Raw genomic sequence first — 72,089 nt, 5'->3', positions numbered from 1 at the left:
CTTATGCACTCCTCCAGCTCCATGTACTCACGGATCAGCTCCTGCTTGCTCATGTCCTGCAGGCTCTCCACGTGGTCCTTCATCATCAGGAACTGGGTGGTGGTGTAAGGGGCCACCGGTGGGCCCTTGGCGAACATCTCGGCCCGCATCTGGGACGCCCGCTGCGACTCCCTCTCCTCCAGTCGCTTCTTCTCCTCCCAGGTCAGCTTGTTATACGGCTTCCAGGACCTCTTCTTCTTGGGGGGTAGCCGGTGGTGCCTCTTTCTGCCCAGCTCCCTCCAGGGCCCCTCCGGCTCATGGCTGTCGCCCATGACCAGCTGACAATGGTGTTCCCTGTGTCCGTAATACCAGATTGTACCGTGAGGACTTCGTAGATGGTGTCCGATGGTTCTTCCGGACCCAGCTCCTGGAGATCCCAAGCCGAGTCTACACAATGGGCTGCTGCTGGTGGGCGATACCCAGGTTGAGATCAATTTGACCTGGTGTTGTCGTTCATGGGGCAATTCTGCTTGAAGTGACCCAGCTGTTTGCACCGGAAGCAGCGTTGTTCGTTGTCCTCCTGGCGTGGATAGCGAGGGCTAGATGTCATCGGTCTGTTAGGTGGTTGGTATCTAGCGGCTGGTGGGTGTGAGGGCGCCGTTGGTCGTGGAGGTTGTACCCGTGGTGTGACCTGGTTTGTCTTGCGAGTATCCGCATATTCATCTGCCAACTTCGCGCCTCTGGTAGAGTCATGGGCCTGCGATCTCTCACCCAATCTTTGACATCCGTCTGGATGTGATTGTAAAATTGCTCCAGGAGCATTAGTTGCAAAATGTCCTCTGCGGTGGTGGCCTGGCTGCTGTTAACCCAGTTAGAGGCCGACAGGGACAACTGGCATGCCCATTCCGTGTAAGAGTCTTTCGTGGTTTTGCGTGAGTCCCTGAACTTCTGTCGGTGGGACTCTGGGGTTACTGCATAACGAGCCAGGAGCGCTTCTTTAACCCGGGCGTAGCTATGGATATCCTGATCTGGCACGGTCCGGAAAGCATCAGAAGCTTTGCCTGACAGTTTGCCTGACAATATTGCAACCCAGTCTCCTCTAGCTATTCGGTGCAGGGTACATTGTCTCTCAAAATCTGCCAGGTAGTTATCAATTTCACAGTCCTTTTCATCAAAAGCTTTAAAAGCGCTAAACGGAATCTTCCTTGTGTCTGCTGTGCTGTACTCACTGTTCGGAGAATGTGCGGCTGCTTGTTGGACTGCTGCCAGTTTTAACTGTAGCTCTGCGTCTCTTATTTCTTTAGCCTTCTGTAGTTCTGCGTCTCTTATTTGTTTATCCTCCTGTAGTTCTGCGTCTCTTATTTGTTTAGCCTCCTGTAGTTCTGCGTCTCTTATTTGTTTAGCCTTCTGTAGTTCTGCCTTTGCTAACAGGTCCATCACTTTCAGCACCACATCCGTCGTTGGGTTCGGGCCGAACCATGCTAGCTTCTCTCTCATTAGCTTGTTGGCTGGCGATTCCTCCTCCTGAATCACTGGTGTCTCCATCTCTTGTACTGCTGGCGTTGCTGCAATCCCGTCCTCCTGGTCTATCTCCATTGATTCTGCTATGATGACCCGCTTGGTTTTGTTGCTAGCAATCCTTCCACGAACTTCCAGTAGTTCTTCCAGTGTCTGCTTGGAATCCGGGTGTGAAGGGGAATAGAAGGGAAAATCCCACTGCTACCAACCAATTGTGACGGTATCGGTATGATATCCCCGTCAAAGATTCCCTTCTTCCATAAGAACATCACCCCAATATTCCACTAGGAGGAATATTCCTGAGATCGCCCATTAAGCCACACATTAGTCCAGGCTTACTGCTAGAACAAGACAGACTTTAATGTTATAACACACAGCTTATATGTCATTTCCAAAACTGTTACAATGACAAATCTCCGCCCCCCTCACACTGGGGCTTCCATACAGATGATTAGGCAGACACGGCGGAGCCGATGCTGAAAACACATTTTCTTTAGACAATGACATCAAGGACGCTGATTACTAGTTGTACTGAATACATTAACTAGACCGCTCGACCCCGCATATAGAGAGATAATTACCACACTGGAGCAATCAGAATAATTAACACAAGCCACTTAAACACAGATCTCCTTCACACAACACAATAGATCAATTAACCTTTAGAAATAGTGAGGGGACATTAGCACGTCAATAACCTGTTAGCCGAGGACAGAATTACACAGGGCAAGCAGGGAGAATTACACTGAGACATATAGGCAAATGCATCACAAGTCTTAATCAAAGAATGGGAGGCTAGCAATCACTGCAACTGGAATTGCAGAGATTTGCCCCTTAATGGTACCCAGGGCTGAATTCTAGGACAGACCTAATTGTAATTTGATTTGAGCACTTACCTGTCTCGGCACTGTCCTCCACGCTCCGAGTCCTCCATGTCTTCTCCGGTCTACTTCCCGTCATCTCTGCTATGATTGGATGCCTGATAGGCGTCAAATCACAGCACTTGTCTCTTCAGCCAATCAGGTGACAGGGTAACGAGACCCGAGCACCCGATTGGCTGAGAGGCGGGTCAGTGTTAGGGAAGCGATTTATTTGCTTCTCTAACACAACACTGTGTAAACAGCAAATGCACATCATTGCGCCTGCTGTTTATCATTTTGGAAGCCTAATAGAGCCGACAGCTCTAATCAGACGCTTCCAAAAAAAATGCAATGAATCTATCTATTGGTGATAGAGCGATGCAGAAGAGAGGGGGCGGCGCGCCTGCGCCCTCTATGGACGCGCCGCCACTGCTTGAAATGTATGCAGAAGACAAGGCTCAAACATGAACTGCTGCCCTGAAGAGAATCCTTTCTACCTCTTTTGCTATGTCAAGAATTGTAGTTCCTGCCTGATGGTTGATGTACCCCACTGTTGTGTTTTCCCATAACATTAACGTGTTTACAATGTGACTGATGTAACAGGCATAAAAAAGATGTGTACACTTACCTATTTTTTAACAGAAAGAGGTTTTTATTAACAAAACAGCATTACAAGATATGCATTATTCGACAATCAGATTTGCATAGCAACGATGACAGTCAGATACAAGTGATTTCAGCATTCGCAGATCATAAAACAAAGGACAATCAAGAAAGGAAAAGGGAAAATAATACAAGTAAAATAAGCAACGAGGTGCTAGTCCCTAGCCCTCCCTCCCCAGTCCACCCCAACCGTAAGCCACCAGGCGCAAACCCAACCGGAGTGCTCCTCAGAGTACACGCGGTGCAAGAAGACCGTCGCCCCTGCGCCAAGTCTCTAGATAACCAGCCAAGACGTGTAAGGACCCCAGCAGCCGATCGAAGTGGGCAGCGCCCCGAGAGAGAGGGGGGGGCAACGGCCCCCATGCCGGGCGGGGGGGAATCCATCTCAGTCCCCCACCCCCCCGGCCCCCCATCCCGGTGCGTCCACCCAGGCCGACCAGACCTTATCGTACTTAGCAGGGCACTGCCTACTCTCATACGTTAGTTTGTAAAGGGGCAAAGCCGAGTCCACCGCCTTCCTCCAGGATCCAAGGGTGGGAGGCCCTACCGACTTCCACCGTAGCAGTATCTCCCTCCTAGCATAAAACAATGAGAAAGTAATACATAGCTTAGTGTACCTGTCTCCCTCGACCTCGCCCAAATGACTCAGAAGGAGCACCAAGGGATCCAACGGCACTCTGGTCCCTCCTATGTCGCTAAGCCTCTCTGCTACCCCCGCCCAATACGGCCGTAGCTTCGGGCAGTCCCACACCATGTGCCAGAAGGTCCCCACCTCGACCCCACACCTGGGAAAGTTCGGGTCAAGATGCGGGTATATGTTGGCCATTCTATGAGGGGTGAAGTAGGCCCTATGTAGGAACTTGAGCTGGAGGAACCTGTCCTTAGCTGCTATCATGGATGGGATGTATGTGGAGACACACTCTTCCCACTCCTCCTCTCCCAAAGCTGGAATGTCCCCCCTCCATTTATCCATTACCCGGGTGAGTTTAACATCGTGGCCCACCGTCAGGTACATGTACAGAGTGGAAAGGGGCTTCCCCATTGCGCTCGACGTCAACAGTCGCTTAATTGAGTCAGGTTCCAGGGTCAGTGCGTCCGGGAATTGGGCCCTCATCGCATGTCTCAGCTGAAAGTATTTAAACTCGAGGGATTTAGGGAGGGAATACTGTCGTCTCAGGTCTTGAAAGGGCTTGATCCTACCATCTGCTATAACGTGTTTAAGGGTGGTGATCCCGCGTCTAGCCCACTGTGAGGGTTCGGGCAGATCGCAGAGATGAGGTAGGGTGGGGTTACCCCACAGTGGGGTGTGTGGAGAGATACAATTCGGTTTAGCGTAAATAGCTCTGGCCACCCGCCACACCCTAACAGTCGTCTTCATGGACGCCGTCAGAGGATGGGGAGCGCCGGGACCCCTGTACACCAGATTAGACAACGCAGCATATGACCCCAGTATGGCAGCTTCCAGCCTCACAGCCGGGTTTTGTCTGGGCTGGGAGAACCACCAGCGCACCGTAACTAGGACAGCCGCCCAGTAATACAACAAAAAATTTGGGAGGGCCAGTCCACCCCCCGATAGGGGGAGATACAGTATCTGTCTCGCAACCCTGGGTGGCCTTCCGGCCCAAATGAAAGAAGTCAGCACCCCCTCCAGTCGCCTGAAGAAAGTTCTGGGAATGTGGGAAGGGGTGTTGCGGAAGAAATATAGGAACTTAGGGAGGAACACCATTTTGAGCAGGTTCACCCTGCCAACTGGGGTTAGTGGGAGGGTGCGCCAGGCCGTGCATTTGTCAGTGAGATGAGAGAGGAGGGGCCGTACATTCCCCTCTATATATTCCTGTGAGGTGTTGCTGATCCGAATGCCTAGATATGTGAATTCGCTTACCCACTGGAGGGGGGTTCCAGTATCTACTCTGGGAAGCGAGGGGTGCAGTGGGAAGAGAACGGACTTACCCCAATTTATGCGGATTCCTGAGAACCGGCCGAATTCCTCAAATAGGTCAAGTGCTCTCCGTAGCGACTGAGATGCATCTGCCAGGTAGAGTAGAGTGTCGTCCGCATAGAGGGACACCTTCTCCTCTATATCCCCCACCGCTATGCCCTTGACCCCGGCCTCAGCCCTCAGGGCAATGGCAAGGGGCTCGACCGCCAGAGCGAAAAGTCCCGGCGATAGCGGACATCCCTGGCGTGTGCCCCGACCCAAGGGGAAAGTGTCTGAGAGGAGGCCATTCGTGCGGACCCTGGCCCTGGGAGCAGCGTAAAGCATCCCCAGCCATGTCAGAAAATTTGGCCCAAAGCCAAACCGCGCAAGGACTCCCCACAGGAACTCCCACTCCACCGAGTCAAAGGCTTTTTCGGCGTCTAAAGACGCCACTACCCCTGCCGCCTCCGGCCGTGCCCTGTCCATGTGCGTGTAAAGCCTTCTAATGTTAATGTCCGTTCCCCTCCCTGGCATGAACCCCGTTTGGTCTGGATGTACCAAAGCAGTTATGACTGTGTTTAGTCTCCTGGCCAAGACTTTGGCCAGGAGTTTTGCATCAACGTTTATCAGTGAGATGGGGCGGTATGAGGAGCACACGGTCGGGTCTTTACCCGGTTTAGGGATCACCACCACAACTGCCTCACTCAGGGAATGCGGGAGCTCCCGCGCCCTCTGCGCCTCTGTTAACATATCGAGCAGTTTGTCCGTCAAGCCCTCAGAGTATTGTTTGTAAAATTCAACCGGTATACCGTCGGGGCCCGGCGACTTACCCGATTGGAGGGTCTTAAGAGCTTTCAAGAGTTCGTCAGAAGTTATGGGGGCATCTAGCAGATCTCGGTATTTAGTAGTCAGAACTGGGATGTCAATGGGATCTAGATAGGAGGCCAGGTCGTCACTAGAGTACCCAGCCCTGGAGCTGTAGAGGCTTTTGTAGAAGGAGACGAAGCAGTCGTTTATTTCGTCAGGGGCATACAGTAGGTCTCCCCCCGGTCCACGTATGCAGCGCACACACATCCCCCCGGATTGTTCCCGTGACAGCCAGGCCAGTAGCTTCCCGGATCTCTCCCCCTGTTCGAATATACGCTGCGATTGGGCGAGTAAACGTTTCTGGGTGAGAGCAGTGCGAATTCGCACCACCTCCCCCGTCAGGGACTGAAGAGCGTCATAGTCACAAGGATCCCTGGAACGGACATATTGTGCTTAATGCAGAGCCGCCCTCCCTTCTGCTCCCGCCAAGTCAGCCCTCCTCTCCCTCCTCTCCCTAGCTATTATTGATTGATATCGACCCCGCGTGTAAGCTTTAAAGGCATTCCAGATCGACAGCGGTCCGGCCGAGCCGGGGTTGACCGCCCAGTATTCCGGGAGCGCCTCCCTAAAGTGACCATCCACCGCCTCGTCCGACACCCAGAACCTGGACAGCCTCCACAAAACTGTGCCCGGGGCCGAAGAGAGCTCCAGCGTCAGGAGAAGCGGCGCATGATCCGAGATGCCCCTTGGGAGAATCCTAATGTCCTGAACCTTAGGCAGTGCCAGGCCCCCCAGGTACGCCAGGTCTATTCTAGAGAAGGACCTATGCGATGCAGAGTGACAGGTGTAAGCCCTGGAGTGAGGATTCCTCCAACGCCACACATCCGTCAAGCCATACAGCTCCGCCCACTCCACCAGACCGGAGCGGAAGGATCCGCTCTGGGACATCCTGTCAACGCTCTGATCCGGGACCATGTTAAAGTCTCCCATTATGACCAAGTTATCGCTAGCAAAATCAGCTATTCTCGAGGTGATTCGGTGTAGAAGAGAGATCGATGCAGGAGGGGGCAGATATACCCCTGCTATAACCAACCTCATGGACCTAATCTGTGCATGAATTACGACATATCTGCCATCCGAGTCAAGTGTCAAGTCGAGCAGCCTAAAGGGGAGGGACTTGCGCACCAGAATGCTAACTCCCCTGGCGAAGTTGGATTAAGTGGAGTGATAGTGATGCCCTATCCAGGGTTTTTTCAGGGCCAGCATTCTACTACCCACCAGGTGGGTCTCCTGGAGGATACAAATATGTGGGTTATGAGCCCTAATGAATTGAAATACCAGCGACCGTTTCGTTGGAGAATTTAGACCCCTAGTGTTCCATGACAGTATATTAAGAGCTGACATACCAGCAGCTGGGGGGAATTATCTCAGGATGAAAAGGGCGCCCACTCCCTGAGACCGCTCTCTTGACTCGGAAGGGACACCCACAACACACACCTGACGCTAACTTAAGTAATGCATATTCAGAAAGGGGAATAAGTAAACCATCTACTCGTAAGGATTGCAGGCCCGTCTGTCAAATCCTTAGGTGACAGGAAGTCGCAGCTGCAAAAGTCTCCTGGTTCTTCCAACCAGGGGCACCATCTTAGTGTCCCACACGTGGGGAGTCCCTGGGCACCCCGTAAAGGCAGCCCCAGCATCAACGGGCACAACAGTTGCAACAGACGCTGTGGGTGCGAACCATAACAGAGGTATAGTGTAGCGCTCGCAAGAGCGAGTCTAAGGACGGGGCCCAGAGCATGATAAGGATCTTCCGTGGGTACTTACGGCTCAGGCTCTTGGATGATGATCTCGTGGCAGGGATTCCAGCCAGGCAGAGGCGTCTCTCGGGGAAGTGAAGAAGCGGGTTGTCTCACCATCCTGGACTCTCAGGCGGGCCGGGAAGAGAACGCTGTAGCGGATGTTGCGAGCCCTCAACGCCGCCTTTACATGGTCAAACGATTTCCTCAATTTCTATCAAGTAGTCATGGAAGATCATCAATTTGTTGTTCTGGAACCTCAAATCCCCCACCGCTCTAGATGCACGGAGGACCTCATCTCTGTCCCGAAAGTTGAGAAGTTTGAGGATAAATGTGCGGGGAGGAGCTCCCGGAGGGCCGGGCCTGGGTGGAATCCTGTGAGCCCGTTCCACCGCATAGTGAGGGGACAGGCGTGCATCAGGCAAAAGGTTGCGTAGCATGTCCTCTACAAAGCACGTCGGGTTGTTGCCCTCAGCTCCCTCCGCCAGGCCGACTATGCGCAGGTTGTTGCGCCTATTTCTGTTCTCTGCATCCTCAGCTCTATACTCCAGGGCTTTGACCTTAGTTTGAAGCGAGCGCAGTGCTGCACTGTGTTCCGCGACTATATCCTCCGCGTTACTGACTCTCTGTTCAGTCTCTGTCACCCTGGACCTGAGTTTGTCCATGTCCTGTCTGATAAGGCCAACATCCATTTGTACTGCCTCTATTTTAGCCGTGAATGTGGATTGACACATGGCTATAGCCGCCATAACTTCCGCCAGCCACGGGGGCCTCTCTCCTTCCGCCTCCATTGGGCCCGTTTGAGACGCCCTGTGCTGGCTGCGAGTGGCCCGAGGGGTAGCCAGGGGGTCTGGCGTCAGCTGGGGGGGCTCTGGGAGAGGAGGGAATTTGTATGTCTTCCCCTTGCCACCCTTTGATCCCGACCGGCCTCGCCTCATTCAAGTGTCTCTGCGTCCACAATTAAAGCCTCCGGACGCCCCCCGGCTCCCTAACCCAGAGACACCCAGGTGTCAGTCAGCCGTGGAGGAAGCAAGGCAAGGTTCGGCAGGCCGCACACACGACAGTATTACCCCTCAAGTGTGGAGACAGCAAGGCCGCAGCACTCAGCAAGGGGGGGGAACCGGATCAGGGGGGGGCAGAAGCACCTGTCAGTCCCTCTGGGGGGGCTCCCCAGCGAACAATCCACCCGCCGGGTCCGCCTGTGTGGTGAGCGGTGTCGTGGCCACCAGGGGGGCCGTAGAGTAAAGTTCAGGCCGCGGCCTCGTGCAGGCCTAGTCCAAGGCCCCCGTGGTGGAGCAGGAGCGGGCAGGAAGTGCTTCCACGGCGGTCCCCTGGAGCGGATCAACGGCCAGTGATGTCAGGAGTTCCCCGCCCGCCGAGCGGGATCGCGGCTGCCGCGGGTCCGCGAGCGGAAATTGAGGCCGCGGCTTCGTTGCGGCCTAGTGCGGATCCCGCGAGGAAGGGCCGGAGCGGGAGTTGAGTGCGGCAGCAGTGGTCCTCGGGTGCCGGGTCTGTGGTGACGAGCGTGGAGCACGCTGGGCGGGATCGTGGCCACTGCTGGTGCGGGTGCTGGAAATCGAGCCCGCGGCTTCGGTGCGGCCTAGCGCGGAGGCCCCGAGGAAGGCCCGGAGCGGGAGGTGAGTGCACCAGCGTGGTCCCTGGGTCCCGGGTCAGTGGTAGAGTGCCTCAGGGTCCCCTCACCAGAGCAGGATGGACGTCCGGAGCAGGCGGGAGCCGCGCGTCACGAGGGAAGGCCGGGCCCGGCCAGGGAGAAGATAGTGCAGATCCCCCACAGCAGATCCGAAAAAGGAAGGATCCTCCGGTCGGCTCCCGGGGTCCACACCAACGTGGGGTATCCCCGGCAGGCAGAAGATCAGTATCCCGGTGCAGATGGCTCGGATACAAGTGCAGATGCCGGCGGAGCACAGAGGTTAGCTTCTGCTCACTTCGCCATCTTGGACACGCCCCCCACACTTACCTATTTTTAATCTGCTCTGATCCAGTCATGTCATCCTGCAGCTCCGGGTCAGGAAGCACTCGATAACAGCTGAGAATTCCAGACACCACAATGTCACCAATAGGGCCCCTTGGCCCAGCCAATGTTGCCATTTCCTCCTCTACCCTGCAGCAGCTATTTTTTCACACGTTTATCCACAACACCCTTCCTGTCAATTCTTGGATACACCCATTTGGATTTTGGATGGAAGAAGCCATGGTTGTTACACAGGCTGGATTTCAAACATATTTTCTGTTCATTTCTATTACATGGTTGTTGATGGAGTAGTTTACACCAAAAAAAAAAAAGTGACTGCACTGCATTTCTGGCAAGATCAGCAAGTATTTTCTGTGTATGCTGAAAATGTTCTTAGCCCAAAAATAAAGCAGTCACCACATCTAATGACTGGTAATCTGTAGCATATACTTTTATTTATTTATTTGGGGGGGGGGGGGGGGTACATTAGATACATTTTAAGCAATGTGTAAATGAAAACCATATGCAGGACATTATGCATTAGAATGTTATTTACTAGCTATGAATAGCTTAAAACTGAACACCAGAAAAAAACAAAAATTCTCCTTTGCAGCGTGGCTGCCCGTTCTCTGCAAAGGTTAAATGATCATTTAGCTCTAGCATACCAAAAAAAACAATTTTTGTTACCTGATCCCCTACAGCTAGCACTCCGAGATTTTCCCTTTCCCAGCAGATAGATTATTCATTGTCACTGTAAAAGCATGATTAGAAGGGATACGCTAGGGGATTTGGAACAATGGCACAGTATAGCCCCAGGGGCATTCGAGAGGTCAGTCCAGTTTATTGCTGCCATCCTGTTGGATCAAAGTTATGTCACCATGATTGTCCAAGACTCAAGATATCTGAGTGGAACCAAGAACAATCTTGAATCTTTAGGACCTTTTAAAACAAGCTTTTCCCTCAAAAATGATTAGCTGGGAGTGGTTAAAGAAGAAGTAAACTCTGGTGGGTTTTTCTTCCTCCCTGCAAAGTAAAGGCATAATGTGCTAGTATGCATTGCATACTAGCACATTATGTGACACTTGCCTGCAAACAAAAGTCATCGTCCCCGCTGCAGGCCACATCCATCCTCACCTGTCTTCCTATCGGGGGCCACAGACTCCGGCTCTGTGACTGGCCAGAGCCGCATGACGTCACTCTCACACATGCACGCAGGAGCTGCTGGTCACAGTCCCCCTATTAGTGCACAATAGCTCAGCGGGGGAGTTAGTACAGCGGCTCCTCCTGAGCTCTTGATTATTTTTTTTTCCCCCATTCAGCTCACTGGGTTGAACGTAAAAAAAAATAAAAAATAGTGTACTATAAGGTGACCAGATTTTTTTAAATGAAATCCGGGGACATATTCTATATTTTTTTTACTAGAAATGGCGGCAATCAGTGACTCTCTGCCCGTCGCCGCCACATAACAGCCTGTCGAGTCTTACGCTCCGGGCCCCGGCTACTACTGGGTGGGGAGTGGAGGAAGATCACTCCACCAGGGAAGGCAAGGAGATAAGCAGGCAGGTGGCTGGCCGGAACTTGAGCCAAAGCAGAAGAACATGCGATTGGAGCTGAATGGGCATGCGCCCAAAACTGAAGAAATATTCCCTCCTCTCCGACCAGCACATGATCATCAGAAAGGGGCACAGATAATGGAAACAAATCCCCAACCCCCCCCCCAAGCTAGTAGGAGCGGTGTGCAAGTCAGAATTTATATTTTTAATTCTGCACCGTCTTTGAAATTGCCCCAGCCCCTGTTCAAATCCAATCCGGGGACAAAACAGGGTACAGACTTGGCCCAGGCACTGTCCCCAGAAATGGGGAAGTCTGGTCACCCTAGTGTACTAGGTTTTAGATTCCTGTTCAGACATTAACAAAGCAAGGAAAATGCCATATAGTAAGACGCACTACATTCCACATTCAGAAAGTGTGTGTTGATGCTTTGTACATAGATCAAAACCGACCTCTAAAAGTATGAGGCTTGTGGAAGCTGCTCTCTTTCTTTTAAGACTTATGTTAAGACTTATGTTGACTAATGGCAAATCACTGTGCCCAGAAAACTATTAAAAACTAATTACAGCAGCCAGGTATTATATTCAAGCAACTGTGACACCCGTGGCTGGTTGAAATCCCAAACAGCCGATAATTTGCCAATCAGTAGGAGTCATCCCAAATTCAAGCCATATATGGCTAGCCTAAAGCGAAACCAAAGCCAAAAAAGCTTACCTCTCCACAAACCATTCCACATCTGTGGGGTCTCTTGTCAGCATCTTCGGTTTTATTTGGCCAGAGCGGGATAACGCATAGGCAGGAGTTCATTGATCTTGGCACACAGACATCCTGCCAAGGCTGTACCCTGAGCTGTGCATCTTGTTCATACTGCAGTGAAGCCACACAGCAGCAATGTTGCCTTGCAGAACAGGGTAGTCTAAGGCTACTTTCACACTGGGGCGGGGGTGCGATGGCAGTAAAGCTTCGCCAATTTTAGTGGCGCTTTACTGTTTTAGCGGTGCTTTTCGGATGCTAGTGGGCAAAGAAAGGGTTAAAAGCACCCATGTTGCGGCGCTGCTGAATCGCTTTGAGGGCACTTCGGCAGAGCTGCCCATTGCTTTCAATGAGCAGGGCATTTTGTGAGCGCTGTATACACCACCCCAAAGAGGCTGCTTACAGGAATTTGTTTCCCATCCTGCAAGCGCACAAAGCAAGGTCTATAAAGACAAGGATGAGCGAGTTTGGGGTGGAGGAATTTGACTGGCCTGCACAGAGTCCTGACCTCAACCCGATAGAACATCTTTGGGATGAATTAGAGTGGAGACTGCGAGCCAGGCCTTCTCACTCAACATCAGTGTCTGACCTCACAAATGCGCTTCTGGAAGAATGGTCAAACATTCCCATAGACACACTCCTAAACATTGTGTACAGCCTTCCCAGAAGAGTTGAAGCTGTTATAGCTGCAAAGAGTGGGCCAACCCAATATTTAACTCTACGGACTAAGACTGGGATGCCATTAAAGTTAATTTGATTGTAAAGGCAGGTGTCCCAATACTTTTGTCAATATAATGCATCTCCCAGGTCTCTCAGTCCACAACAAGTGAAAGATGGCCTTCCCTTAATGACCTCACAAGGGATGATGGCTTATTCCCTCGAGATGTTTTTATGCCATTTTCTCATCCGATTACCTACCCATGGAGACCTTGAGAAACCACTCAATGGCTTGGAGTGTCAATGTCCAGAAAGAGACCACTTGACACTTATGTATTCGCTCATCTCCTGGACCCTGGAAGATGGCTTTCCTGGCTAAATGGGAGCAGGACTTAATGTAACTACCCCCCCCCCCCCCAACAAAAAAAAAACCTGCATACACCTTTATTTAACCTTAAAATCCTCCATATGCTCTTGAAATCAGGAAATAGGAAATGTAATTGAAATTACTCTTCAGATGGCACATGACACCAACTGTGCTGCATAAACAGTTCCCAGACACATACTGGTGGTGTCAGCAGGACAAGGGTTTGATTCTCCATTTTTTTTTTCTGGTCCAGCACCCCCACTGAGGACCTTCTGGGCAGGGGATAGATGCATATCCCAAAAATTAAGCCTTCCCCTTGCCAGATTACCCAGGCTTTTTTTCTGCTACACTACTCTTCAATCCCTCGTAAGATATACAAGTGGTCTGTGCTCAGTCATCTCCTGAACGTGGCCAAAGCCTGTATCCCGCTAAAGTGGAAGGATTTCAATCACCATGTAGCTACATAAAGTCGAAGCTATAAACCATATGGAAGATCATGTCCTATCCTGCCAAAACAAGCAAAATTTGTATAAGAACCTGGCTCCATTGGAACATCTTTTTCTTCTCTGAGGAAGGTAAGGCGCCTCTAGCGAGCAACCCCTGAATCCTAAAAACTCCTCTTTAAGGCTTCAGTGAGTACCCGTGCCTGCGAGTACCCGTGCCTGCGAGTAGTGGTGTCAGGAAGCTAGTTAGTTAATTGGACAGAGCATAAAATTCCCAAGTACCATTAGTGGGTACGATGAGTTTTTATTTTCATGACTAGGAAAATTGTAGATTCACACTGAATGAGAAGGTGTGTCCAAACTATATATATATATATATATATATATATATAAAAAAAAAAAAACACACACTCCATATGTCCATTTACGTTTTGCCCTATGTGTAGGGCTCTATGTGGTCAGTGGCATCTTTTATCACTGATGGGCATGCCCAATTATTCAGAGGTATTGGCAGAAAATTGTGCGGTTCCTCCACACCACCATGAGAAAGAAGAACCACGATAAATTGACTAGATTTAGCTAAAACCCTTGTATTGTGCAAAGACATTGATAGCTAGAGGCTGGATGCAAGCTGCCCCACCCCACATTGCAGGCCTGGCTCACAGAATTGACACTTCCTTACCCTACAAAAAACATCTCCATAGAGAGTGTCCCTCTATGTATATTAAAATATGGGACTGCCAGCTACAACAAGCTAGTACATGTGTATAATTGCCATCTTCACCTCCCAACTCTTTGGTACTTTTATACTTGCCCACTCAGTTTGCTTTCCCTATTTCCCTAAACTACTTGCCCCCCCCCTCACATTATAACTTTTCCTGAATGTTTAAAGTGTTAATCACCAACACGCTCATTTACAGTATGTGTGATTTAATGTAACCCTTTTCTCAAAGGCCTAGTGCATGGAAAGTTTAACCTCTCATACTCAATGCACCTCTGACTTGTATATGTACAGGGCCGGCCTTTGGGGTGTGCGAGCGGCCGCACAGCTTGCAGAATGTGAATTGCCGCCCGCCATCCTGTTCCGCCCGCTCCACTGGCTCCGTGAATCGGGATGTCCGTAAAAAGATGGCTGCAAGCCGACCATGCAACTCCAGCTGGGCGGCGCATGCGCAGTAACGTAATGGCGCCGCCCGGTGCCATTTTTGAATAGACGATCGGGACAGTGTCTTGTGTAGTGCACTTGCCATAGGAGTACTCGGCTGAGCAGGGGTGAGGAGGAGGGGAGTAAAACTGGGAGGGATATGAAGTGAAAGGAGGACTGCACTGGGACTGGGAGCCTGGAGGGTGAAGCGGCCATGGCATGCAAGGGAGGGACAGAGACTGATGTGCTCTGTCCACCATCATATGACTTCTCCTCCACATCATCAGTATGCTGCGTCCTCCATTCAGGGCAGCTCTGACCTGTGGAGAGGTGAAAGGGGCACACCCTTTCAGAGCTGCCCTGAATGTGGACAGAGGAGGAGACCACTGTATATCCGCAGCCCCTGTCTGGATGTTGGGGCATTTTGGTGGGCGTGATTTTTTTGGGGGGGGGGGTGGGGGCAGCATTTCATTCTTGGTACCAGGCAGCACAATGTCTTGGGGGGCGAGGGGTGAAGATGGGGGGGGGGGGGGGCGCCACAGGATTAGCTCGCACAGGGCGCCTGAACACCTAAGGCCGGCCCTGTATATGTACATACATATTGTTATGGATAGATGTCCATTTCTCTCACCAACAAGATTGTTCTTCTCTCCCCCCCCCCCCCCAACACTGGAAATTTTGTTTAATTGATTCTTTATTGGAAAAAATGAATACAAGTAATAACATTTAAATAAAAAGGGAGATCTTACATTTGATGACTGTTCTACTCCCATGTTGCAATCATTTGACCCACTTACATACAAGACTTCTGGACAAATGACAAAAATGCCATCCAGTCAAATCCTTTATTAGATAAATATAATAATAAAAAAAAAAAAAAAAAAAATTCACATATCGTCTCAGGGTTAAGATCCCGAGTTGCCATATTAGAACATTCTATTGTAGCATGATCTAGGTAATGCATGCAGTCTTAAGAACTGTGGGGGCAAATTTATAACAAAAATGGTTTTGCCCCCATTTAGCAATGTTTGACTTCAAGTTGCATCATGTACATGGCACAGCTCCTACACTGAGCACTGTATATAGGCCGATTAAGTTTATTTTCTAACAGTACATTAGCTAAAAAAGTAACAAAAATATATATGAGACAAACAGTAAAAACCCTAGTTCGTATATGCAGGCTCCTCACCCTGGAAACAGTCACATTAATCATATCTGGTAGTAGTTTTTAGCATCTACATTATGTTAACATTTAAGTTATCAAAAAACTACAGTATAGTCTTCAAAAAAATGGAATGCAATAGTTCTACCCGATATAGTGCTATGCACAATGGTCCCTCCTACCTGTAGGATAAGCTTTACCTGAAGGAAAAAAATAAAACGTGGAAAAAGGGTACTTCTTACTTAAGAGGGGAAAAAATAAATAAAAGAAGACTAGCTTCTGTATAGAAAATAGGGACCCTACAAATTAAAATCTCCTTGTAACAGATAAAAATGTTTGAAGCAGTCTTGCCCTCATTCATAAGAAAATATGTGTTCTTTGGTCCTTGACAAAATATATAAAAAAGGAAGGCAGCAAAGAAAAAAAAGAGTCACTATTGCTACACAGTTTTCCCTGTTATACAGGCTCAATATACAACTCAAAAAAGTTTGACAGGCACATGACAACTCTACAGGCAACGGTTTGTAAATGGACCTCGGTGTCCAATTACACCAGGCTACCTTTAATCCGTCTTGTTTAGGCTTGAAAAAAAAAAAAAAAAAAGCCGTCCAATCTAGTCTTTTCGGGCCTGGAAAGACTGAGATAGGCAGGTGTAAAAGGACACAAGTTCATTTACATCCACCTGTCCATAGAGCATAGATAGATCAGAAAGCCTGTGTGAAGTCTTAGGCTACATTCACACCTGAGCGTTTTTCAGCTCGTAAAAAACGCCAGAAAAAAAATTTCCCCCAAAAAAACACCCAAGCAAAAGCCCATTTATTTACATGATCCCTGTTCACATCTGAGCGTTTTGTAGCCTGAAGCAAAAAACAAAACCTGAACCTCAAAAGTACAGCTCAAAATCTGCTTTTTGGGCAGATTACAGGCATTGATCCGCCTTTTACATTGGTGACCTTTTGACCTGTACAAAAATCGCCGCAAACGTGCGACTTTCTGCCTGAAAAGGAAACGCTCAGGTGTAAATGCAGCCTTAGGGATCAATGTAGTTTCAGTGATACAATCCAGCAGAAAAACTTTAGATAGTCAGGTGCACACACACTCTAATAGCCACAAATCTTCATTTTCTGAAATCAAGATAGGGCACAAATCTCATCACTGTGGGTGCCCTGAGTGGACATTAACAGGTTATCTACACTGGAAAGGAGCATAGTTTTAGCTCCCATAGGACACCTTTGAGGTTAGAGGATTTACCATTTTGTGATTTTTTCAAAAAAGGAGGTATGGCGAATACTATCTCCCCTGAGAACTTTAATAAAGCACTTACTAGGTCATAAGCAGATCTCTGTACATATGGCAGTATTATATACTTGCTTCTTCAGAACCTTTCCTCGTTAATACTTAAAACATTTTTTTTTTAAAAGCAAAACAATATTTAAATACAGAAAATACGAAAGTCTACATTTTTGAGGAGGGAGGAAGGCAGCTTGGTCTGATATGGAATGGAAACTGTTGTGCAGCATGCGCACCATCTAAAAGTCCTGTTCATGAATGTAATTGTACTGTTGCTGTTCATCACCCTCATTATGCGGTAGGTCATCAGGATTTCCCTTAGGACAATATTTAGGATCGTAGATCTGCCGACCCAAACCAAAACTTTGGCCACTTTGATTGGCCCCTTGGTTATATCCCATCTGTAGCGACATGGTAGAGTTATCACACTTCTCAGTACCCGTTTTGGTATCATAGATGTGTCGTCGTGTTCCTGGAGCCGTCATACCCACCTGGAACAGTGCAAAATAGTGTGAACAATGGTTAGCACAAACACACACACACACACCTTTAGGCATTTTATCTGGAAGGGAGATGCATACCTATTTCAATGCTAGAAAGCTAAACAGTTAAAACTGAATACCTGTGCTATGTATTCCTTTTAAAGATTCAAAACCTATATACTATTTACAAAGGCACTGCAGACTCATATATACCAACTGCTGTAAGTGTAGACCTATGGAATACAAATGCATTCCACATGTACACGCTACCATATAAAAAAGAGATTTTTAATACAGCTTACCTGTAAAATCTTTTTCTTGGAGTACATCACGGGACACAGAGCGGCATATTCATTACTATGTGGGTTATATGGAGTACCTTCAGGTGATGGACACTGGCAATCTCAAACAGGAAATGCCCCTCCCTATATAACCCCCTCCCATAGGAGGAGTACCTCAGTTTTGTAGCAAGCAGTATGCCTCCCAAAATGGTCCCCATAAGAGGGGTGGGAGCTCTGTGTCCCGTGATGTACTCCAAGAAAAAGATTTTACAGGTAAGCTGTCCCTTGATAGTGCTTAATGCCAGTCCTTTATCCACTCCTAGCTGGAGAAAACGTAATACTCTATCGATGGTAAAATCTTTTTCTTTATCGTACACCACGGGACACAGAGCGGCATATTCATTACTATGTGGGATGTCCCAAAGCAATGCTTACAATGAGGGGAGGGAGAACATCTTCCAAAGACAAAAGAATTTAATTTAGAGATATACTCAAATCATAATAAATCCAACTTAGTTGAGAAAAAATAATTTTAAATTTTAAATTTAACTCAAAAGGGAGCCCCCGGAATCCGAGGGTCTCAAACTGCAGCACTGCCTGCCCAAAGGCTGTATCAGTGTTCCTTCTTACGTCCAACTGGTAGAATTTTGTAAACGTGTGGACAGAAGACCAGATTGCCGCCTTGCAAACTTGAGCCATAGAGATCTGGTGGTGTGCTGCCCAGGAGGCGCCCATGGCCCTAGTAGAATGAGCCTTTAATGATAACGGAGGAGGCAACCCCTTCAAGCCGTAGGCCTGAGTGATTAACTGTTTAATCCACCTCGAGATGGTGGATTTTGCAGCTGCCTGCCCCTTCTTGGGCCCATCCGGTAAAATGAACAACACATCTGTTTTCCGGATCTTCTCTGTAGCTTTAAGATAGGCCTTCATGGCCCTGACAATATCCAAGGTATGCAGCAACCCTTCCTTTCTGGAAGTAGGTTTAGGAAAGAAGGATGGTAATACCAAATCCTGGTTTAGATGAAAACTGGATATAACCTTTGGTAGGAAGGAAGGATGAGTGCGGAGAACGACCCTGTCCTTATGAAAAATAAGATATGGTTCCTTACAGGATAAGGCTGCCAGTTCCGATACTCTTCTGGCGGAAACTATGGCGACCAAAAATACCAACTTCCTTGTCAGTAAAACCAAAGGAATTTCAGCCAACGGCTCAAAAGGTTGTTTCTGTAAACTTGACAGAACAAGATTTAAATCCCACGGACAAAGCGGGGATTTAACTGGAGGATTAATACGCAAGACCCCTTGAAGGAAGGTCTTAACTAGCGAGTGGGTGGCCAGCGGCCGCTGAAACCACACTGACAAAGCTGAAATCTGTCCCTTGATAGTGCTTAATGCCAGTCCTTTATCCACTCCTAGCTGGAGAAAACGTAGTACTCTATCGATGGTAAAGTTGCGAGAAAGCCATCGCTTGGACTCACACCAGCCTACATAGGCCTTCCAGACCCTGTAATAAATTACCCTAGAGACCGGTTTCCTGGCTCTGATTAGGGTAGAGATTACTTTCTGAGACAGACCTCTACCCCTGAGAATCAGGGATTCAGCCTCCAGGCCGTCAAATTTAGATGCCGTAAGGCAGGGTGGAGGATCGGACCTTGCGATAGTAGGTCTGGTCGTAGAGGAAGAGTCCAAGGGTCTCCCACTACCATCTTCAGGATTAGTGAATACCATGCCCTTCTAGGCCATGCTGGAGCTACCAGGATGACTGGTATGTGCTCCACCCTGATCCTGCGCAGCAGGCGGGGTAGTAACTGGAGCGGGGGAAATACATAAAGAAGTTTGAACTGATGCCAAGGGCAAACCAGCGCATCGGTTCCGCAGGCCATCGGATCCCTTGAGCGGGATATGAACCTGTCTAGCTTCTTGTTGAGTCTCGATGCCATGACATCCACGTCCGGCACTCCCCATCTTTGGCAGAGTGTTTGAAAGATTTGTGGATGTAGAGACCATTCCCCCGGCAACAGAGTCTGGCGACTTAAGAAGTCCGCCTGAAGGTTGTCCACTCCTGGAATAAATATTGCCGATATGCAGGGCACATGAGCCTCTGCCCACAGGAGAATCAAGCTCACCTCTCTGAGTGGCTTGACTCTTGGTTCCCCCTTGGTGATTTATGTATGCCACGGCCGTGGCATTGTCTGATTGAATTCTCACCGGGAACCCCTGCAATTTGGACGTCCAAGCCCTGAGGGCTAGTCGAGCAGCTCTGAGCTCCAAGATGTTGATGGGCAACTGCCTCTCTGGCTTTGCCCAAGTACCCTGGCGAGTGCAACCATCCAAAATTGCTCCCCAGCCCGTCAGGCTGGCGTCTGTGGTTACTATCTTCCAAGCCACTGGGCTGAAAGACTTCCCCTTCACTAGATTCTGAGGGTCCAACCACCAACACAGACTTTGTCGGACTCTTGATGAGAGCGGCAAAGGGATATCCAAGGCCTGTGGCCTCCTGCTCCATGCTGACAGGATGGCTGCCTGCAGGATGCGAGTGTGGCTCTGGGCGTACGGTACCGCCTCGAATGTGGCCACCATCTTGTCTAGTAACCGCATACATAGGCGAATAGTCGGTTCTTTCTTGCTTAGAACCAGTAGGATTAATTCCTTGATGGCTTTGACCTTTATCAGAGGTAGAAACACCCTTTGTTGTTCTGTGTCTAACCTCATGCCGAGATATTCCAACTGCCTTGTGGGCTGGAATGCTGACTTTTCTCGATTTAGGACCCAGCCGAACCTCTCGAGGTACTGGACCGTGAGGGCCACTGCTCGTTCCAAGCCAGGAGACGAGTGATCTATGACTAGGAGGTCGTCCAGGTACGCTAGGATCGTGACCCCTTGGATCCTTAGCTTGGCTAGGATTGGAGCTAGGACCTTCGTGAACACCCGGGGGGCCGTAGCCAACCCAAAGGGAAGCGCCACGAATTGGAAATGACGCAAGGCCACCATAAAGCGTAGAAATCTTTGATGTGGCTGATAAATTGGAACATGAAGGTAGGCATCCTTTATGTCTATGGATGCCATGAAGTCGTCCTTCTGGAGTGTGGCAGCTGCTGACCGCACGGATTCCATCCGAAATGAGCGGACCTTTAGGTATGCATTTACCATCTTTAGGTCCAAAATTGGCCTGACATCTCCGTTGGACTTTGGGATGATGAATAGGTTGGAGTAGAAACCCAGCCCTTGTTCTAGGACTGGTACCTCTACTATTACTTCCTGGGAGAGTAAATGATTCAATGCCGTCATTAATGCGGCTCCCTTCTCCGGATCGTTTGGAACCCTTGACTCCTGGAAATGAGGAGGAGGAAACTTTAGGAAGTCTAGTTTGTAGCCCGTAGCCACGGAAGACCGTACCCATCTGTCGGGAATGCTGGCTTCCCAAACCTCTGAAAAGAGACGCAGCCTTCCCCCCACCCTCGTGGGTGGGGGCGCCCCTTCATAAGGTCGGCTTGGGGGCTGGTTTTGCTGGTTTGCGAAACCACTGCTTCTTGCCTCTAGCGGCCTGTCCCTGCGATTTGTTGTTGAAGTTAAAGTTTGATCTTGCAGGAGGCCGTCGATACTGTTTGGCATTAGAGGGCCCCTGCCCAGGGGAGTGCTGTCGTTTAAACGCAGGCCCCTGAAACTTTTTCTTGGTTGGCAAAAGAGTACTTTTGCCGCTTGAAATGGTCTGAATGTATTTATCCAGGTCTTCTCCGAAGAGTCGTCCTCCATGGAAGGGGAACCCTACCAGGAGCTTCTTGCATGGGGGCTCGGCCTCCCAGCTCTTTAACCATAAGAGTCTTCTCATATGGATAAGGGATAACGATAAACATGACGCTTGCTGGATAGAATCCTTAATCACGTCTACCGTAAAGCGTATGGCCCTAGGGACATCAGAAAATTCTTCTGCCTGCTGGGCAGGAATAAGTTTAAGCATCTGCTTAGTTTGATCCGATAATGCTTGTGCAACCCCAATCGCAGCCACAGCTGGCTGCACTACTGCCCCTGCAGTAGTGAAGGAGCTTTTAAGTAGTGCTTCCAAGCGTTTATCAACCGGATCCTTGAACACCTGTATGTTTTCTACAGGGCATGTTAAAGATTTGTTAACACATGAGATGGCTGCGTCCACCGCCGGGGTTGCCCATCTCTTGGAAAATTTATCTTCCATAGGATATAAGGCAGAGAATCTTTTAGGTGGTAAAAAGATTCTATCTGGCTTGGTCCAATCTTGGAACATAACTTCCTCTAGCAGAGGATGGATCGGAAAAACTGCGTTGTTTTGAGGCGCCTTTAGAGAGCCCAAAGCTGAAACAGTCGATACTTGGAGATCTGGTACTGGCAAGTTGAATGCACTATGGACCAAGTCCGTTAAGGCTTGAACCCACCAGCTCTCCCCTTGGGAGGCTGCCCCAGACTCCCCTGTATCCGGATCCTCGATCCCCGAACCTGCTTGGTCCTTGTCCAAGAGGTCGTCCAATTCCCCTGCGGAAAGGACCTCCTCCTCTGAGGGTCCACGCTCGGGCGACGGAGATCTATTCCGTTTTCTGCCCCGCATAGCCTTGGCTATCATCTTTTCCATTCTTTTTTCCATCTCTTTTAAGGAGGTGGACAGTACCTCGTCCGTGACCACCCTAGGGTTGGACTGACCCGTGCCAGCTCCAGCCCCAGATCCCGATGGTCCCATCAAGGCTCCCTCTCGGGAAAGCAGTGGCATAACTTTGTCCGAAACCTCAGACTCTCTGGGGGAATCCCCACCTCTTGTACCCTCTGAACCAGATGCCATGGTACAATACCGAGGTACGCCCGCTAACTTATCGGTGTTTGGAACTATAAATAGTTATTTGCCCAAAAACCCGTTTGGGGGATAAAAAATGCCTTCTTTCCCTTTAATGGTTCTTTTCTCTTTTTTTTTTTTTTTCCAAACCCAAGAGAGAAAAAAACATTCTGTCCCCCTTAGTAGTATTGCCAAAAAACTGCTGAGATAGAAAAGAACAGCCTAACTCTAGGCTCCAGGACAGTCTTATTGAAGACTGTAATATCTGTTTTGGCCACTGTGTGTCCTCGGCGCCCCGTGCTGCCGCTCTGGTCTCTTCCTCTCTCAGTTCCAGCATACACTGAGCTGGGAACAAATGGAAGGGCCGCCCCTTCCTTTAACATGCTGGCCCGCCCTTCCCCCCTCAGCTAACAGCGCGAAATTGCGCCCATATCACGGGGATGCGCGCGCGCCCGCCGGCGGGGGGGGGGGTGGGGGGAAGGAGACCACACGAGGAGGCAGTTTGTCCTGTCTCCAGGCTAGGAGGAAAAACCGTGGCAGCAATCGCCTGGAGGCTTTGCAGGTAAGCACAGCTCTCTTTACTGCACACACAGGCCTCTTTCTCAATGTTTACAATACTACCAGGGAGGTCACCTTTTATGGGGAATACACATAGAGCCATCCTATCTTTAAGATATGTGACTTACTTTGCCAGATGCAGCGCATAACTTTAGGCATGTCCCCTGTGAACCCCCCCAGAAAAACCTGCTAAGAACCAAGTTCCGCAAGTTTCCCCTCACTTACCTGCTCCATGCCGCAGGACTTTGCAAAGCAAGAGGCCCAATCTTCCCCCATCTCCGTGGGGCATTGACCTTCAGGCCCTGGGTTCCTATGAAGGATCCACTGTCCTGGGCCCATATAGCACTCTGGCAACAGAAACATTAGGCCCCCAAAGGTTTCTAAGTTCTGGGCCCAGGGTCCAGCTCTCTAAAAAGAAAGCATTATGGGCTATACCCCTTTGGTTTGGGGTCCGGTTACTGACCACTTTAGCGCTGAGGCCTTTGGACAGAACCGGTTAGCCCACCTAATCCCAAGGATGTGGAGGCAAGCTAAACCATGACCAACACCTAAGACACTGGCGTAAAAACTGAGGTACTCCTCCTATGGGAGGGGGTTATATAGGGAGGGGCATTTCCTGTTTGAGATTGCCAGTGTCCATCACCTGAAGGTACTCCATATAACCCACATAGTAATGAATATGCCGCTCTGTGTCCCGTGATGTACGATAAAGAAAGTGAATCGGTTAGCTTTGTTATGAGTAATTTTAGGACAATGCCATTTTCTTATGTTGCAACAAAATGTTCATTCTTGGCAGCAACCATACTGAAGCAAAGATTCATTGTTGGTTCCTCATGGAAAACTGCTACATTCAATCAGCTCCAAATATCCAAATCAATATTCACATAAAAAAATTTGATGTGCAGCAAATAAGGATGGTATGAATAAATCCTTCTATACATGAGAGAACATTTTTGGACCTAGAGCCGCCACTTGTTTAACTCAATAGATGTGTGCCCAAATTTAGACCTTCAGCCAGCATTTATCCCTGCTATGTCTTAAAGTCCACTCATATGTTCCCCTAATAAAAGGAAGAAGAAAAAAAGAAGAAAAAAAAAAAAAAGACAAAATGTTTGCTTCATTTTTCCAACAAACTTCACCTTCTCCATGACTCGGTTCACACTACTGTGACCTGAAAGTAACGCGACTTAAAGAACGACTTTGTCAGGCGACTTTGAAGCAAGGGTGCTACAAGGGAGGGAATGCCTGGGTTATCTTCCTGTAATGTGGGATCCAAATTACATCAATATAGATTTAGACTTGGAGGCGACTTTCATTAAAGTCTATGGGCACAAGTCAGATAGAAGTAACCTTGTAGTACAGCAGTGTTTCTCAATTCCAGTCCTCAGGCCCCCCCCCCCCCCCCCCCCCAACAGGTCAGGTTTCCAGGATTTCCCTCAGATGAAAAGGCTGTGGTGTTTACTAAGGCAGTGAAACTGATCAAATCACCTGTGCAAAATAATGGAAATCCTGAAAACCTGACCTGTTGGGGGGGGGGGGGGGCCTGAGGACTGGAATTGAGAAACACTGTAGTACAGGAACCTTTTCTGAAGTCAGAGGGACTTCAGTAATGGCAATTTAAGACAGATCGCATTGAGAAACTTGGGGTCTCACAAGTTGGAACCCAAATTGCGGCAGTGTGAACCAAGACTTAGATTACATTTCTTGTGAATAAATGTTTAACTGATCTACGCAGTTACAAGGTTTAAAAAAAAAAAAAAAAACGATCTGAAGCTGCTTTTTATGTACTTCTGCTCACCTGACTGGCTCCTTTGTTGGTTCCCATCTGAAGACTAATAGTGGAATGATCCATGGGTGGCAAGATATTATGCTTTGGGTCATAGAGATGCCTTCTTGTCCCATATGCAGTCATGCCAGACTGGCTGGCACATTTATTTGTCCCCATCTACACAAGGACAAAAAAAACAAGTTACAAACGTTTATTGGTTAGAATATAATCCAGCCTTAACATCTGAGATGTATATTTCACACAAGCTTCCCTGAAAGATTACAGATCCAAATGTAAAAGACAGGGCTGGCTCTATAAAAGCCAGTTGATTTTATCCTGATCTGGGTCGGTTAAGTTCAGATACAGAACAGAAGCGATTCAAGCAGTAAAGACAGATCTCCCCATAGCAAGTGAAATTAGCACACCAATACACAGGACCCAACTTGAATTTGGCCACAGAATTTACATCAGACATGCAGGTTCAAACACTTTTAGGTAACATGCATTCAGCAAGCATGCCTTGTACACTTCTCTGCCAAGGGTACCAATTTAATGGAGAACAAAGGGGTAAATTGTAAAGAGAAACATGCTCAGTACTCGTTTTTAAGGATAGTAGAAACTGGACAAGGTTGGCAACAGGATTATACACTTGCTTATCCAACATTAACTCCTATAGAATGTCCCTGGCACCCAGTTTAATGCCCTTTCATGTGAACCAATTTAGCCAAATTAAAACGCCAGTTTGAGATGCCCAAGCTTAGCTTGCAATGACTGGGTTTGGCATGGGAGAACCATGCTTCAATAGCAGTTAAAGTAGAATTCCAAGCTAACCAATTACTCTTAAAAACTGACCATTCCCTCATCCTAATACCAATGTTTACTAACCTGCATAGGAAAGATATGTATACTTCTTATACCATTTTCAAGCCAATATGGTCCGGCCATGTTATCTCCTGTGGTAGACGCAAGAAAAGGAGGAGATGGCGCTCTTACAACAGCTAGCAATATCTGGAGCAGTGATGTCACCTATAGACTTCAATAGCCCATCTGTTGTCAACGCTCCCTCCTCTCCCCTGCATGACTGAACTGGAGCAGCCTAAAAATAGGTCATCTATCTTTCTTGGACAAATTAGTAAGCATTGGTGTTAAGAGGAGGGAGGGGACAGTTTTAGGAGTACTTAGGGTTACACCGGAATTCAACTTTAAGGCCTGAAGTATTCTGCCTGCCCCACCCACTTGCTGTAAAGAAAAAAAATAATCGACTCAAAAAGGCATCATTTGTGTAGTAACCCGTTTAAATAACTTTTCACCAGTATTAGCTTAAAATTTCCACATCAACACCTCCAACCATCCTTACCTGTAGTCCTATAACACACTGCCCTGCCTTCTTTGTATTGTCATCAAAGTTTCTTTGCTGCTTCTCAGAATATTTCACCCCAATATCCACATCACTCTGAAGACCTCTTGTCTTTGCCTAAAACAGAAAAAAAAGAAACAATTTAAATGAGATGAAAAAGCAAGGTTCCGTGTTTCTCCACCTTTTTTCAGTTGAGGAACCCCATTCGAATATGTAAAAAAGCTAAAACATAACATTTTACATAATGCAGCAACACCCACACATGTGGGATATCCAACATTAGAGAATTTTTCATGAACACACCCCTTTGCACACTGCTATTGACTAGTATTCCAAGGTTTCAATTCTCCCTCATTAAGCTAATGTGACCCCAGCACTGACGGAAAGGTGCAGGGGAGAGGCAAACAAGAATACTGTTTAGGCACTGGAAGTCCTTCCAATCAACCGATGACACCACTGGTTGTTAGGATATCGGCGGCTAGAACGTTGCATTGGTACACAATGAAAAACTGGTAAAAAACCTTCACAAGCATTTTAATACACAAATAGTGTTGCACGGATCCCACTTCAAGACAGAGTACATACAAGTACCCATACTTTCTCTCCCTCCCCAGTACTTGCCGATATCGATTACCAATACTTTATGTCTTGTGACAGCAGCACCGATGAGGCGGTAATTGTTTTTTTTACAATTTATATTATCTTTTACAAATGCTCTAAACAGAGCCCTGACATCTCCCCTTTTGAGACAGGGAAAGGGACCAAAGGACAGATTCCTCAGTCCCTTTCTTGGTAGCCTCAGAGGCTACAGACAGAGGCTCCTGTTCATCCATAAACTGAAGCACAGTTTACCCTCTCCAAAACTGAGCATTGTAGAGTCAGTGATCACTGCCTCTGTTCATTCAGAAAAGAAAGGAGCAAGTAAATTAAAGATTTACCAGATCCTTCCTGACAGATCCAGGAAACAATTGGTGCCCATCGCTACACTGACAACACCACCGGCTGTACTGGCCTCCTGCCAGGTATCAGGTCAAGCATCGGAGCATTTGCATGAGTACAAGCACTCGTGCAAATGCTGGGCGCAACCCTACTAAACAAATTGAAGCCAACCGCCAGCTAACAATTTAGAAGCAGTTACAGCCGTTTTATTCCCTTTTGAGATAACGATTTTACAAAAAGATTTTACAAAATAAAAGATGATGATCCTTGCAAGCACTCCTGTCAGAAATAAGTGGTTCGTTTCAACCACCGCTACATTTGCAGAACAGCTTGTTCTTTAAAATTAAATAAAATTTATACCATTTCTAAATTTTATCTGAAACATTACAGCACTAGATAAAAACAAAAAACATCACAATAGGAATCACCAGCAAGTTATTTGTCATTAATCCGATTCTTAAAACACATGAAGAAAATATACCATTCCAGCTAGGGCCAGCAAAGCAACTTGTACTTGGGTCATATTGCCATTCTCAAACAGGTCATTTGCTTCAAACAGATCTACAGACTTCATCCCATAACTAGACGTGGCTCTGATAAAGTTTGAGAGATTTTCCAGCTGTGGGACAGAAAATGAATCAGTATTCGGTGCAAGAATCACATACAGTACATTACTTCTAAACGTATTCCGCATGGAAATAAATTAGCACTTTTTTTTTAGCATTGGGATAAACTTTTCATGCATTCCCAGTCAACATAAAATTGCAATCCACATAGTTTTGAATTGTTATAAATGTAAAAATATTGTTTGCCGTCATTTACCCTAGAAAAATGTTGTCTCAGAAAAATTGCAAAAACAAAGAGAAGTACATACAGTGCCTTGCAAAAGTATTCTCCCCCTTGGCTTTTTGCCCATTTTGTAACATTACAGGCTTTTAGTTCAATTATATGTGATGGATCAGAACACAATAGTCTAACTTGGTGATGAAAAACCATACATGAAACGATTTTTCAGGAAAAAATAAAAGATAATTGGCATGTGTGCGTATGTATTTAGTTATGAAGCCTATAAAAAGCTCTGGTGCAACCAATTACCTTCATAAGTTGCATAATTAGTGAAATGATGTTCACCTGTGCACAATCCAAGTGTAAAATGATCTGTCATTACACAAATTATATATCTATCTATCTCTTTGATGATCCATAGGATTGCCATCAAATATATCATAACCAAATGGAAACATGGCACAACAGCAAAAAAAATAAAAAATAAATACCTTCAAAGTTGTGGACATGTCATGTGAATTAAAATGATGCCAATCCTCAAAACAGTCCATGTTAATTCTAGGTTGTGAGGCAACAAAAACATAAAAAAATGCCAAGGGGGTGAATACTTTTGCAGGGCATTGTACATTGCAGATGCCTTTTGGGCTGCTAAGGACTACAAAGTTTGCAGGAACAGTACTCACTTTTCAAACAAAGTACCTCATTACTACCAACCTAGGGCCAGATTCAGGTAGGACTTACGCCGACGTATCTTCTTATACGCCGTGCAAGTCCACGGATGTGCCGTCGTATCTATGCGCCGTATTCTTGAAACCAGACACGCCTGAATTCTGGCTCCATCCGACCGACGTAAGTCTCCTACGCCGTCGTATCTTGGGTGCATATTTACGCTGGCTGCTAGGGGCGCTTCCATTGATTTACCCGTTGAATATGTAAATGACCTAGATACGCCGATTCAAACACGTACTTGCGCCCGTCGCAGTAAGCTACACCGTTTACGTAAGGCGTACGTCCGGCGTATAGTTATCCCTCAAAGCAGGGGTAAGTCATGTTAAGGTATGGACGTCGGAACAGCCGTCGGATTTTACGTTGTTTACGCAAGTCGTACGTGAATGGGGCTGGGCGTAGGTTACGTTCACGTCGTACGCATTGAGCCGTCGTTTCTTAGGGAGTATATGCGACATGATTCTGAGCATGCGCCGTTCGTACGGCCATGCATTTACATGGGGTCATGACTCATTTTAATACAACACGCCCACTACCTGCCTACTTTGAATTAGGCGGGCTTACGCAGGCCTATTTACGTTACGCTGGCGTAAATATGGGAGCAAGTGCTTTGTGAATACTCAGCTTGCCTCTCAATGTTACGTCGGCGTACGGCATATGAGATGCGCTACGCCGGCTCAAAGATGCGCCGATGTACCTGAATATGGCCCCTAGTGGGGGGGGGGGGGAGAAGACTGACAATCCACAACTTGTGGCAGGTGACATGGCCAGGTGACAATCCACAACTTGTGGCCAGGTGACAATCCACAACTTGTGGCAGGTGACGTGGCCAGGTAACGTGGCCAGTGAACAATCCACAAATTGTGGCAGGTGACGTGGCCAAGTGACATGGCAGGTGACGTGGCCAGTGGACAATCCACAACTTGTGGCAGGGCCAGGTGACGTGGCAAGTGGACAAATCACAACTTGTGGCAAGTGGACAATCCGCAGCTTGTGGCAGGTGATGTGGCAAGTGACACGCTAAATACAAGTACACTGCTGCTCTCTCAGCCGCTACTCCTTTGGTCTCACAAAATGGCTGAAATGGTTAAATACTGTTTTTTGAGCTTAGGGAGGGTCTTATGATGTTTAACTAAATGCTTATAAAAACGCAAACGCGGTAAAACGCTGGGAAATTCACGGCAAAACGGGCGTTTTTAAACGCCGGCTTTAGCCTTTAAAACGTATGTTTAGCAGAGTTTGCACCGGCGTCCCGTGTGCATGGGGCCTAAGAATTCCATGTTGGTTTACAACCTATTGTCTGCATTTGGTACATACTGTATTCAATTGCAGACCATGTGCATGCTGACCTGCCGAAAACAAGTTAAAAAGGTGTCTAGCTTTCTGGAAGTTTTGTTCTTGCCACTTACTGCCAACATGTTCATTGACGTCACAGGTTTGCATCATTCAGCTTGAGTTTATTGCACCTCTTGTTGCTACATGCCTACAGTATATACTGTATCCTAAAGGCATATTTGGATGAAAAGCAGAACACTATCTGCAAACATTTTCAATTGAAAGGCAGTTTGATGCTTGCTTCCCTGATTCTCCCCTCCCTCCACTGTCCCCTGATCTATGGAGTCAGGCTGCACATGCTCAGCTTGGTGTCTATTGCTAGAGGTTTTTTCTTCTTGGGAGTGCATAGGTTATCACAAAGGGCCAATTAGCACTGCCCAGACAGAGGGTCAGGGGTCTTGCAGTTTCATAGGACAGTTAGAAAACCCCTACAAGCTTTAACCAGTGCTTGGCTGGACACTGATAGAAATCACAAGACTGCTCCAACTGCTGATGAGAATATAGGATTTTTTCATCATACTTGCCTATAAAATCATTTTCTGAATAAATCACAGGACACAGTTAGGCAAATAATCATTACCTGCTGGATTATACTTCATCTCCAGGTAAATGGACACTGGTAGACCAAAGGTCTTTAGACAGGAAGTGATCCCTTATATAATCCACTCCCATACATGAAGTACTTCAGGTTTTGTAACAAGCACTGAATCCTTAAAGGAGAAGAGGGACCTCTGTGTGATGTATTCAAAGAAAATAATTTTACAGGTATGATGAAAAAATCCTATTTTCTTTATTGTACATCACGGGACAAAGGCCAACATTCATTACCTACTGGGACGTCCCAGAGCAATAGCCTTGAGGGGAGGGAGACACTCTGCCAAACAATAGCCATCAGACCTTATATGGCAGTACCCAGTACACTGCGGCCGAAAGCCGAATCCTCGGCTGCTCGAACATCCACTTGATAAAATTGTGAACGTATGCACAGAAGACCAGGTGGCAGCCTTACAAATCTGAGCCAGATACCTGATGGAGAAAACCCCAGGAGGTTCCTACACTCCTGGTAGAATGAGCTTTCACCCTGGGAGGAGCCTTACATCTCAGACTGTAGGCCTGAATGACCAACCGGTGGACCCAATGGGCAATGGATGCTGCCTGTCGTTTTTTTACCAGGAGTCTTATCTAGACAAATAAACTGACTGCTCGCACTACATCTAAGGCGTGCAATTTTTCTTCCATCGAACGAGGCCGAGAAAAAAAAAAAAAAAAGGGCAAAAACAATGTCCTGATTCAAATGAAAGGCTGACACCACCTAAGGGAAGAAGGATGAAACAGTATTTAACATGACCCTAGCCGGGGTGATGGTAAATTAAAACTGCCAATTACCTTTTCTCATCAGCAGTTAGAGCAGTCTATCAGTGTCTGGTTAAAGCTTGTAGGAATAGTTTTTATTCTCCCATGATTGTCCTATGAGGCTGCAGGACTCCTGGCCCTTTGTCTGAACAGTGCTGACTGACCCTGTGCTGATCACATGCACTCTCCAAACCAAAAAAAAAACACCCACACACTTCTCTAGCAATACATACCAAACTGAGCATGTGCAGCTTGCCCCAAGGCTCAGTTTCATCAGCAGATAGATTGGGGACGGTGGAAGGAGGGAGGAGGTTAAGAAGTTAGAATCAAAACAGCCTTTACACAATGCAGAGGATAAACCCCTTCGGTTCCAAAGTATAACAAGCATGCTTTACTGCATATACAGACTGATTTTACTGTTATTGGTTGAGTAACCCATTAAAGTTAAACTTAGTAAGTGGCTGTCTCGTTGCAGATCTTTATCTTTCCCCGCAATGTTAAGGGGACCTTGTACCTCTGTAAACTAAATAAAAAATTTTGTTGGATTAAAAAAAAAAAAAAAAGTTAAACTTTAGGCAGAAAATTAAGTTCTGATAGATCATTTCAGGCTGGCCGCTTTTGCAGGTATAGATTTTATTACTACACAGGATTTATATAGCGCCAACAGTTTATGCAGAGCTTTACTAAATAAGGGCAGACAGTACAATTATAATTTTGCAGTAGGAATCTGAGGGCCCAATCTAAGAGGGAGAGTGAAGAGATGCAAAAAAAGTTAAATACCCTAATATGTAAAACATTTAAAAAAAGTGCCAATACTGTTTAAAATCCAGTAATACTGTCTCGCCCTGCTCGGAACATAATCAGCTGCTCTCTAGCACTGCTGAATTTGTGGAGGCCGCGGACAACCTAAAGATTTAATACTGCTCAGGGATCCTGGGCTTCAGGGGTCCATGCTGCACAGGGATCCTAGTATCCTCCAGCAGGAAGAAACTGAAAATGCTAAAGGAAATTTACAGCACACCAATTTTGGTAGCATATTTATCATTGTTCCTTGCTAAAGCATCAAGTGGTCATTGGTAAAGTTCCACTTTAAGGACGCTGATTTCCAAGTACAGTCATGGCTAAACATTTTTGACACTTCAGATTACTCCTTACCTGATGCCAGTTTTGTTTGGAAACATTGACTTTTGGAATGGAGTTTGGACTTAACTTGTTCATGAGTCTAAGATGGAAAAGTGAAAAAATAATTAGTATTAGTAGTAGTAGTAGTAGTAGTAGTAGTAGTAGGGAAAACTAGCTCCAGCACAATAGTTTAACTCCAAATTTGGACGCACTTCAATGCTTTTATTAGCACACTAGCATGCATTTTCATGATTTAAATGGAAATGCATGTGTAATAAAATACATGTGTGAATCCTGCCAAAGTGTGGCTCCACTAAGCAACAGAGTTTCACCTTTCAATAAGCGGAAATGACACCTGGAATCTGGTTGGCTGTTGCAGGCAACAGTTCAACTGGTTTGAGCTTATATTTACAACCCCCAGTGCCGATTTCCTAACACTGCTGTTACCTGCATGGCAGTGTGAAGTGTGCAAAGCTCTTCGCATTTACAGTAAGGGTAAAGTGCAATATATCAACCAAGTTTCCTTTCCCCATAAAGGAAGAAAGGGGAGGCAGGCAATTGTTTCAAGAGGTTCTAATATACATCACAACGAGAGAACAGATTTCTAGAACCATTTAAAAAAATTGCTTTAGATAAGAGGCATCAATTTGATCCCCTACAAAAAAGGAACTACTTAACCAGCCATCAGAAGCAGACATTTAAAACTGCCATGGCCTGTCGACTGAGGGCCACCAATAGAAAATGGCAGTGTGTCCACCTCCCATCTACTGGCATAAAGTGGTCTTTAAGCAGAGGGGCTGTTCGAATGGGATAGCAAGAGGAGTGTTGAAGGAAGACTACAATTTTTTTTTTTTAAACTAACACGTAACACTGCAACCCATGGCATCTTGTATTTTAATTGTATTTCCATTTCACTCATTAATTCCTTAAAAATAGTCCTAAAAATTATTGCAACATAGCAATCTGGAGGCGGTCTAAACACTTCTAGTATATGAATGCAAACAAATGTATTCCCTGCTTGTGTGATTGGCAGGCAGCGATCGGGAGCTTTCCACTAGCCGTCGCCAACCGTGCTGGGAGCGGGCTCTCGGCACAGCTGTTTTTTGCAATATTACACGCAAATATGCAGCCACTTCACACCAAGGGCCACTCGCTGAGGCTGCATATTTCCGTGCTGTTGGCGCCAAGAGGTTATTGAATAAATTTTATTGAAAAGTAGAGTTATACTTTAAATGCTCCCCATAGAAATTCAGCCACCCAGTCTGAATTGTCAGATGACAGCTTTATGTTTATGGGTCAGGCATGAATGCTCAGGCAAACCAAGATTAACGATCATATATGCATCCGTAAACAAGGGTGCCTGTATAGATAATTTGCACTGCAAAAAGGGTGGTAGGCCAATCACAGGACCAAGGGAGCCCACGAACAACCCAAAATTTTGCAAGTGCCCCTTTCCAACCCCTTATTCTATGAAATAGGGTTCCCCAAGTCCTAATAAACACTTCTGATTATCAACAGAACCCACTCTTCTCACAAGAATGTCCAACTTGCTGAAACAGCTCTGCAAATAAAAGTGTTCCCCTTCCTCCAAAGGAAAGGCAATGAACACACTTTTTTTAGAGCAAGTCTAGTCATAGAAAAGAGTGGGGAGACCTGCCTGCACAAGGACAACAGATGTCTTATTGTCCCTCACTTTTAGTACCAGTTCACACTCGTACGATGTCAGACATTGCATGCGATTCACACCGCACTGCTGTGCAGATCAAATGCAATGTGAATATATGTATGGCTCAATTTGCATTCGGACCACAATTGTGCAGGACTTTTTTGTCCACACCAGAATCGAATAGGTGTTCACACCCATACAATCCGATTCCTGTCCGATTACACAGTTCGCACTGCAATGTGCGTACCGATCTGGGGGTGTCATTAAAGCGCATGTGCGCTCAAAAAAAATATTAAAAGCCAGCAGCTACAAATACTGCAGCTGCTGACTTTTAATATTAGGACACTTACCTGTCCTGGAGTCCAGCGGCGTCCGCAGCAGAGGACGAGCGATCGCTCAACACTCTGCTGCTCCCCCCCCCTCCATCCACGCTGAGGGAACCAGGAAGTGAAGCGCTCTGGCTACACTGCCCGGTTCCCTACGGCGCATGCGTGAGTCGCGCTGCGCCCACCGATTGGCTCCCGCTGTGTGCTGGGAGCCGAGTGTTCCCAGCATACAACGGGGGACGGACGGGATGCCAGGAAAAAAAAAAGTATTTTGCCCGTGTCGTGTGGCCGGAAGTGGGTGCAAATACCTGTCTGTAGACAGGTATCTGCACCCCCTCCCCCCTGAAAGGTGTCAAATGTGACACCGGAGGGGGGAGGGTGCCGATCAGCGCGACGTCACTTTAGGGTGGAGATCCACTTTAACTTTAACATCAACACCCGCATAGGGCAGTGTGAACTGCTTGCCAGTTGAATACAATGCGGGAACCGACACTTAGTGGAAATATCTGCCCACATATTTGTTTTATTAGAAAATCAATCAATAAAATTCTCCAAAAACATCTTCCTATTTTCATGCAACAGAATATTAATAAAAATGGAAAACCTAAAATACTTACTCACACAAGATGACACCATCCTTTAATCCCTTCTGGAAGTCTGGACCAATGGACATTCCAGTGACCTCTTCCATCCATATTTTAAGTTCGGCCTCCTTTTGAGTATCATATTTCTGAGCCAACTAGAAAACGAGAGAAAAATTGTAGGAAAAAAGTAAGGTATCAAAAACTGCCTGTACTTGCCTTCCCTATGTTACCCCACTGTCCAGGTCTGCTGCCAGAGCCTCCAAAAATTCCAATGTAAAATATTTAACTTTTAAAAGGAGCCAGCCATCAGAGAAAGGACTTATACTTGGCAACTAGCAACTTGTACACCCATCGCAGGAAGTTGAAATAATGTCAAAATGTACCCCATTACACAGAAGTATTGTTTTATGATAGCAGTAGGGAAGAGCGCAGAAGATGAGCACAGAGAGCCTGAAATTTTCCTCTAGAACGAGCCAAGTGCAGGTTTAACCATTTCAATACTAGGTACTTTTAACACCTTCCTGCCTAGGCCAATTTCTCAACTTTCAGTGCCACGCACTTTAACCACTTCCATACTGGGCACTTACGCCCCTTCCTGCCCAAGCCAATTTTCAGCTTTCAGCACTGTCGCACTTTGAATGACAATTGCGCGGTCGTGCTACACTGTACCCAAACAATTTTTTTATCATTTTGTTCCCACAAATAGAGCTTTCTTTTGGTGGTATTTGATCACCTCTGCGGTTTTTATTTTTTGCGCTATAAACAAAAGAAGAGTGACAATTTAAAAAAAAAAACACTATTTTTTACTTTTTTTATTTAATAAATATCACAATTTAAAAAAAAAAAAACATTTTTTTTCCTCAGTTTAGGCCGATATGTATTCTTCTACATATTTTTGGTAAAAAAAAAAAATCGCAATGATCATATATTGATTGGTTTGCGCAAAAGTTATAGCGTTTACAAAATAGCTGATAGATTTATGGCATTTTTATTTTATTAATTTTTTTACTAGTATTGGCGGCGATTTGCGATTTTTTTACTGTCACCGTGACATTGCGGCGAACACATCGGACACCTTTGACACGTTTTTGGCGCCATTCACATTTATACAGCGATTAATGCGATAAATATGCACTAATTACTGTATAAATGTGACTGGCATTCAAGGGGTTAACACTAGGGGGTGAGGGAGGGGTTAATATGTATCCCTAAATTGTGTTCTAACTGTGGGGAAAGGGGGGTGACTGGGGGAGGTGACCGATGCTGTGTCCCTATGTACAAGGGACACAGATCGGTCTCCTCTGTCCCCTGACAGGACGTGGAGCTCTGTGTTTACACACAGAGCTCCACGTCTTGTCCCTGTAGCCGCCGATTCCGAGTGCCTGGCGGACATCGCGACCGCCAGGCACGCGCATCGGCATCTCGGGGACGCGCCGCGCTCGCGCGCCCCCCAGTGGCCGCAAGAATACAGGACGCCAAATGACGTCCTGTTGAATTTTCAGAGTAACCGTGGAGCCGTCATTTGACGATGGCCCGGTACTCTAGTGGTTAAATGACAACTGCACCATTAAAAAAAAAAAAAAAAAAAAAAAAAAAAAGAGCGCCCTCAGTCCAGACGCTTCACTTTCAAACAGAAAGACCATACAGGAGGTACGAGTAGAAATTTGGAGGGAATGTCTGCAGGAGCCCGCCATTGCACTCCTGACTGAGGGATCCTGCAGGCTTCTGTGAAAAAACAAAAACAAACACATACATTTTATCCCTGCAAAAATATGTGCATTTTTTATTTTTAGAAAGGGTGAAATAATCCTTTAAAGAAGCTCTGTAGCAAACAAAGTTTTGAAGTGACCCATAAAATGTAGAAGACTGCAACATTGTACCCCACCTATACAGGTGAGCATGGATAATAGAATTCTGTGTTCAGTACAAAATACACATGAGCCTCCATGTTTTCTTCACAGATATGAGCACAGAGAAAGACAACCAATATAGAAACAAAGCCCCCACCCTGACATATACAGAGCCTTTCCAGATCTGAGCTATTTTAAATTGTGATACTCCTCTCTGGGATGGTGAAAGTGAGTAATTAGCTTTGGGCAATGTTGTGTTATTCATACAGGGTGTGGAATCTACTGCAGTGTCATTGTACCAAATCAAAAGACAACCTTACTCCAACCCAGTTTTAAATGATGAAATCAACTACTTGATCTTATCAGTATAGACATGCCAAGAATAATAAAAAGAAAGAGGTCATATGAGCTTTTACATACAGAAAGGGATGGTAAAAGAATGCCAATAAAACATTGTGCAACAAGCAAACTTTAAGCCCTGGTTCACACTGGGCTGCGGGAGTGAAGCCGTGCGAGTTCAGCTGAACTCGCACGATTTCATCCCCGCTGGCAGTCCCCATTTCGGCCGCGATTTCAGAGACATCTGTGCAGGTTTCTGCACAGATGTCAATGTAAATCGCGGCCCGAAATCGCAAAAAGTAGTACAGGAACTACTTTTTGAAATCGGTGCAGCGCCGCACCGATTAGGACGGTGCCATTGGAGACAAATGCTGCCGATTTGAGATGCGATATGACATGTCAAATCGTACCAGTGTGAACCAGGCCTAAAGCCCAGATCAAGTACACAGGTAAAAAAAAAAAAAAAAAAAAAAAAAAAAAAGAGATTTTTAATACAGCTTACCTGTAAAATCTTTTTCTTGGAGTACATCACGGGACACAGAGCGGCATTCATTACTATATGGGTTATATGGAGTACCTTCAGGTGATGGACACTGGCAATCTCAAACAGGAAATGCCCCTCCCTATATAACCCCCTCCCATAGGAGGAGTACCTCAGTTTTGTAGCAAGCAGTATGCCTCCCAAAATGGTCCCCAAAAGAGGGGTGGGAGCTCTGTGTCCCGTGATGTACTCCAAGAAAAAGATTTTACAGGTAAGCTGTATTAAAAATCTCTTTTTCTTTATCGTTACATCACGGGACACAGAGCGGCATTCATTACTATATGGGATGTCCCAAAGCAATGCTTACAATGAGGGGAGGGAGAACATCTCCAAAGACAAAAGGATTTAATTTAGAGATATACTCAAATCATAATAAATCCAACTTAGTTGAGAAAAATAATTTTAAATTTTAAATTTAACTCAAAAAAAGGGGAGCCCCCGGAATCCGAGGGTCTCAAACTGCAGCCTGCAGCACTGCCTGCCCAAAGGCTGTATCAGTGTTCCTTCTTACGTCCAACTGGTAGAATTTTGTAAACGTGTGGACAGAAGACCATGTTGCCGCCTTGCAAACTTGAGCCATAGAGATCTGGTGATGTGCTGCCCAGGAGGCGCCCATGGCCCTAGTAGAATGAGCCCTTAATGATACTGGAGGAGGCAACCCTTTCAAGCCGTAGGCCTGAGTGATTAACTGCTTAATCCACCTAGAGATGGTGGACTTTGCAGCTGCCTGCCCCTTCTTGGGCCCATCCGGTAAAATGAACAACACATCCGTTTTCCGGATCTTCTCTGTAGCTTTAAGATAGGCCCTCATGGCCCTGACAATATCCAAGGTATGCAGCAACCCTTCCTTTCTAGAAGTGGGTTTAGGGAAGAAGGATGGTAATACCAAATCCTGGTTTAGATGAAAACTGGATATAACCTTCGGTAGGAAGGAAGGATGAGGGCGGAGAACGACCTTGTCCTTATGAAAAATAAGATATGGTTCCTTACAGGATAAGGCCGCCAGTTCCGATACTCTTCTTGCGGAAACTATGGCGACCAAAAATACTAACTTCCTTGTCAGTAAAACCAAAGGAATTTCAGCCAACGGCTCAAACGGTTGTTTCTGTAAACTTGACAGAACAAGATTTAAATCCCACGGACAAAGCGGGGATTTAACTGGAGGTTTAATACGTAAGACCCCTTGAAGGAAGGTCTTAACCAGCGAGTGGGTGGCCAGCGGCCGCTGAAACCACACTGACAGAGCTGAAATCTGTCCTTTGATTGTGCTTAATGCCAATCCCTTATCCACTCCTAGCTGGAGAAAACTTAAAACTCTATCGATGGTAAACTTGCGAGAAAGCCATAGCTTGGACTCACACCAGCTTACATAGGCCTTCCAGACCCTGTAATAAATCACCCTAGAGACCGGTTTCCTGGCTCTGATTAGGGTAGAGATTACTTTCTGAGACAGACCTCTACCCCTGAGAATCAGGGATTCAGCTTCCAGGCCGTCAAATTTAGATGCCGTAAGGCAGGGTGGAGGATCGGACCTTGCGATAACAGGTCTGGCCGTAGAGGAAGAGTCCAAGGGTCTCCCACTACCATCTTCAGGATTAGTGAATACCATGCCCTTCTGGGCCATGCTGGAGCTACCAGGATGACTGGTATGTGCTCCACCCTGATCCTGCGCAGCAGGCGGGGTAGTAACTGGAGCGGGGGAAAAGCATAAAGAAGTTTGAACTGATGCCAAGGGCAAACCAGCGCATCGGTTCCGCAGGCCATCGGATCCCTTGAGCGGGATATGAACCTGTCTAGCTTCTTGTTGAGTCTCGATGCCATGACATCCACGTCCGGCACTCCCCATCTTTGGCAGAGTGCTTGAAAGATTTGTGGATGCAGAGACCATTCCCCCGGCAATAGAGTCTGGCGGCTTAAGAAGTCCGCCTGAAAGTTGTCCACTCCTGGAATAATTTTTGCCGATATGCAGGGCACATGAGCCTCTGCCCATAGGAGAATCAAGCTCACCTCTCTCTGAGCGGCTTGACTCCTGGTTCCCCCTTGGTGATTTATGTATGCCACGGCCGTGGCATTGTCTGATTGAATTCTCACCGGGAACCCCTGCAATTTTGACGTCCAAGCCCTGAGGGCTAGTCGAGCAGCTCTGAGCTCCAAGATGTTGATGGGCAACTGCCTCTCTGGCTTTGCCCAAGTACCTTGGCGAGTGCAACCATCCAAAATTGCTCCCCAGCCCGTCAGGCTGGCGTCTGTGGTCACTATCTTCCAGGCCACTGGGCTGAAAGATTTCCCCTTCAGTAGATTCTGAGGATCTAACCACCAACACAGACTTTGTCGGACTCTTGATGAGAGCGGCAACGGGATATCCAAGGCCTGTGGCCTTCTGCTCCATGCTGACAGGATGGCTGCCTGCAGGATGCGAGTGTGGCTCTGGGCGTACGGTACCGCCTCGAATGTGGCCACCATCTTGCCTAGTAACCTCATACATAGGCGAATAGTCGGTTCTTTCTTGCTTAGAACCAGTAGGATTAATTCCTTGATGGCTTTGACCTTCATCAGAGGTAGAAACACCCTTTGTTGTTCTGTGTCTAATCTCATGCCGAGATATTCCAACTGCCTTGTGGGCTGGAATGCTGACTTTTCTCGATTTAGGACCCAGCCGAACCTCTCGAGGTATTGGACCGTGAGGGCCACTGCTCGCTCCAAGCCGGGAGACGAGTGATCTATGACTAGGGGGTCGTCCAGGTATGCTAGGATCGTGACCCCTTGGATCCTTAGTTTGGCTAGGATTGGAGCTAGGACCTTCGTGAACACCCGGGGGGCCGTAGCCAACCCGAAGGGAAGCGCCACGAATTGGAAATGACGCGAAGCCACCATGAAGCGTAGATATCTTTGATGTGGCTGATAAATTGGAACATGAAGGTAGGCATCCTTTATGTCTATGGACGCCATGAAGTCGTCCTTTTGGAGTGTGGCAGCTGCTGACCGCACGGATTCCATCCGAAATGAGCGGACTTTTAGGTATGCATTTACCATCTTTAGGTCCAAAATTGGCCTGACATCTCCATTGGACTTTGGGATGATGAATAGGTTGGAGTAGAAACCCAGCCCCTGTTCCAGGACTGGTACCTCTACTATTACTTCCTGGGAAAGTAGATGATTTAATGCCGACATTAATGCGGCTCCCTTCTCCGGATCGTTTGGAATCCTCGACTCCTGGAAATGAGGAGGAGGAAACCTTAGGAAATCTAATTTGTAGCCCGTGGCCACGGAAGACCGTACCCACTTGTCGGGAATGCTGGCTTCCCAAACCTCTGAAAAAAGTTGCAGCCTTTCCCCCACCTTCGTGGGTGGGGGCGCCCCTTCATAAGGTCGGCTTGGGGGCTGGTTTTGCTGGTTTGCGAAACCACTGCTTTCTGCCTCTAGCAGCCTGTCCCTGCGACTTGCTGTTGAAGCCGAAGTTTGCTTTCGCAGGAGGCCGTCGATACGGTTTGGCATTAGAGGGCCCCTGCCCAGGGGAGTACTGTCGTTTAAACGCAGGCCCCTGAAACTTCTTTTTAGTTGGCAAAAGAGTACTTTTGCCGTTTGAAATGGTCTGAATTTATTTATCTAGGTCTTCTCCGAAGAGTCGTCCTCCATGGAAGGGGAACCCTACCAGGAGCTTCTTGCATGGGGGCTCGGCCTCCCAGCTTTTTAACCATAAGAGTCTTCTCATATGGATAAGGATACAAAAAAATCACTGGCGCTCAATGGGAAATAACTAATATCCCATGAAATACTAAAACCCTCGTATGGGCTGAGAACAGTCCGTGCTGCAGAGATCCGGATACCCTGAAGTACCACAAATACACAAATACACCAAAAAGGAAAACTCTGCGCTCCTGAAAGTTCACCAATTATAAATCCACTTAATGTTTGTGAAGAAAAAAACATACATTAACACTTTAATTTTCGGAAGATCCAGTCCTTTATATGGTTAAAAAAGGGAAAGTTTCCACAATGTACACAATATAATAAAAAAAGTATAAAAAAAACTTTCCAAATGTCTGCATCAGACCAGCACCCTCTTCAGACTTCAAATGGTTAAAGCTTGCGGTTTTAGTTTGTGGGCTGTCTAGCAAGACATCATTAGTGCAAATGGTGAGCACAGTACATTACCCAGCCAGATGTACACATCGATCGAATGTCCTTCTCCTGGCTGATGTAACAATGTCCTAAGCTCTCTCCTATGCGGGTCTGGAAGCTTCACAGACCCGATAAATGTGACTGCTGGAGACACAGGGTGGATCAGCCTATCAGAAAGGACGCTCTCCCTGGGTGAACATGCAAGCGTCCCACGTCTGAGACACTGTTTCAGTAAACCAGCTGTACTGCAGGGAGAAGTTTAGGCGCCCTCCAGTGGGCAAATTGCAGTATGCGCTTGTTGAAAAATCAACAGTGTTGCATGGCGATTAAAATAATCGGATATAAAAGTTCTTATGCATGAATAGGATCTTCCATCATAAAAGGGGGATATTAAGAGGGGTCCTAGACGACGCGTTTCGCCCTGTGACAAAGCTCTTGTAAGGGCGAAACGCGTCGTCTAGGACCCCTCTTAATATCCCCCTTTTATGATGGAAGATCCTATTCATGCATAAGAACTTTTATATCCGATTATTTTAATCGCCATGCAACACTGTTGATTTTTCAACAAGCGCATACTGCAATTTGCCCACTGGAGGGCGCCTAAACTTCTCCCTGCAGTACAGCTGGTTTACTGAAACAGTGTCTCAGACGTGGGACGCTTGCATGTTCACCCAGGGAGAGCGTCCTTTCTGATAGGCTGATCCACCCTGTGTCTCCAGCAGTCACATTTATCGGGTCTGTGAAGCTTCCAGACCCGCATAGGAGAGAGCTTAGGACATTGTTACATCAGCCAGGAGAAGGACATTCGATCGATGTGTACATCTGGCTGGGTAATGTACTGTGCTCACCATTTGCACTAATGATGTCTTGCTAGACAGCCCACAAACTAAAACCGCAAGCTTTAACCATTTGAAGTCTGAAGAGGGTGCTGGTCTGATGCAGACATTTGGAAAGTTTTTTTTATACTTTTTTTATTATATTGTGTACATTGTGGAAACTTTCCCTTTTTTAACCATATAAAGGACTGGATCTTCCGAAAATTAAAGTGTTAATGTATGTTTTTTTCTTCACAAACATTAAGTGGATTTATAATTGGTGAACTTTCAGGAGCGCAGAGTTTTCCTTTTTGGTGTATTCATATGGATAAGGGATAACGATAAACGTGACGCTTGCTGGATAGAATCCTTAATCACGTCTACTGTAAAGCATATGGCCCTAGGGACATCCGAAAACTCTTCTGCCTGCTGGGCAGGAATAAGTTTAAGCATCTGCTTAATTTGATCCGATAATGCTTGAGCAACCCCAATCGCAGCCACAGCTGGCTGCACTACTGCCCCTGCAGTAGTGAAGGAGTTCTTGAGTAGTGCTTCCAAGCGTTTATCAACCGGATCCTTGAACACCTGTATGTTTTCTACAGGGCATGTTAACGATTTGTTAACACATGAGATGGCTGCGTCCACCGCAGGAGTAGCCCATCTCTTGGAAAATTTATCTTCCATAGGATATAGGACAGAGAATCTTTTAGGTGGTAAAAAGATCTTATCTGGCTTGCTCCAGTCTTGGAACAAAACTCCCTCTAGCAGAGGATGGATCGGAAACACTGCATTGCTTTGAGGCGCCCTTAGTGAGCCCAAAGCTGAAACCGTCGATACTTGGAGATCTGGTACTGGCAAGTTAAATGCACTATGGACCAAGTCCGTTAAGGCTTGGATCCACCAGCTCTCCCCTTGGGAGACTGCTCCAGACTCCTCTGTATCCGGGTCTTCGATCCCCGAACCTACTTGGTCCTTGTCCAAGAGGTCGTCCAATTCCCCTGAGGAAAGGACCTCCTCTTCTGAGGGTCCACGCTCGGGCGACGGAGATCTAATCTGCTTACTGCCCCGCATAGCTGTGGCTATCATTTTTCCCATTCCTTTCTCCATCTCTTTTAAAGAGGTGAGTAATACCTCGTCCGTGACCATCTTAGGGTTGGACTGACCCGCGCCAGCTCCAGCCCCAGATCCCGATGGCCCCAAGGCTCCCTCTGGGGAAAGCAGCGGCATAACCTTGTCCGAGACCTCAGAATCTCTGGGGGAATCCCCACCTCTTGTACCCTCTGACCCGGATGCCATGGTACAATACCGAGGTACACCTGCTAGCTTATTGGTACTTGGAACTATAAATAGTTAATTGCCCAAACACCTGTTTGGGGGATAAAAAATGCCTCCTCTCCCCTTGATGAATTTTTTTTTTTTTTCTATTTTTCTTCTTTTTTCTTTCTTTTTTTTTTTTTCAAATCCAGGAGAGAAAAAACCTTCTGTCCCCCTTAGTAGTATTGCCAAGAAAAAACTATTGAGATGGACAAGAACAGCCTATTTCTAGGCTTGAAAACAGTCTTCTGAAGACTGTAATATCTTTTCTGGCCACTGTGTGTCCTCGGCGCCCCGTGCTGCCGCTCTGGTCTTTTCCTCCTCAGTTCCAATCTTAGAATGAGCTGCTGGAACGAAAAAGGAAGGGCCGCCCCTTCCTTAAGCAACTGACCCGCCCTTCCCCCCTCAGCTTAACGGCGCGAATTGCGCCTATAACACGGGGACGCGCGCGCGCCCGCCGACAGGGGGGTTGGGGGGAAGGGAGCCTCTCCACGAGGAGGTCAGCGTCTTGCCTGCTTTGCAGGCTCTGAGGAGGAAGAACCGATGGAGCATCGCCTGGAGGCTTGCAGGTAAGCACAGCTCTCTGAACACACACACACACACACACACACACACACACACAGGCCCCACTCAATGCTTTTCCAACACTACCAGGGAGGTCACTTCTTATGGGGAATAATACACATAGAGCCATCCTATCATTAAGATATGTGACTAGTTTGCCAGATGCAGCGCATAACTTTAGGCATGTCCCCTGTGACCCCCCAGAAAAAACCTGCTAAGAACCAAGTTCCGCAAGTTTTCCCCTCACTTACCTGCTCCATGCCGCAGGACTTTGCCAAGCAAGAGGCCCAATCTTCCCCCATCTCCGTGGGGCTGTCTAGACCTTCAGGCCCTGGGTTCCTATGAAGGATCCACTGTCCTGGGCCCATATAGCACCCTGGCAACAGAAACATTAGGCCCCCAAAGGTTTCTAAGTTCTGGGCCCAGGGTCCAGCTCTCTAAAAAGAAAAGCATTATGGGCTATACCCCAAGGGTTTGGGGTCCGGTTACTGACCACTTTAGCACTGAGGCCTTTGGACAGAACCGGTTAGCTCACCTAAACCCAAGGATGCGGAGGCAAGCTAAACCATGACCAACACCTAAGACACTGGCGTAAAAACTGAGGTACTCCTCCTATGGGAGGGGGTTATATAGGGAGGGGCATTTCCTGTTTGAGATTGCCAGTGTCCATCACCTGAAGGTACTCCATATAACCCATATAGTAATGAATGCCGCTCTGTGTCCCGTGATGTAACGATAAAGAAAATCATCCAATGACGAAATTTAGTCTTATGTAAAAAAGCTGGAAGTACTTGTGCTCTCCAAAACAACCCATATGGGTCCCGATTGCCCCTGAAAGCTTTATAGACGCATCCTGAAAAGGCAAATCCGTTTTGACCATCTAAACTAGGGTTACCTAGGTAAAAACCAAGCTCAAGCAAATCTAGCAAACGTGTGACACACACAGAACGGCTTGCTTGTAAGAACTGAAGTGGACCTTCAGTCATTTGTTCAAGTTACCCATCTATTAAATCTTCTGCCCTTGTTTTAACTTTGGATAGTAAAACATTTGTCTGCCAGAAAATACCGTATATAGCCTACTTCCTGTTTGTCTGGTAAAACGCCTAGGCTTATGACATCATGCACAGCTCTCTTGTAAGAGTTTGTCAGGAAAGGGGGGGGCGGGACACCCATTTGAGATAATTAATTTGAATGGCACCTGAAATCATAGTGCAGGTCGGCTGCGATAAGTTGCGCCAAAATGCTGCAATCGCAGCAGCCCCACATTGTGTGAGGCACGTTGCCTAAATAAAAGCTCCTGAACTGGCCGGCATGATTCACGCAATGTGTGTTGCCACGTGACAATCGCAGCAAACCTGCACCACGATTTCAGGTGTCATTTAAATGAATGGCATATCAAATTGGAGTCCCGCAATTTGTCATTTACACATCGGCACTTTGAAGTTGTGGGCAGAATCGCTGCAAATCTGCCAGTGATTCAAAATGCTGAAGTGTGAATGCAGCCTTACTGCTGCTCAGGGGCTTCAGAAAAATTGTAGCCTCCAACAAGAAGAAACAGGAACAATGCCGGAAGCAATTTACAGCGCACACTAAATTTGAAAGCATAATTAAATGTGGAGTGTATGTTCCATGCTAAAGAACTTTTTTTAGTCACGTTATGGGTAGCGTTCCACTTTAAATAAGGGTGTTCTCACACTTGGCGTTCCTATACTGTGCCTGAGCATATTTCCAGTTCACTAGTGCGATTGCTGCATACCATGCTCAGGCATGGTTCAGTCTGCACAGTCCACTTGGACTTGGCATGGTATGCATCTGTTTGAGGCAGAAGTGATAACATTAGCATGTTTAGGCCCAGCACAATGTGAATGCAAGCCAGCAAGGGAGTGGGGATAAGGTTAAGTACCCCTAAAATTAACTGCAACAATTGTACACTTAGGGTACTTTCACACTGATTTCACATTGGTGCGCTGGCGGTAAAGCGCCGCTATTTTTAGAGGCGCTTTACCGTCGTGTTTGCTGCGCTAGCGGTCGACAAAGGGTTAAACCCGCTCGCAAAAAGCCGCTGCAGCTTGCAGGGGGTACGGCCACGCTGCCCAATTGATTTCAATGGGCAGGGGGCGCTATTTTCACTGCTCCCACCGCACCTCAAAGATGCAGCTGGCAGGACTTTGCCATCCTGCCAGCGCAACGCTCCAGTTTGAAAGCCCAAGGGTTTTCACACTGGATAGAAAGGAGTGGCTCTTTCATGGAGCTTTGCAGGCGCTATTTTTAGCACAATAGCACCTGCAAACAACCTCAGTGTGAAAGCAGCCTTAGGCTGAAATCACACCTATGCATTTTTTGTGCATTTTACAGATTTGCACTACAGTCCATTTACCATGGTTTCCTATGGGACACGTTCTGTAGTGCAAATCTGAAAAATGCACTAAAAATGCATAGGTGTGAATCTAGCCTTAGATACAAATACAACCAAACTGAGTAGGACTTTAAATATACCACCGATGACCTCATTAATAAACCAGGCCCTGTGTTACTGCGTGCCAATATAGTTTCATAGGCATCCTGGCAGATTTATTCTGTAGGTCAATATTAAATCCTGTGATGGACATATACTGTATCCCTGTGCCCAAGGTGAAGCTTTACCCAACAACGAAGAGTGAAAAGAAGCTGAATGCAACATTTCTTATCTGTCAAAGCATTTAGCTGGTTCAGAAAGGTGCGCTCACTAACACACAGGACGCCCACTAACACACAGCTCCTTTCTCTATCTGCAAAGTAGAGAGTGTCCTGACTCTCCTGCTCGCCCCCTCAAGAGGCTTTCTCCACACCAGGAAGAAAAGCCTTGCATTACTGTGTGGAGTTACAGACAGAAGAACAGGAAGTGAGCATTTCTCAGAAGAAATAAGGACATTTAAAAGCAAAATTGAAGGATGAGGTAAGTGAAGGAGGACTGCACTAAGGTAAAGGAAGCTATTTAGGGATTTTTTTTTACCTTTACAACCCCTTTAAACAAGGGTCAAGTATCCTGAGGAAGGCTTTTGTGTGGTCCTAAAGACAGACACGTTGGAAAACTTGTCGATACGGCTGAAGCCAATGATCAGTGTATGTGATAGCGGGCACATATCTCCCTGCACCACTGTCACAATTTAAGAACTGTACGGCTGTGTATGGCTCCCCTCACAGTCACATAATTCATTCACAGCTTTCTGTGAATGAACTACAGGTACTGTAAGCCACTGCGGCAGGCAGCTTGCAGTTCTACATGAATTGCGAGGTTTCCCATTTTCACCCCTATAGTTCATTCACAAGGCTTGCAGCTTTTAAACTGACGGCATGTATGGGAGGTACAGGCTAAAAACAGCAGAGCTTGTCTGAAGGATCCTGACATTGCATCCCTGATCACGGGTGCAATGCTTTCCAGGCTCCTGCAGGAAAAAAAATAAATGAATTAATTTTTTTTTCTAAAAAAGGATGAACTTATCCTTTAAAAAGAGCTCCTCAAACATGTAGTCCGACTGCAATGCGCAAATTAAGTCAAAAGAGTTCTCCTTAGGCTATGATCTTCAGAAAATAAACAAAGTTATTTCGCCTTCAAGTAGCTAGCTTTAGACCACAGCCTTTCATTCAGAAAGCAATCCAACAGCTAAAAAAAAGAACAAAATCTTTCATTCAAATAGCATAAAAGCTGTAAATGGAGCATTGACTTTGTTCCTGTAGGAACAAGGTGGGGGAAAAAAAAAAACATTTTTGTATTGCAACCATCTGTGCAGGAAACGCTGTTCAGTTTTAAATACAACATAGATCACAGAAGTTCTGGACCCTACAAAAGAGAAAAAAAAAAGACAATATAATTTAATTGCACTAGTCAAGTCAAATATAACCACCATCTCTGCCATTTAGTTCCCTCAACTACTGCTCCACTGCGTCAGAATATAGACATGTTTACCATGGCTTAAAAACGTCTGTTCCCTATGGCCTCAGATACCAGATTAAAAAAATAAAATTAAGGACCAACATATGTGTACATAAAAGGACTAAAAGTAGAGAGACAGGAGGAGGACAGGACAGATATAGAGTGGTGTGGGAGAAATGGAAAGCTTTTAAACTGTCGGAAAAATTTGTACAAGGTATGACAGAAGCAGATAGATAAGAAAATAGGACTGCATGGCACGCAGACCCGGGGAGATGAGGGGGGGAAAAATAAAATAAAAAATAAACTAGTCAGGACAATATATTATGTAGGTAGTTTGACTGGTTTAAAGGGGAAAAGTATAATTATTCAAAAAAGATAAATTTGCAACTGAAGAAAAAAAAAAAAAATAAAAAGAGAAAAACCCCACGCATGATGCGAAGCCACTAGAGAGACTTTATGGGCGGTTGAACAGTGAGCAAGTCTCGCTACCAAGTGTGAGCGGAGTCTGAAGTGGGGGAAAAAAAAAAAAAAGGACTAAAGGTAAAGAAACACCACAGGAACATACGAGAAGGAAGGAAATGGTCTCTGCTAGAGTTATGTACCTTCTGAGAAGGGGACCTCCTGTCATTGTAAAATAAACGGAAGTGTACTATGCCGCAACCAGAATGCATGTGGAAATTACTTTTGCAGAATATATTGTTTGGTTTTACAGTATACACAAATACAATTTAAACCACAACTCATCCATATGTTAAATTTCACTGTCCGACCCAAACCCCTTCATGGGAGGATGCATCACCACAGCAATGTTTATGAAGACTTGTTACCTACCCAGTGGCAGACATTGCCTTTTGGCCCCTTATTCAACTACATAAGGGGGGGGGGGTTAAAAAAAAAATTAAATTGTTTCTTCACCCAAAATGCAAGCAGCTAGCAGGTGTTTTGTCATGTGCAAACATGTGAAAAATGCAGCAAAGCAGAATGCGGCAAAATGCTTCTGGGGCGATTTACTAAAATTGGGAAACGCTAAATCTGGTGCAGCTGTACATGATTTAGCCACGTTTTCCATTTTTACTACTCCTGGAAGCACAGGCTGTGTTTTTTTCGAATGCCCCTAAATGCTTATGTCTCCAAACAACGACAGTTTATGTGTGCATTGACACCTAGGCCAACATGGAGGAGCTTTTAGCGGCAGTTAAAAAAACGAAAGGCCCCCTAACAGCAGCTGACAAAATAAAAAATAAAAAAACCTGTGTGCATGGGCCCCAACTTCAGCTTGTTCAGGTAAGCTTTGGCAATGAAACCTGGTTTCTCTGCAGAGTTGCACCAGATTTTGCAGTCTTAGTAAATCAACACCTTCATAAGCTACTGTTCTGCGTTTGCCAAGCATTGTCAGCCCATTGAAATCGGGCATTGCGCAAACAATGCGTGTTCCTGCTATGCTAGGTACAAATAGGGCTTTAAAGGGTTTTTACTGCCATCTTGCTGAGTCACCCTCCTAAGCTGTACAGGTGACAAAGTTATTGGCAATTCAAAAGTTTAGTTGTCACGGGAAAAAGGAGGTGAAGGTCAAGCTTCTATTGTTGTCACTTGTGCTGGTGACAACTAAAGCTGGTTTCTAATAGGATAGGGCAAGATTTGCTCATTAGGCGGCTGTTGGCAGGATCACATGTTTAGGACCCACAGACTAAGGCTGGCCATAGATGGAGCAAATTTCTTTCCTGCAACCATGGGGGGGGGAGCCATTCCTGCAGGGAGAACACAGTGATTATGCTTAGTGGCTATAACAGACGCTAGCAATAACCACATGTAAAATCCGGCAGCCTGGTTGTACCCAAGTTGATCGTACATTCAGCCTGCTCATACATGGTTTGAATCTAGGCCTGTTCCTAGAGCCCCGAGGGCTTTCACACCAGAGTGGATCGCTAACAGGATGGTAAAAAAAAAAAAGTCCTGCTAGCCGCATCTTTGGAGCGATGTGTATACCGCTCCTGCCCAGTGAAAGCAATTGGACACCACGGCGATACCGCCGGCAATGCGCCTCTGCAGAGGCGCTTTACTGTCTTTTTTAACCCATTCTCTGCTGCTAGCAGGGTGGAATATCGTAGCGAAATTGGCGGTAAAGCACCGGTAAAAAAAGCAGCGCTTTACCGCCGACGCACTTAAAGCCCCAGTGTTAAAGGGGCCTTAGGAGCAGTTGGGCATTTTTTTCAATTGCTCCTGAAATCTCCTCTATGTTATCTTATCAGTACATTTACACAGGGTCGTTTATAGTCATTTCTAGGCGGTTGAGTTTTTCTAGGCTTCTTTTGCAACGCAAAAAAAAAAAAAAAAAAAAAAAAAAAAAAATCAGTTCAGACGCTAAGTTTAGAGGCATTTCAAGCGGCAAACGCTTTTAAAAGCGGCTAAACGCTAAATTTTTTAGAAATGCTTTTAAATGCAAACGCGGCAAAACAGACCTTTTAAAACGTGGGTCATTATCTGTTAAGTCGTTCAGGAGAGGTTGTAAAAACGTCCCGTGTACATGAAGCCTTAATAAATCGACCCGTTTCTTTTAGCGCAAAACTTCCTGTGTAAAGCCTAGTACACAGGCTAAACGTCGGGTGACATCGGCCGGTTCAATAAAAACGTGTGTATGGCAGCTGGTCCGAACGAGCATTCTGGAAAATCAGCAGCTGACCAGCGCTCTCAGCCAATGGATTGATTGTTTTCCCCCCCCCATTCAATCTGGAGGGTTGAATGAACAAACAAACACTGATGGTGTGTGCTAGGTTTTATAATCCATAAACACTTACGTAAAATTGTCCTTTCCCCATCCCCCAAAACCTGCATCTGGCATACATGGATCCATACTTCAGAGGCAGATTGTTTATGCACCTGTGTTAAGGTCTCCAATGCAAAACGCAGATCTGTAAATAAATGCTTGGAAAGCATTCGGTCGTCGTACACAGAGGCCAAACATCGGCCAGTTTAACAGGCCTGTCGCACTTTGAATGACAATTGCGCAGTCATGCAACACTGTACCCAATCTAAATTTTTATAATTTTCTTACCACAAATATAGCTTTCTTTTGGTGCCATTTGATCACCTCTGGGGTTATTATTTTTGCTAAACTAAAAAAGTTTCTCAGTTTCTGTTATAAAATATTGTTTTCCCCCTTCACTGACAGGCACCAATGAGGCAGCACTGATATGTAGAATGGATGGGCACCAATAGGCAGCACTGATGTTACGGACAAGTGTTACTGCTGGGCACTGATTAGCACAGTGATTGGCTCTGATTGCCACTGTGGTGGGCACTGGCAGTCTATTATACGGACACTGATTGGCACATCTGAGGGGCTGTGCTGGTAATCAATGTGCCGATTATCAGCACAGATTGGTCACAGTTGATCACATGGTAAGAAGCTCCATATCACGATCACCATGCTGCCCGCCTGTTATCCTGCTGGACATCATATGAAGCCCAGTCAGGATAACAGCCACTTCCCATCCAGCCAATAACATATTGATGTCTGGGAAGTGGTTCTAACATGTGTTCATGCACAAAGTTTAGAGGGGGAAAAAAAACAAACCCACACAACACTAGACTAGAGCTGCACGATTAATACTTAAAGCGGTTGTAAACCCACATATACATTTTTTTTTTTTTAACCCTGCAAGGCAAAAGCCATAATGAGCTAGTATGCACCGCATATTAGTTCATTATGAAATACTTACCTCAGAACGAGGTAGGGAACTTACCTGGTCCACGTAGAGCCGAGTGCGTCTTCCGGGTATCGCCGCTCCAGCGCTGTGATTGGCTGGAGCGGCGATGACATCACTCCAGCGCATGCGCGCGGGAGATTTGATTCCGGCATGGGTCTGCGGGGCCGGCCCTTCAGCCGAGGATCCCCCCTGCGCATGCGCTGCTCTAATCAGCGGCGCATTGCAAGGGAAATATGTCCTAAACCGTATAGGTTTAGGAGATATTCTTTATACCTACAGGAAAGCCTTACCTTTGGGTAAAAGTCATAAAGTGGGGTTTACAACCACTTTAATCTTACAGCATTTTCCTGATTCTATGCAGCAGTTCTCTGCTCAAGCTGACAGCTCTCAAAAACAAAAACACCCCACCCAGGCAGTCTGCCAAGTTTCACAACATTCCTCAGCTGCTGTGCCAACTATAAACACTGTAAGGTTTTGTTCTTTATGTCAAAAGGAATGAACTTCAGTCTGTAAATGAGGGAAGTTTATCCACCTAAAGACTAAACACTTGTTGGTTTCAAGTTGGTCTTTTTTTTTTGCTAGAAAATTACTTGGAACCCCCAACACACACACACACACACACACACACACACACACACTTTTCTAGCAGAGACCCTAGACAATAAAATGGCAATGGCTGCAATATTTTATGTCACACTGTATTTTGCGCAGCAGTCTTTCAAATGCAATTATTTTTTTTTTTTTAAACCACTATAAAATTTAGCCCAATTTTTTTGGTATAAAATTATGTTACGCCATGAGAATCGTGATCTTTATTCTAAGCAAAAAAATTAATAAAAATTGTGATTCTCATTTTCCCCAGAATCATGCAGCTCTACAGCTTTTTGAGAACACACACACACATTGAATCACGGGAAGACTTGCCACGATTTAAAAAACAGCCCAGCCAGGTGTGAATGACAAACCACACATTAGATGCCATTCATTTGAATGGCACCTAAACACGCAGTGCGGTACTAAATCGCGCTGCAATCTCGTGAAGCTCATCACCCAAAATAAAAAGTTCAGGAGCTCGTTTTGGGTCAACAGGTCTCACGCAATTGCAGCACGATTTATCGCGTGGCAGAACCACACCACGTGTTTTTAGATGCCACTTAAATAAATAACATCTGAAATGTTTGTTGCAAGATTTGTCATTCCCACCTGGGCAAATCTGCCCGTGATTCAAAATACCCAGGTGTGAACGCAGCCTTGGGCATGTTCCAGTGGCGGTGCGTCCATAGAGGGCGTAGGAGCGCCGCCCCCTCTGGCTCCTGCACCGCCACCGATACAATACATAGATTCAAGCATTGCATGAATGTATTGCCGCCGACTATTCAGATGGCCGGCCCCCTGAATAACGGAAGCTGGTTTGCTGTGGCCGCTGGCTACGATAGGCTTTCAGATTACAGCCTTCAGGCTGTAAAAGGCATCCAAATACTTATCCAGGGACGCACGGGGGGGTGCGTTCCTTGGATAAGACTGACAGGCGTCTCAGCCAATCAGGTTCACCGGTTCTGGCTGAAGCGTCATCGAGGGTGGGAGAAGACATCAAAGGGACTGTAGAATCAGGATGGCTGACCCCAGAAAGGTAAGTGCCAGGCGGGGGGGGGGGGGGGGGGGGGGGGGGGATTTTACAGGGCAGTTTTGCTGGGCACAGTGGTGAAAATTGCTGGGCACAGTGGCTGCGTTTGATGGCATAGTGGTGACAATTGCTGGGCACAGTGGCTGCGTTTGGCATGGCACAGTGGTGACAATTAATGGGCACAGCGGTGACAATTGATGGACACAGTGGCTGCATTTGTTGGCATGGCACAGTGGTGACAATTGATGGGCACAGTGGCGATAAATGATGGGCACAATTTTTTTTATTTTTTTTCGTTTGTTTGCGCCCCCACCCAAAAATTGAGCACCACTGGCATGTTCATATTTCAATGTATTCTAATGGGCAAAATTCTGGCCAACAGAACATATTAAACACCAGAATGCACATGCAAAAAAATAATAATTACACAGCTTTTATACCACATTTTGTTGCATCTTAACTCCTATAGAAAGAAAAATAATAATAATAATAATAATAATAATAATTCACTAGAATAGTGTGCAAGACGCCTTAATAGCAGTGCAAGTGTCACACTTTTGTGCACCCCCAAAACACACACATGAATGGGGCCTAAAGGAGCCCTCAATGAAGTGAACAGTAAATTGATGAGAAGCCATCTAGGTGCCCTCCCACGTATACACAGCCCCTCCTCACATCACTACATTGTATCCATATTCCTAGAAGAAGAACTACAAGTAACATGAGGAAAGAACGTTGGAAGCAGCTCAGCACCCCACACACCATCACCTTACCCTGTTCCTAACTTCTGCAGACAGTCCATAGGACGGCCCCTTGTTAAACTGACTGCTCATGCTGCCCCGTTCTAGAGGAAGGCCTTCGGATGGATGGATAATACACACACGCGCGCTCCTCTCCTCTCTCCAAAGTTCACAGTCTGTCTGTCTGTCTCCTCTTCTGTTTGTCTGAGTGAGTTTCCTCTGATTGAGTCAGTGTCTACGTCCAGGGCCACACCCACTCCTCCGCCATTGGCTGACAATAAAAATCCCCATATATGGGCAAAGAGCGCCGAATTCCTCAGGATGGGTCTGACCCGCCAGTCCCAAAATGTGAGTGAATTCCGTGCAAGCATCCGGGGTACGGCCAGGTAAAGCACGGTGTGCCGGGGACACGCCCACTGCGCAGGTACCGGCCACACCCAGTACACGGGGCGCGGTTCTCTCACATGAGGGTGGGCTGCTCGTCTCAAGTTATCAATGGCCCTGATTTCTTTTTTTAAGAAGATTTTTTTTACACCCAACTTTATTTAGTGAAATGAAGTTTGCAGACACAACTTTCACCTCAGCCCCTCATTCCTCTTCGAATTTCTCTTTTATACCCCCCTTTAACACTGAAGCAGTTTTCAGGCGTTTAACACTAGAAATAGCGCCTGAAAACTGCCACTTATTCATTGCAATGGGTGCAGTGCACCCATTGCTTGCGGGACGTTAGAAAAAGTCCTGCAAGCAGCCTCTTTGTGGCAGTTTGGGAGTGCTGTATTTAACGCACCCAAAATGTCCCTGCCCATTGCAATGAATGGGCAGCGCTTCAGAAGCACCGCAACACTGGCATTTTTAACCCCTTCTTTGGGGTTAAAAGTGGCCGAAAAGCGCAGCTTAAACAGCGGTAAAGCGCCGCTAAAACGAGCAGTGCTTTACCGCTAACAGCTAGCACTTTCAGTGTGAAAGCAGCCTTATGCCTCTTACACACGATCAGTTTTCCCGACGGGTAAACTGAGGAGAGCTTTTGTTTTGGCCGGGTATTGCGGCCGTGTGTATGCGCCTCGCAGTTTTTCCGATGGGAAAACTGCCCAAAAACCGCTGGACAAAAAAGAGAACCAGTTCTCTTTTTTCCCGCCGGAAAACTGGCAGACTTTTGCCCGGCAGTTTTTGGCAGTTTTCCTATGGGAAAAACTGCGATGGAGCATTCACATGGCCGTGATTGCCGGCCAAACCTCCATCGCAGTTTTCCTGTCGGGAAAACCGGCCGTGTGTAGGGGAAAGACTGAACCGAGCAGCTTCTCGGCTTTCCCCTTGGGATTTCCGACAGGAACTTTTCCCATCGGAAATCCCGCACGTGTGTACGAGGCATTAGTGTAGAACACTTTGTAAAGCCCATGTCGATAGCTGCGTGTTCTAAAAATGCACTTGTGATGCCATTCATTGGTAAAAATCACAAATTTCCACAAACTGCAAATGTACTTAGAGCTGGCAACCGCGGTTGCGAGCGCTACAAACGGGCGGTATAAAAGCCGCAGAAGCCTCTTTGGAGCATTTGTCACATATAGGGCAGCACATTCAAGTGAAAGTTGCCGCCTCATCCCTTTAACCACTTCAGCCCCGCAAGGATTTACCTCCAGGCCATTTTTTCCGATACGGCACTGCGTCGCTTTAACTGGCAATTGTGCAGTCGTGCGACGCTGTACCAAAATAAAATCAACGTCCTTTTTTTCACACAAATAGAACTTTCTTTTGGTGGTATTTGATCACCTCTGCGGTTTTTATAAACAAAAAAAAGACCAACAATTTAAAAAAAAAAAAATATATATACTTTTTACTATCTGCTATAATAAATATCCCCTAAAAAAAAATGTCTTCATCAATTTACGCCAATATGTATTCTACATATTTTTGGTAAAACAAATCCCAATAAGCGTATATTGATTGGTTTTCGCAAAAGTTATAACTTCTACAAAATAGGGGATAGATTTATGGAATTTTTATTATTTTTTTTTACTAGTAATGGCGGTGATCTGTGATTTTTAGCTGGACTGCGACATTTCGGTGGACAGATCGGACATTTTTTTTTTGGGTTTAGAATACTTTAACCACTTGCCGCCCGCCAATGACAGATTGACGGCGGCAAAGTGGTTGTAGAATCCTGACCGGACGTCATATGACGTCCTCAGGATTCTGAGCCGCTGCGCGCCCCCGGGGGCGCGCATCGCGGCGATCGTTGTTGTGGGGTGTCAGTCTGACACCCCGCAACACCGATCTCGGTAAAGAGTCTCTCACGGAGACTCTTTACCACGTGATCAGCCGTGTCGAATCACGGTTGATCACGATGTAAACAGGAAGAGCTGTTGATGGCTCTTCCTCACTCGCGTCTGACAGACGCGAGTAGAGGAGAGCCGAACGGCTGCTCTCCTGACAGGGGGGGTTCGCGCTGATTGTTTATCAGCGCAGCCCCCCCTCGGATCGCCACATGGACCACCAGGGAAGCCCACCCTGGACCACCAGGGTAGGGCAGATCAAAAAAAAAAAGGCTCAAAAAAAAAAAAAAAAAAAAGGCTGTAAAAAAAAAACAAAAAACGGCAGATCAAGAAAAAAAAGTCAAAAAAAAAAAAAAAAGGCTGTAAAAAAAAAAGCATTAAAAAAAAAATGATGCCAATCAGTGCCCACAAATGGGCACTGACTGGCAACATAGGTTAATCAGTGCCGCCCCAGTGTCCATCAGTGCCACCCTACAGTGTCCATCAGTGCCACCCCACAGTGCCCATCCATGCCCAGTGCCCACCTATGAGTGCCCATCTGTGCCACCCATAAGTAGCCATCAGTGCCACCCATAAGTGCCGCCCATGAGTGCCCATCTGTGCCGCCTATGAGTGCCCAGTGCCGCCTGTGTGTGCCCATCAGTGCCGCCTATGTGTGCCCATCAGTGCCACCTATGTGTGCCCATCAGTGCCGCCTATGTGTGCCCATCAGTGCCGCATACAAGCGCCGCCAATCAGTGCCACCTCATCTGTGCCCGTCAGTACTACCTCATTGATGTCCATCAGTGCCATCTCATCGGTGCCCATCAGTGCCGCCATATCAGTGCCCGTAATTGAAAGAGAAAACGTATTTATTTACAAAAAATTTAACAGAAAAAAATAAAAACGTATTTTTTGTAAAAATTTTCAGTCTTTTTTTAGTTGTTGCGCAAAAAAAAAAAATCGCAGAGGTGATCAAATACCACCAAAAGAAAGCTCTATTTGTGGGGAAAAAAGGACGCCAATTTTGTTTGGGTACAGTGTAGCATGACCGCGCAATTGCCATTCAAAGTGCGACAGTGCTGAAAGCTGAAAATTGGCTTGGGCGGGAAGGTGTATACGTGCCCTGTATGGAAGTGGTTAATAACCCCATAGCGAAATTACCAAGATACAGTTATATTCAATGTAGACAACACAAAATCACAATAACAAATGCAAACATGACACAATAACAACAATAAAATGACCAATAAACTTTTGACACTTTTTAAGGACCAGTGACATTTATACAGCGATCAGTGCTAGAAAAATGCGATGTGATTGGCCAGAGCCGTGATGACGTCTCTCCTGCGAATGCGCACGGGAGCCGCCGGCCAGGGCACAGGCCCTGAAGAAACACAGGCACTGCAGAAACACAGCACAGGCGGCCGTTCCTTCACCGACGGCGTCATCTGCGGCGTATACAGTAAACATCTTCTAAACAGTGCACGTTTAGGACATATTTACAGTGCCTATAGTTAGAGCTGCCCGATTAATCATTAATCGAGATCGTGATTTTTCCCTCCTCTTGATCTTAAAGCATTTTCCTAATTCTATGCAGAGTTCTCTGCTCAAGCTGACAGCTATCAAAAACCTCCCCAAAAAAACAGGCAGTCTGCCAAGTTTCACAACATTACGCTAACTATAAACATGGTAACCTTTTGTTCTTTAGATCACAGGAATGAACTGCTTGCCCCTGGTGCCGACGCGCGTGCCCGGCGGGCGCGATCACCGCCGGGCACCCGCGATCGCTCGTAAACACACAGCTCCCGGTCCTGTCAGGGGGAGAAATGACTGTTCGTCTGTTCATACAATGTATGAACAGCGATCTGTCATTTCCCCATGTCAGTCACCCCCCTTTAGTTAGAACACACCCAGGGAACATACGTAACCCCTTCCCCGCCCCCTAGTGTTAACCCCTTCCCTGCCAGTGGCCTCTTGACAGTAATCAATGCATTTTAATAGCACTGATCGCTATAAAAATGCCAATGGTCCCAAAAATGTGTCAAAAGTGTCCGAAGTGTCCGCTATAAGGTCGCAGTACCGATAAAAATCGCTGATCGCCACCATTACTAGTAAAAAAAAAAATATTAAAAAAATTGTCATAAAAACGATTGTCTATTGTAGACGCTATAATCTTTGCGCAAACCAATCAATAAACGCTTTTTGCAAATTTTTTTACGAAAAATATGTAGAAGAATACATATCGGCCTAAACTGAGGAATTTTTTTTTTTTTTTTATATATATATATTTTTGGGGGATATTTATTACAGCAAAAAGTAAAAAATATTCTTTTTTTTTTCAAAATTGTTGCTCTATTTTTGTTTATTGCCCAAAAAATAAAAACCGCAGAGGTGCTCAAATACCACCAAAAGAAAGCTCTATTTGTGGGAAAAAAAGGACGCCAATTTTGTTTGGGAGCCACGTCGCACGTTCGCGCAATTGTCAGTTAAAATGACGCAGTGCGGAATTGCAAAAAGTGGCCTGGTCTTTGACCAGCAATATGGTCCGGGGCTGAAGTGGTTAATGAATAAAAAACAAAACAAAAAACTGTAAGTTATATAAATTCGTGGGATTCTGCGCCTAGGAATGGGCTGGGCTGCTGCCTCCCCTGGGTAACTCCAATAATGGAGAAAAGTGGTAGTAAATAATAAAAAAGAGGTAAGTGGCGCTGCCCTTCACCTGAAGAGTAAACCCTCAAAAGTGAGTCACACTTCTCATAAATAATTGCTGGTACTGCCGGGGCAAACACTAGTAAAATATTAAACTCTAAGACCCCTTTCACACCAGAGGCGTTTTTCAGGTGCTTTATCACTAAAAATAGTGCCTGAAAATGCCTCATCTGCAATCCCAGTGTGAAAGCCCAAGTGCTTTCACACTGGGGCACTGCACTGGCAGGGCGTCAGAAAAAGTCCTGCCAGCAGCTTCTTTGCACCGCTCCTAAAGTGCCCCTGCCCATTGAAATCAGCCCCCCTATAGGTCATCAGTTTAGTGTTACAGAGGAGGTCTTATGCTAGATTTATTGCTCTCACTCTGGTGTGCATGGCAATATGTAAGTTATGTAACGTCTATTAAAATCAACATTTTCACACGTAGTCGTCCCTGACGCATTCGTTTACGTTGGCACATGTGTATATGTGAGGGTGGTGGGGGCCTCAACATTTTTTGTGGGGGGGGGATTTTTTTTTTTTATCTTTTAACTTAACTAGTTTTTTTTTCCCCTCCTCTCAGCAGCACCCGACATGTTGGTCCCAGGCCCACAGATGGGCAAGTGGAGCTTGGAATACATGGTGGGGGGTGCCAGTACCGTGTGTTTGAGCAATTGAATGGCAGCACAGCCGCCTGAATGATTTCACCTGACAGGCTGGAGTCTGCCTGTCAGTTTTACACACAATCCTGATGGCTGCAGCCACCGGATTGTGTGTGATACCCCTGCTGTCAAGTCCGTACTATGTACAGACCTGGCATAGAAAAGGTTAAAACCAAACATATTAAAGGGTTTGTAAAGGAATTTTTTTTCTTAATAGCTTCCTTTATCTTAATGCAGTGCTGTTTTCATGTCCTCATTGTTCGTTTTTGCTCTCAAGTTGCTGTAATTCTTCTCTGATCTCCACACTTCCCGGTTGTCTATTTCCTGATGACCACAGTACTGGGAGCTTTCTCTCTGTGGTCACTAATCAAGGAGGTGTGATTACTGTGGGCCAGATTCACAAAGAGATACGACGGTGTATCTCCTGATACGCCGTCGTATATCTCTGAGTTCTGCCGGTCGTATCTATGCGACTGATTCATAGAATCAGTTACGCATAGATATCCCTAAGATCCGACAGGTATAACTGTGTTACACTGTCGGATCTTAGGCTGCAATTCCAGGCCGGCTGCTAGGTGGCGTTTCGGTTTATTTACGCGACGAATATGCAAATGAGAACATACGCCGATTCTGAAACGAACGACCCCCCGGCGCTTTTTTTTTACGTCGTTTGTGTTCGGCTTTTTTCGGCGGATAGTTACCCCTGGGTCTATGAGGCGCAGCCAATGTTAAGTATGGCCGTCATTCCCGCGTCGCGATTTGAAAATTTTACGTCGTTTGCGTAACTCGTCCGTGAATGGGGCTGGACGCCATTTACGTTCACGTCGAAACCAATGACGTCCTTGCAACGTCATTTAGCGCAATGCACACTGGGTAAATTTGCGGACATGCGCTGTTCGATCGGCACGGGAACGCGCCTGATCTAAATAGTACACTCCCCCTAGCCGCGAAATTTGAATTCCGCCGGGGGATTTACGATACGCCGCCGCAAGTTTTGAGGTAAGTGCTTTGTGAATTAACCACTTGCCTCAAAAACTTGCGGCGGCGGATCTTAAATCAGATCTAAAGATCCGCTAACCTATGTGAATCTGGCCCTGTGTGTCTAAAACCCCACAGCACCAATCAGTTTCGTTTTCCAAACCATCACTGCCCTGTATTGGCTCTGTGGCTCTGTACATCAGAGAACCAGGAAACAACATGCAAAAACTAAATTAGAAACTACAGGTACATTATATGATTGATTTTTATCTATTTTTAATCGTTTTTAAAAGGAATCAGTTAACTATTATGTCTCTATACCCTGTAAACAGTCATTTCAGCAAAAATTTTTATTTTATTTACAACTCCTTTAATTACCCAGGTTCTGTGGCTGATTAGGTTGCAACTAAACACACTTAGGGCCAGATCCACAGCCAGCCGCCGTAACTTATCTTTTCCCATTTAAGTTACACTGCCGGAAAATTTCTACCTAAGTGCCCGATCCACAAAGCACTTACCTAGAAATTTTCGGGTGTGTAACTTAAATTCCGCCGGCGCAAGGCGTTCCTATTCAAATGGGGGCGAGTCCCATTTAAATTAGGCGCGCTCCGGACGTACTGCGCATGCTCGTGACGTCATTTTCCTGACGTGCATAGCGCAAAATTACGTTACGCCGAGCTTCGTGAATCGCACCGGGTCAAAAAAGTTGCGTCGGGAAAAAAAAAAGATACGACGGAAAAAAAATAAAAAAAATAACAGCGTCGCGGGTAAGAAGGGTCTACTTTTACAAGGTGTAAACAGTTTACACTTTGTAAAAGCAGCCCTAATTTTACACATGCAACTTAATACTTACGGAGAAAAAACGAAGCGTTAAAGCTTTGTGGATCTCCGTAAGTGCTAATTTGCATACCCGAAGCGGCATTTCGACTCGAAATGCCCCCAGCGGCGGATGCGGTACTAGTGTAAGTCCCTTACACATGCCAGATCTTCTGCCTATCTTTTGGAAACTGATTCTGTGGATCAGTTCCATAGATAGAAACAGGGATACGACGGCGTATCCCTTTTGAGGATCTGGCCCTTATGTGCATTATAAATTGGCCTCTGAAGTCTGAACCTGTGTCATTAATATTTGTTTGGTTTTAAAAAGGGATGAGGTGGCAATGCATTTCTGCTACACCAAGTGTGTACATGGGTCATGCGGGTAAAAGGTCCCTTATCCTTTTGTAAAAATGCAGCCGCACGGGACCACATGGTGCTGCGGTACCATGCAGTTTCACACACCCAAAAATGCACCTTATTTTCTGATAGGGTGCCATTAACAATAAACAACAATGGCACCCCACACATCTGCTAAAGAGCAGCACAGTTTGCCTGAGGGTTGAGAAATGCATGCGATTATGCATGGTTTCCTGAACCACACAAGTGTGTACCTAGCCTAACCGCCAAAGTTATTTAACCTCTTCCTGACCATGTAATGTATATATGCAGCAACACAAAAAGTTGGCCTTAAAAGAAGTATGGGGCATCTGTCCCCTGCTGGCTCCCATGCCGCGTACACACGGCTGTGTTTCGGGTTGTAAAAAATTACTTTTTTAATGTCATTAAAAATGTGGGCCCCAGAGCATTTTTCACAATGTAAAAATGGGCATTAAAAAATTCGAACATGCTCTAATTTTTCACGTCGTTTTTTACGTCGTAAAAAATGGTCGTATGTGGGCTTTAACGACGTGAAAAAACTGCGCATGCTCAGAAGCTCGTTCTGGTAAAACTAGCGTTCGTAATGGAGTAATCACATTCATCACGCTGTAACAGACTGAAAAGTGCGAATCGTCTTTTACTAACACGATCTGAAAATCGTACGAAAAATGCCGCTTTCGAAACGATCGTACGATAATCGAATCGTTAGTACATAGCTTCCGAGAGCCGATCAGGACAGTTCATCCGATTTTATTCTATCGGACATGCACAGAATTTTTTTTTCCGTACGATGCCAGATCGTACGATTTTCGTTTAATCAGTACAGCTGTTATTTGAAAATGCAATACAAATGCATTACAACACATGACATCACTTCTGATTTTTTATTCTGCCGTACGAGAATTTTCGTGACTTTAGTAAACTCATCAGATTCGACGTGAGATTAGCATACAAAAAAAAACGGACGATCATTCGTCCGATAATCGGATCGTGTGTACCGGGCATTAATCAGCAAAAGCAGCCCAAAGGGTGGCGCCATCCGCATGAAACTTCCCCTTTATAGTGCCGTCGTACGTGGTTTTTTTTTTCACGATCGTGTGTAGGCAAGGCCGTTTTAATGATCGGGTTGAAAAAAAGGTTGTTTTTTTCTAGACCCTTAAAAACTAAATTTTTTTACAACCCGTGTATACGCGGTATCAGACTTAGAACCGATCGATCAAACACCGCCAATCACTCAGTTTTTAGAGCTCCCTGAGTAGAGAGCTGGTGGCTGTCAGTCCCCGGCTCTGCCCCCCCGCACTCACTGGAACGCTGGGCTGTGTGTGTGGGGGGGGGGGGGCTTAGGGGGTCAGTAGCAGGCGACTTAAGCTCTGATTGGATCACTGAGGCTGCATTCACACCTGAGCGTAGCTTGTTTGGTTGTTTTTTCCGGCGTATTCATGCGTATTTGCGCGTTTGCATACAGCGTCGTCCGACGTTTTTGTACTTCACCGTTTTTTATTTTAGCCAATAGGATACATTATCATCTTTTCATCACTTGTTTCTATGTTGGTAGATTTTATTTATCTTCTGCCTGGGTGAAATGTTCTATTGATTAAAGCGACAAAACGCCCGTAGCAAACGCTAGTCGCTTGAATCGAGCGTTTCCATTACTTTCTATGGGAAATACAAACGCTCAAAATTGCCCAAACCGCCCGATTTGCGCGCCAAAAAAGGGTCCGGAACCTTCAGGCTTCAGGCGTTCGGCGTTTTGGAGTGGAGATGTAAACCATCTCCATTGAGAATAATGTATTTTTCCCCCTCTAGCTCAGGTGTGAATGCAGCCTTAGGCAACGTACTCACGACCAAACATGTCTGCTGAAACTGGTCCGCAGACCAGTTTCAGCAGACATGTTTGGCCGTGTGTACTCGGCTTTAGAGGCTGAGCCTGGTGCCAATCCAGGTATGTGGGCGGATCACAACCATATGGTACCGATCTTTTTCAAGCCTGGAACGGCTCTGTGAGCGCAGCCGACAGCAGGCTTCAGCCCACTGTCTGCTAAAAACGAGTCACATAAGTGCAAAACAAACTAATAGGGGAAGTACAGCCAAACAAGCTTTGGCTTTACTTCTCTTTTAAGTGGTGTATACACTGTAAGTTGGAACAGAGGAAGAAAAAAATTGTACGACAAATTTTTTTTGTTGTTTATTGTTTCTGTTCTGCGCAATCTTTTGTTTCAGATTTTTCTCATACAAAAATTGTAAAAAAACGGTACACTCTAAACGAAAACCATTCGTTTTGTTCCCATAGGAGAAACATTTTGGAGTTTGTCCCTTTGGAAATTTTCGTTCAAAAGGTTGGAGTCTGCTGTCCATTTTGTGTCAGAAAATCATACAATCTTATGTTCGCCCGATTTACTTATAGTATGTACGAGCCTTTAAAGGTGTTGTAAAGGTTTGTTTTTTATTTTCTAAATAGGTTCCTTAAAGCGGGGGTTCACCCTAAAAAAAAAAAAAAAAATGTTCTACCATGCCATCCAGCATACTAGCGCGAGCTACAGTATGCCTTTATTTTATTTTTTTGCGCCGTACTCACAGTTTAATCCCTTAGTTAAGTTTCAGACTCCCCATGCAGAGGGGAACATGATTGACGGCCGGCTATGGCGCGTCACGCTTCCCGAAAATAGCCGAAATAGGACTTGGCTCTTCACGGCGCCTGCGCAGTCAGCTCCTAGTCTGTGCGCAGGCGCCGTATAGCGCCGTGAAGAGCCGAGTCCTACTCCGGCTATTTTCGGGAAGCGTGACGCGCCATAGCCGGCCGTCAATCATGTTGCCTCTGCATAGGAACGCCCATTGCCCGCGGGGAGTCTGAAACATAACTAAGGGATTAAACTGTGAGTACGGCGCAAAATAAATAAATAAAGGCATACTGTAGCTCACGCTAGTATGCTGGATTTCATGGTAGAAACTTGTTTTTTAGGGTGAACCGCCGCTTTAAAGCTAGTGCGTTGTTGGTTCACTTACCTTTTCCTTCGATTTCCCTTCTAAATGTTTTTTTTCTTTGTTTTCTTTGTCTGAATTTCTCACTTCCTGTTCCTCCTCAGTAAGCTATTCTCTTTTCAGTAAACTTGCCACCATCATCACGAGCCGTTCTGGCTGGGGGTTAGTCAGTCAGAATAGCTTACTGAGGAGGAACAGGAAGTGAGAAATTCAGACAAAGAAAACAAAGAAAAAAAACATTTAGAAGGGAAATCGAAGGAAAAGGTAAGTGAACCAACAATGCACTAGCTTAAAGGAACCTATTTAGAAAATAAAAAACGAACCTTTACAAAAAGGTGACCAGATTTTTAAAATGAAATCCAGGGACAAATTAGAATTTTTTTCTAGTAATAGTAATGGCGGCAATCAGCGACTCTCTGCCCGTCGCCACCCGCCTCATAGCCTTTCAAAAGTCTTACGCCGCGTACACACGGACGTTTTTCATGACGAGAAAAATGAAATTTTTTTAATTAGTCATTAAAAACGACCATGTGTAGGCTCCAGAGCTTTTTTCTCAACGTGAAAAATGGGCATTAAAAATTTAGAACATGCTCTAATTTTTCTTGTTGTTTTTCACATCGTGAAAAACGGTCGTGTGTAGGCTTTAACGACGGGAAAAAAACGTGCATGCTCAGAAGCAAATTATGAGACGGGAGCACTCATTCTGGTAAAACTAGCGTTTGTAATGGAGATAGCACATTTGTCACTATTTAACAGACTGAAAAGCATGAAGACTGAAAAGCGCGAATCGTCTCTCACCAAACTTTTACTAACACGAAATCAGCAAAAGCAGCCCAAAGGGTGGCGCCATCCGAATGGAACTTCCCCTTTATAGTGCCGTTGTACGTGTTGTACGTCACCGCGCTTTGCTTAAGCATTTTTTTTTAACGATCGTGTGTATGCAAGGCAGGCTTGACAAGAATCACTTCGAGAAAAATTGTGTTTTTTCTAGGACATTAAAAACGGTCGTGTGTACGCGGCATTACTCTCCAGGCCCCAGCTACTACTGGGTGGGGAGCAGGCCCGGACTGGCCATAGGGCATACTGGGCATATGCCCGGTGGGCCGCGGTTGCGGCCCGCGAACGACCCTCGGCGGGCCGCATGTCACTTCTCCCCAGGGGTGTACCAAGGCAGGGCTGTCTTATTGGGTGGGCACAGCCCAGGGGCCCCAAGTGGTCCTAGGCCCGATTAGGGCCGGTTCTGTCACAACCCTGCAGGATGCAGCAGAGCTGAAAAGACAGAGCACAGCAGTGTGGACTCATACCTCCCAACTGTCCCTGATTTCGAGCAATGTCCCTCTGTCCCTCATTCTCCTCATTTGTCCCTCAGTTTGGTCTGATCTATACAGATGTATATAAAATGCACTTTCTATCTATCAACAAGTGTTTCCCAGTGCTAAACCTTTCATCTGATTTCTAAATTGCTGCATTTGTAAATTCCAAAAGCCAATATAAAGAAATAGTAGTGGTAAAAAAAAAGCACTTGTGGGTTTAACCAATCTTATTTTTTTGTACAAAGGGGCGTGTAAGGGGGCGTGACAAGGGGTGTGTCTTATGCCTACATACTTTTGCTGATAGGTGTCCCTCATTCCCCTCTGTCCTTCACCTCTGTCTTCCCTGAGTCTGAGAGATGAATGTCAGCACTCTGCAGAAGCTCCGCCTCCACAAGGCAGCAGATTGGGACTCCCCAGTTAACTGTAAAAGTGCTGCCTTGGTATCTGCCTGTGCCATTACTGCAGGTCTCACTCATATTATCACACAGGGATTCAGAGTGAACAGCACAGGACCTCAGAGTGCTGAAGACCCATGTAAACTGACCAATCCCTGATTTCCTGCTGTGCCCAGCCATGTTAGCAACCCCACCCCCTCATGTGTACACAGGCATGGTGCAAGGTGTGTGTGCAGCTGCTGCATGAAAACTGCAATTGGAGGAGACTAGAAGCTTAAAAATCGGTAAGTCCACTGTCCAGAGCAGTGTTTCTCAATTCCAGTCCTCAAGGCGCCCCAACAGGTCATGTTTTCAGGATTTCCCTCAGATGAGACGGCTGTGGTAATTACTAAGGCAGTGAAACTGATCAAATCACCTGTGCAAAATAATGGAAAGCCTGAAAACATGACCTGTTGGGGCGCCTTGAGGACTGGAGTTGAGAAACATTGGTCCAGAGTGACACCCCCTTCAACATCAACAAATGTCCTTCTCTGCTGCTCTGAGGCGGTTCACACTATGCGGTGCGGGAACTGCATGCGAGTTTGAACAGTAATCGCACCACATTCCTGTTCAAATCACATGCGATTCTTCAGCAGTGCGAATTAAACCATTCATTCTGTATGGCTCAAATCGCTCCAAATAGGCAACTAAAGTGTTGCAAGACCCTTTTTTTTGGCCACCCCTAAATCAATTCTGCAAATCACACTGCGTTTTGCAAACTGATTTCAGTGTGTCGTTACCTTAACATACACACCTGCAGCGGTTCGCATTAACAGGGTGTGATTTGGATGTGGTGCGGAATCTGCACAGAATTTGTTGCGAATTCAAAACGCAAAAGTGTGAACCGCCACTTAGTCTCTTACTGTATAAAACTGCTGCACTGCAGTGGCGGCTGATGCTCAAAATGTTTGGGGGGCGCAAACAAACTGAAAAAACAAACATCAAATGCAGCCACTGTGCCAGGCAAACGCAGCCACTGTGCCGGCAAATGCAGCCACTGTGTCAGGCAAACGCAGCCACTGTACCCATAAATTGCCACCACTGTGCCATCAAATGCAGCTACTGTAACCATCAATTGCCACCAGTTTGCCCCATCAATTGCCACCAGTGTGCCCACCTGCCTGTCTCGGGTCATGGGCGGCGCTGTCCTCCACGCTCCCTCTGAGTCCTCAATGTCTTCTCCCGTCCTCTTCTGGTATGATTGGATGCCTGATAGGCGTCCAATCACAGCACCTATCGCTTCAGCCAATCAGGTGACAGGTAACCAGACCCGGTGCACCTGATTAGCTGAGAGGCGGGTCAGTGTTAGGGAAGCAAATTTATTCACTTCCCTAACACAACACTGTGTAAACAGTGAACGCACAGCATTGCACCCACTGTTTACCAATTCGTAAGCCTATTAGAGCCTATGGCTTTAATTAGGATGCCTATTAGAGCCCATGGCTCTAATCAGGCGCTTCCAAAACACCCCCACCGCTATAATTCAGATGCCCGGTGCCCGACAAGGGGCCAGACACCTGAATAGGGGGCGGCAGTGGCGACAATAGATAGGTTCATGCAATGCATGAATCTATCTACTGGTGATTGACGGCAGAGAGGGGGTGGCACTCCTGCACCCTCTATGGACGCACTGACACTGTGCACATGGCTTGCATTTCAGAGGTATTAGATGGGCGGTGAAGAGTTGATATGTTGCTTCCTCACCACCTATTTTAACCCACTAAAAGCTGCATCACCCCCACCACAACTATGTGCATTGGAAAGTTGCAGCACAGACTCTTATTTGATTTGGTTGCATTTGGTAAGCAGTAGTGCCCACAAAATGCAACTGGTGATATAATTCTTGCTGCACAGTCACGAATCAAAGCATTGTGGCTCCAGCATGTATACACCCCCCCAGCTGCTGCCTTGTCAGCAATTCACCCAAGTTGCTGCATTACAACATGCTGTGCTTTCTTTTTTAACCACTTGCCAACCGTATAATGTGTGTGTGTGTGTGTGTATATAAGTGTGTGTATATATATATATATATATATATATATATATATATATATATATATATATATATATATATATATATATATATATATATATGTCCGCCGACACCCTAGTAAAAGCACCTCCCCATAGTAACCAAGCACAGGCTAGGCACACAGTTAAGCCCCGGGTATCATTAGTACAGTGACAGTGCAATGTTTTTAGCACTAATCACTGTATTGGTGTCACTGGTCCCCAAAAGTTGTCACTTAGCCCCCGTTCACACCTAGGCGTATATACGCCTGTAGTGCGACGCCGCAGCAGCCCCCGAGACGCTGGAGGGATGATTTCACATTGCCCTCTATGGAGATGGTTCACATCTCCACGCCGAACGCCTGCCGCCTGAAAACAAGTCCCGGACCTTTTTTTCAGGCGGCTTTCGGCGTTCGGCATAGGAGATGTGAACCATCTCCATAGAGGGGGTTAGGCTGCATTCACAATAGCGGCGTTTTGTCGCTGCAAATCGCGGTACAAAACGCCGCAATTTGTCGCCGCGATTCGCGGGACAAAACGCCGCGATTTTGTACGCCAAGGTGTGAATGCAGCCTTAGTGTCCGATTTATCTGCCGCAATGTCGCAGTCTCTATACATGTGTCTATCATTTTGAGGAAGAAGGATGTTGTGCTCTAGAAGTTTTTGTACACACACTTAAAGCGGATGTGCCAGTAAAAAAAAAATATTAAAAGCCAGCAGCTACAAATACTGCAGCTGCTGACTTTTAATATTAGGACACTTACCTGTCCTGGAGTCCAGCGCCGTCCGCAGCAGAGGACGAGCGATCGCTCGTCTCTCTGCTGCTCCCCCCGCCATCCTCAGTGAGGGAATCAGGAAGTGAAGCGCTCCCGCTTCACTACCCGGTTCCCTACGGCGCATGCGCGAGTCGCGCTGCGCACGCCGATTGGCTCACACGCTGTGTGCTGGGAGCCGAGTGTTCCCAGCACACAACAGGGGACAGACGGGAAGTCAGGAAAAACCCGTCTTTTGCCCGTGACGTGTGGCTGGAAGTGGGTGCAAATACCTGTCTTTAGACAGGTATCTGCATCCCCCTACCCCCTGAAAGGTGTCAAATGACACCGGAGGGGGGGCGGGTTCCGATCAGCGTGAGTTCCACTTTAGGGTGGAGCTCCGCTTTAATAAGGCAGTTATCTTTTCTTATGTTTAGGGTACTACTATCTGTGTTGCGAAAAGTGTCTATAAGACAATATATTTTTTTGATTTGAGATTAAGATTTTCGTGTGCAATGTTACTTGTATATTTTTTGAGGTGGATAACCAAATTGGGGAAGGTTTGTAGGGGCCCCAGCGCATTACTTTGCCCAGGGGCCCATGATGCTATTAAGATGGCCTTGTACCAAGGGGTTGCAGGCCAAGAGGGGACGCCCAAACTGGTAAACACCTGATAGCAGAGATCCCCCACCCCCCGCCACCAACACAGCGCCAGATAGAGATGAGCAGGGCGATTTCTACCCTCCCCTTGCTGCCCGCAGGACCAGTTATTACCCATCATTAACCCCCGCCGAACCCCCCCCCCCTCCCGGGCTGCTCACTCTAAAATGCCCGGGCCTATTTTTTGTCCCAGTCCGGGGCTGGTGGGGAGTGGAGGAAGATCACTCCGCAGGGAAGGCAAGGAGATAAGCAGGCAGGCGGCTGAAACTGAAGAAATTATCCCTCCGCTCCGACCAGCACATGATCGTCAGAAAGGGGCACATATAATGGGAAAAAAATACCCCCCCCCCTAAATCCAATCCGGGGACAGACTTGGTCCAGGGACAGTGTCCCCAATCCGGGGACTGTGTCTTGAAACCGAGGATGTCTGGCCACCCAATTTTACAACCCCTTTTTAAGTGATATTAAAGGCAGATTTTGTTTTTCTTAAAGGAGTTGTAAAGAAAAAAATGTTTTCACCTTAATGCAATCTATGCATTAAGGTGAAAAAACATTGGATGTTTCCCCCCCCCCCCCGAGCCCCCGTTATACTTACCTGACCCCTCGAAAGTCCTGCACGGTCACGAGTTCCTCTTCACTGCTCAGCCTGGTCGCTGATTGGCTAGAACGGATGGATTGAGAGCAGCACAGCCATTGGCTGGTGCTTCTGTCAATCACATCCAGTGACACGGTGCGCTGAGGGGCGGGGCCGAGTGATGCAGTGAGCGGCTATGGCCGCTCGCTGTATCACGGGAGCACGCCCGCAATTACAGACCACCATGCGAGCGCTCGCATGACTGTGGTGAGTAATTGCAGGGACGACCAGAGACAGCCGCCGAGGGACCCCAGAAGACGTGGATCGGGGCCACTCTGTGCAAAACAAACTGCACAGTGGAAGTAAGTGTAGCGCTACCCCCGCAGGAGCCGCTGATTTGTTTTTGGGATCGGCATATTAAGTTAAAAAAGAAAAATGCAAAAGGTGATGATGTCTGCGCTGTGAAGGAAAACACTGCCAATGGGTTAGGGGCAATGAGAAGGGAATGGGCAGTGAGGTGAAGGGGAATGCCTCTAAGTGACAAACAAATAAGCAATACAAACGTCAATCCCAATAACAGAGTGAATCAATACATTGAATGAACACAGTGAATTAATACATTAAATAAGCATAACAGTCCCGATCCCACAATCAAAAGGAAGGAGAATCCAGGTAAGGGATGTGGAATGGATAAAAAAAAATATAAATGAAAGTCTGAAGTGAAGATTCCAACAACCAGGTCTGTGAAAAGGCGCAGCAAACGAATCCAAACCGTGCAGCCCACACCTCTTGTGATCCTAGCAGCTTACCTCATAGCTATCACATATAGCCAAACCAAAGGAAAATGCTTCAACCTCCTAACGGATGGATAACTTCCTGGAAGGTGGGATGATGAGTCTAGTAGGTCCCAGTACCAGGTGGTGCATGTAGGAGACACAATAGAAGACAATATTGCGTAGTCCTGTCACTACTGGGGAACCTCCACTAAGATGAATGGGTGTACACTTACACAAGGTTCTAAGAGGAGAAGGGGAGAAGAAAAGGAGGGCACATCGCGTGACACAGTAACGATTTATTAAAACAACAACATCAAATAAAAAACA

At 46.4% G+C, this 72,089-nt stretch overlaps 1 protein-coding gene across 1 annotated transcript; it reads right to left on the bottom strand.

Annotated features, from left to right (window-relative positions):
* Positions 1-16,178: 16,178 nt before the first annotated feature.
* Positions 16,179-54,846, bottom strand: CNN2 (calponin 2). Its single transcript, XM_040324036.1, has 7 exons — positions 54,524-54,846; positions 34,995-35,116; positions 32,419-32,485; positions 27,545-27,682; positions 26,125-26,241; positions 24,798-24,944; positions 16,179-17,374 (listed from the first exon to the last, which is right to left on the bottom strand). Exons 1-7 carry the CDS (start codon positions 54,581-54,583, stop codon positions 17,123-17,125), a joined length of 903 nt encoding a protein of 300 aa, XP_040179970.1. The 5' UTR covers positions 54,584-54,846; the 3' UTR covers positions 16,179-17,122.
* Positions 54,847-72,089: the final 17,243 nt, after the last annotated feature.

Source organism: Rana temporaria, chromosome 1 (assembly GCF_905171775.1).
Source record: "Rana temporaria chromosome 1, aRanTem1.1, whole genome shotgun sequence".
NCBI classification, from domain to species: Eukaryota; Metazoa; Chordata; class Amphibia; order Anura; family Ranidae; genus Rana; species Rana temporaria.
Note: the sequence above shows the minus strand (reverse complement) of the source record. Positions and strands in the feature narration are given on the sequence as shown.

Coding starts and splice junctions, on each gene's coding strand:
- CNN2 (XM_040324036.1), bottom strand. CDS start 54,583: ATGAGCAGTCAGTTTAACAAGGGGCCGTCCTATGGACTGTCTGCAGAA. Junction 32,486..34,994: donor GATGGTGTCATCTTGTGTGA/GTAAGTATTTTA, acceptor TTTCCATCTTAG/ACTCATGAACAAGTTAAGTC. Junction 24,945..26,124: donor AGTGTGTTATAGGACTACAG/GTAAGGATGGTT, acceptor GTCCTTGTGTAG/ATGGGGACAAATAAATGTGC.